The sequence below is a fragment of the Urocitellus parryii genome, chromosome 1 (assembly GCF_045843805.1).
Source record: "Urocitellus parryii isolate mUroPar1 chromosome 1, mUroPar1.hap1, whole genome shotgun sequence".
Lineage (NCBI taxonomy): Eukaryota > Metazoa > Chordata > Mammalia > Rodentia > Sciuridae > Urocitellus > Urocitellus parryii.
In genome coordinates, this window is record NC_135531.1 from 106,392,557 (window position 1) to 106,454,450 (window position 61,894).

At 36.5% G+C, this 61,894-nt stretch overlaps 1 protein-coding gene across 1 annotated transcript; it reads right to left on the reverse strand.

Annotated features, from left to right (window-relative positions):
• Positions 1-31,036: 31,036 nt before the first annotated feature.
• Positions 31,037-53,527, reverse strand: Isoc1 (isochorismatase domain containing 1). Its single transcript, XM_026408504.2, has 5 exons — positions 53,143-53,527; positions 43,245-43,364; positions 42,943-43,146; positions 41,049-41,165; positions 31,037-34,092 (listed from the first exon to the last, which is right to left on the reverse strand). The coding sequence occupies exons 1-5, from the start codon at positions 53,449-53,451 to the stop codon at positions 33,946-33,948; spliced, it is 897 nt and encodes a 298-aa protein (XP_026264289.1). The 5' UTR covers positions 53,452-53,527; the 3' UTR covers positions 31,037-33,945.
• Between the last annotated feature and the right edge of the window lie 8,367 nt (positions 53,528-61,894).

Consider the following 61,894-nt stretch of genomic DNA (forward strand, 5'->3'; position numbering starts at 1 on the left):
AGAAGCATGTTTGATATCTCTCATCAATAGAACATTATTTAGTAACATAACTACAGAGAAAAGTCAGGTTATTTAACTCAAAACTAACTTAAATTTAGGGATGCAACATAGAAACCTGTGGAATTAAATTTTGCCTGAAAAAGATATCTTTTGTTAGCATTTACAGGTGAGCATTTTTAAAAATACAGGTTCTGAGCAGCTCTGGTAGCAATCTGAAACAGGAAGTATAGGTTAGCAGCTGGAAGGTGGGACCAGAAGTCCTGAGTGACTGTGGAAGAACCAATGGGAAGCCCACAAAAATGTGGAAGGCGGGACCAGGAAGCCTACTCCTCCAGACAGGCATCACATGGTTACCCTGGTGATGCAAACAACATGGAGTGGGCTGTCCAATGTCTGGGGCAAAACTTTGCTGAGTTTTTCTAGCCAATTGCATTTTATTTGGTTTTGTTTGTATCCCCCCCCCACACACACACACCTGGCCAAGATCTTACAGTGGTAGCAGTTTGTTTTGTCTCTATGATCTGCGGTTGCAGCCTTTGACCTCGTATACTCTGCATTTTTTTTTTCTGTGGCACAAGTGTTCCAAAAGTTTTTTAGAGGCAGATGCCAGGGTTACCATCAGATCTTAAGCTAGTCTGTATTTGGCATTCAGGTCAAATCCTTTAAGAGTTAAAAGCACTGCTGGCCGCAGGGGCTAGGACCCCATAGCGCGGTGAGCAGCAGCTAAAGTCTTTTGTCCTCAGAGGCTGAGTTACAGCCATTCTACATGATTCATACCGACAATCATGTAGCAAAGAGGTCAATACAAACTTTTTGAATATTCACAAAAACAATAGAAAATTGAAATTTGTTTCTCTCCAAGTAAACATCACAACATTTTCTCTCCTTTTTTTTCCCACTCTCCTAGCACAAACTTCTATAACATAAAGCCCAAAAAATCTACAAAGACAATTCAAAAAAGCCCATAAAAATACTCTTTCCATGAAGAGGACTCAACTCAACAACACAACCCATTAATCATCTTAATAACTCTTTATATTTAGAGTCTCTAGAATTACACCCCAATATTAAAAATTTTAACGTCAGATTTTCCTTCTATCTAATTCATTTACATTCTACAATTTTGCCCTTAACACTCTGCAATCCAAAGCATGCTTAACTTCTGGAGAGAAATTCAAACTCACTAAACTTTAATATTTAAATCGAAGTCCCCTTAGGAGCCAACATTTGTCGTTTTTGTCCCAGTGGTTTAAAGACTCAGACTTTGCCCCACATTGGGCACCAATTGACAGGTTTCTGTTCTTGCAACTAAAAGGCTCAGGGGTCAGTCCAGGTAAACTGGGCTAACTGGGCTTCGCAAAATAACCACACAAGAGACACAAATACCTTTCTGTTTGGGGTCGCTGTGATGGCTCCTCTGACCTTAAGGGTCTGCGGGAAGAGAGAGAGAGCATGCACTGACCCCTTTTATTGAGGAGAAGCTATTCAACAAGGGGTCAGATTTCAGGGGCCTGAGTCTATCTTCATGATGTCCACTGTCAGCAGGTTGACTGACATCTGGGTAGGCCACACTCAGGGGCACAGTAACAAAAGAGGACACACAAAAGGCACTTCCATGGAGATTTTATCCTAAACAGGGCAAGGGGTTATGTGGGAAGCCATTCTCGCATGTGATTTGAGTTACCTCCCTGGCTGGGTGAGAGGTGCTTAGACAACTGTGTCAGAGCCTTCCCCACCCTGTCCCAGGTGCAAGGGCTTGTCCTTGTGGAGGTGTGCCTGGCCACTGACCTAAGACCAATCACTGACCCTGACCTTGGAATGCTGCCCCACACGACCTTCATTGGATGGAATTTTCCCTCGAATTTTTTGTTCCCCAATAAAAGCGCAAGCCCTGGTGTGTTCTCTCTCTCTCACTAGCCTCTTGTGTTAACCTCGCCACAGCCTTAGGTGGCTGGAGGTGGGAGCTAGGAGAAGCTGTCTCCGGAGATTGGCATTAAAGGTAATGAGAATATGTCTCTTTAATTTTAAAACTCACTAGTTAATTTTTATGCTTCGAACCTCTTTTATGAGACTCACGTGCTGGTCGTGTGGCAGAAGGTTGTATTACAAAGGAACAGGTGAGCATAGCTCTACCCCTGGGGATGTAGGAGGACATGCCCAGACACAAAGGCAGTCATTTGAACCCTAGAAGAGCGGGGCAGTCTAGCAGCATGGGTGCCTGACGCCACATCGCCCAACAGGGGAGTTAATTCAAATCACGTGCTAGGTTGGTCTCCCACACAATATGTTCAATTCTGAATTAAAAACAATTACTTTTAAATTTACTAAAGGTGATTTACCTATTCTATTGCTCACTTGTCAATAAAAACTTCCAAAATAGAAATGCAAAACTAGCTTAGGTCTTTAAAAAGAAAAAAAATCAAAGTCCAATGGTATCTGATGTTTCAAACCAAATCTCTGGTTTTAACTAACACAGCTGCTTCCTTGTTTTTGTGTCCCAGCATATTTCTCAACATGGTAACTATCTCTACTATCCTATGTCTCCATGAGACAATACAAAGAACACCATTCTTTCATAATTTAAATAGTCCATACAAGAGTGTTTAAAAATAATCTCCAAGTTGCATAGCTTACAAGAAATATGGGAAAAAAAAATATATATATATATATGTATACACACATACACACACACATCTAGCCATATAAACACATTAATGTTTAGTGTGTTTTTTAAAAAACTAAATGGAAAATAAAATTGATGTATGTATTCAAACACATTTTAGTGTTTATGATTATGATGGATTTCTATTACTTTCAAATTATAAAAATATTAAGGAATATAAAAATTTAGTGTTGGTTTCATAAGGAGTAGAACAAGATTAAGAGCTTAATTTCAGAAAAAATCTCTTAGCCCCGCGTGAATGTTTTGTGAAATCCAGTGACTATAGCAAAACTATAATATGGAAACCACTCAGAAAAAAGTCAATCTATTTAACTACAAATAGAAGTAGCTTTAAGTTTAAATATTTAAAAATATTTAAACTTAATTTTAATAACTGAGTTAGTAGCTTTAAGTTTCAAAGGAAGCAAAGCAAAGGTAAAAATATTTCATAATTTTATATAAGGTTAGGACATGAACACTCCTGAACTATCACCATTTAAGTTGAATTAAAATCTACATTAACTTGTATCTCAGGATACACAGAAATTTGCAATTATATTTGAGGTTCCTAAACTGAGAATTTTTAATTTTTCATGTTTTTAATAGTGAATGCAAGCAAATTTTTTTGCTAATTGAAAAGCTCCAAAATTATCTTTTGCAGTGAAGATTTCAATTGGCAAATACTTTCAGGAAATAAGGCATCGGTCCTCAGGTTTGTATTTGTCAAACATGGCATACAGAAATCTGTAAACAGATTTCCCCCCTTGAGCACAGTTCACATGAATTTGAGAAACAAATAATAAACTAGAACAAAGAAAAACCACTAAACATGATTTAGTCATTTTCAATCCATTTGAATCTGACTCACCTAAGGAGAGCCAGTAGGTTCCTAAAGCATTGCAAATGGAACTGGAAGAAATGCTCCAAATATAATTGTATGGAGAATTTAGAAACCCACTAAAGAAATGTGATATGTATCAAAAGCTAAAGCTAAAGGAAAATGTTTCTTTGGAGATTAATTGGAAGATAATTTTATTTCTCAAATCTTCCTAGGATATAGGCTGTAGAACCCAGAGATGCTTACTCTCAGTGTTTCCTAAAATGTTGCTACTACTATCAGAATCATTTGGAACAACTTGATAAAAAATAGAGACTTGTCAGGCAAAGGCTTGAAAACCTGTTTTCCAAAATTAATTCTTATACAAACAAGAGATTAACAGGTACCAGTTGGGTTTAATAGGTAAGTATGCAACAACATAGTGCCTATTCCTGAGTAATGTAATTTCTTCCTTCCTACATTTAGACATAGTATCTGCTAAAAATAATAGAACTCTTGGGCAGAGAGAGGATTCTCCTGGAGGCAGCTAGTCTAAGTCTTGGGAGTACTGAACTATGTGCTATGCCCTGTGCGGCCAAGAGTAGTTGAACTGTAGAGGCAAGAAGGCCAAAATGAGGCCTATTATGGTTTAGAAATGAGGTGTTCCCCAAAAGCTCATGTGTGAAAAAAAAATCCAAGAATTTTTAGAGGTATACTGATTAGATTATGAGAGGTATAATCCAATAGTGGATTAATCCACTGATATGGATTAAATTGTCAGTAATCATAGGCAGGTAGAGGATGCTTAGAGGAAGTAGGTCACTGGAGGTGGGGCGCTTTGGGGTTTATATTTTGTCCCTGATGAGTGCAGCTCTCTTTCTGCTTCCTGGTTACTATGTTCTGGGTAACATTCTTCTACACTCTCCACAATGATGTTCTGCTCTATCTTAGGCCCAAATTTAATGGAGTTGGCACAATCTCTTCAGTGAAATAATATCAGAAAATTTCCCAAACATGAAGTATGAATTGGAAAAATCAAATACAAGAGGCCCACAGGACACCACATGTACAAAATTACAACAGATCTACACCAAGGCACATTGTAATGAAAATTACTAGCATACAGAATAAAGATAGAATTTTAATGGCTGCAAGAGAGAAGAACCAGATTACATATAGGGAGAGACCAACTTGGATCTCAGCAGATTTTCAACCCAGACCCACAAGGCCAGGAGATCCCTGGAACAACATATACCAAGCTCTGAAAGAAAATGAATGACAACCAAGAATGTTATGTCTAGCAAAATTAAGCTAGAGATTTGATGACAAAATAAAAACCTTCCATGACAAACCAAAGTTAAAAGAATTTACAGCAAGAAAGTCTTCACTACAGAACATTCTTGGCAAAATATTCCATGAGGAGAAAATGAAAAACAACAATAAAAATCTGCAAAAGGGAAGAACTACATTAAAGGAAAAGCCAATCAAAGAGAAAAAAACGGTCAAGTTAAAAACCAAAAATAAACCAAAATGACCAGGAATACAAAACATATTTCAATAATAACCCTGAATATGAATGGCCTAAACTTAACTAAAAGACATAGACTGGCAGATTGGATTTTTAAAAAGACCTAACAATATGCTGCCTTCAACAAACTCATCTCACAGGAAAAGACATCAACTGACTGAGGTGAAAAGATGGTGGGGAAAAGTACCACTCACAAGGACCATGTAAACAAGCAGGGGTTTCCATCCTCATAAAGTGGACTTCAAACCAAAGTCAGTGAAAAGGGATATAGAAGGACATTTCATACTACTCAAAGAATCATACATCAACATGATGTAACAATTGGAAATATTTATGCCCAACAATATGGCATCCATGTATACCAAACAAACCCTTCTCAACTTCAAGAATCAAATAGACCACAGCACAATGATACTGGATGACTTTAACACACCTCTCTCACCACTGGACAGATTTTCCAAAAACTAAATGATGAAACTTTTTTATAGAAAAATAAAATAATTGATAATTTAGACTTAACAAACATATGTAGAATATTACATCCATTGACAAGCAAATACATTTTTCTCAGCAGTACATGGATCCTTCTCCAAAATAGACCATGTTATGCTACAAAGCAACTCTTAGCAATACAAAAGAAACAGAGACACTACTCTGCATTCTATCTGACCATAACAGAATGAAATTATATATCAATGAAAAATAAAAGATAAAATATATTCCAACACCTGGAAACTAAATAACACACTACTAAATGACACATGGATAACAGAAGACATCAGGGAGGAGATAAAAAAAATTTTTTACAGGTAAATGAGAACTCTGATACAACATGTATCAAAATTTCTGGGATACTATCAAGGCAGTGAGAAGAGGAAAGTTCATTGCATGGAGTTCATATCTTAAAATAAGAAAAAGTCAACAAATAAATGACTTAACATTACAACTCAAAGCCCTAGAAAAAGAAGAAAAAAACAACACTGAAAGTAGAAGAAGACAGGAAATAATTAAAATCAGGACCGAAATTAATGAAATTGAAACAAAAGAAACAATTAAAAAGTTGACAAAACAAAAAGCTGGTTTTTTGAAAAAAATAAAATTGACAGACCCTTACCTGCCCTAATGAAAATGAGAGAGAAAACAAAAATTGCTAAAATTCATGATAAAAAGGGAAATATCACGACAGACACTATTGAGATACAGAAGACAATTAGAAACGATTTTGAATACTTATAGTCTGATAAAATAGAAAAGCCTCGAAGACACCATTTCTAGAGGCAGAGGATCTACTCCAACTGAACCAGGAGGACATACACCATTTAAATAGATCACTTTCAAGTAAGGAAGTAGAAGACACCATCAAAAGCCTACAACCAAGAAAAGCCCAGGACCAGATAGATTCTCAACCTAGTTCTACAAGACCTGCTAAGAAGAATTAATACCAATACTCCTCAAATTATTCCATGAAATAGAAAAGGAGGGAACCCTTCCAAACTCATTCTATGAGGCTATCATCCTGATACCAAAACCAGACAGACACATCAAGGAAGGAAAATTTCAGACCAATATCCCTGATGAACATAGATGCAAAAATTCTCAATAAAATTCTGCCAAATCACATACAAAAACATTAAAAACAATTGTGCACCATGACTTGATTCCAGGGATGCAAGTTTGGATCAACATATGGAAATCAATAAACACAATTCATCACATCAATAGACTTAAAGATAATAATCATACGATTATATCAATTGATGCAGAGAAAGCATTTGACAAAATATAGCAACCTTTCATGTTCCAAACACTAGAAAAACTATGGATAGAAGGAACATACCTCAACATTGTAAAAGCTTTCTATGCTAAAACCAAGCCAACATCATTCCAAATGGAGAAAAATTGGAAGCATTCCCACTAAAAACTGGAACAAGACAGGGATGCACTCTTTCACCACTTCTATTCAACATAGTTCTTGAAACTCTAGCCAGAGCAATTAGACAGATAAAAGAAATTAAAGGCATACAAATAGGAAAAGAAGAACTCAAAGTATCATTATTTGCTCACAACATGATTCTATACTTAGAGGATCCAAAATACTCCACCAGAAAACTTCTAGAATTAATAAATGAATTCAGCAAAGTTGTAAAATATAAAATTAATACCCATAAATCTAATGCATGTTTATATATCAGTGATAAATTCGCTAAAAGAGATATTATGAAAATTACCCCATTCAAAAAAAATACTTTGGAATTAATTTAACAAAAGAGGTGAAAAAGCTCTACAATGAAAACTACAGAACACTAAAGAAGGAAATTGAAGAAGACCTTAGAAGATGGAAAGATCTCCCAGGCTTGGATAGGCAGAATATTGTCAAAATGGCCATACTACCCAAAGTACTATACAGATTCAATGTAATACAAATTAAAATTCCAATGTCATACCTCATAGAAATAGAAAATGCAATCATGAAATTCATTTTGAAAAATAAGACTGAGAATACCTAAAGCAATCCTTAGCAAGAAGAATAAAGTAGGAGGCATCACAATACCAGACCTTAAAATATACTACAAAGCTATGGTTACAAAAACAGCATGGCATCAAAATAGACATGTAGATCAATGATACAGAATAGAAGACAGAGACAAACACACATAAATACATTATCTCATACTAGACAAAGGCACCAAAAAACACACATTGGAGAAAAGATAGACTCTTCAACAAATGGTGCTGGGGAAACTGGAAATCCATATGCAGCAAAAAGAAAATAAAGCCCTATATCTCACCTCACACAAAAATCTACTCAAAGTGGATCAAGGGCAGGAATTAGACCGGAGACCCTATGTCTAATAGAAGAAAAAGTAGGCCCAAATCTTCATCATGTCGGATTAGGCCCCAACTTTCTTAACAAGACTCCTATAGCACAAGAAATAAAAATCAAGATTCAATAAATGTTATAAATTAAAACTAAAAAGCGTCTTCTCAGCAACAGAAATGATCAATGAGGTGAACAAAGAGCTTACAGTTTGGGAACAAATTCTTACCATGCTCACATCAGATACAGTACTAATCTCTAGGGTATATAAAGAACTCAAAAAATCTTACCAAAAAAAAAAAAAAACAACCCAATCAATAAATGGGTCAAGGAACTGAACAGACACTTCTCAGAATAAGATATAGAATCAATCAACAAATATGAAAAAATGTTCAACATCTCTTAGCAATTACAGAAATGCAAATCAAAACTACTGTAAGATTTCATCTCACTCCAGTCAGAGGGGTAGCTATCAAAAATACAAACAATAAATGTTGGCGAGGATGTAGGGAAAAAGGCACACTCATACTTTGCTGGTGGGACTGCAAATTGATGCAGCCAATCTGGAGAGCAGTATGGAGATTCCTTAGAAAACTTGAAATGGAACCACCCTTTGACTCAGCTATCCCACTTCTTGGTCTATACCCAAAGGACTTAAAAAAATAAAAATCAACACACTATAGTAACCCAGCCACATTAATGTTCATAGTAGCACAATTCACAATAGCCAAACTGTGGAAATGGCCTAGATGCCCTTCAATAGATGAATGAATAAATAAATTGTTGTATATATACATGATGGAATATTACTTGGCAATAAAAGAATAAAATTATGGCATTGGCATGTAAATGGATGAAGTTAGACTTAAAGAATATCATGCTAAGTAAGCCAATCCCCAAAAAACCAAAGGCCAAATGTTTTCTCTCATAAGTGGATGCTGATCCATAATGGAGATGTGTGGGGGAAACATGGAAGAAGTGGAGGAACTTTGGATAGGGCAAAGGAGATGGAGGAGAAGGGAGGGGACATGGGAGTAGGAAAGATGGTGGAATGAGATGGACATCATTACCCTAGGTACATGTATGAAGACACGAATCATATGACTCTACTTTGTATACAACCAGAGAAGTCAAAAATTGTGCTCCATTTGTGTACAATGAACCCAAGAACATTCTGCTGTCATGTATAACTGATTAGAATAATTATTTTAAAAAAAAGAGTTGACTAAAATAAGAGCCTAAGAAATCAAAGGGTGAGATGTCTGTTCATGCCATCTTTGTGCAGACACAAAAAGAAAACCCCAATTGTCTTTCCCCCTGCACAAGAAGTTCTTTGAGAATTGGGAGACTATATCTGTGAGAGATAAGCATCAATTTACTAAAATAGCAAAGGCTATAAAGTACACAACAATCAAGAAAGGAAGATAGAATAGCTGAGGGAGGCAAGTAAAAAGCAAAAAGACCCTGATGATGCCCACAGCCCTACACAACCACCATCAGATTTCTTTCTGTTCTGCTCAGAATTCCACCCCAAGATCAGATCCACTAATTGATCTCTCCAATAGAAACATGGAAAAAATGCTGGGCGAGATGTGGAATCAAAATCTATGAGATAGATAAAGGAAGTCATTACATAATAATGAAGGGATCAGTTCAGCAAGAAAATGTAACAATTCTAAATAAATGAGCCCAATGCTAGAGTACCCAAATATATAAAGCAAATATTAATCCAAGAGGAGAAAGACACCAATAAAGCAATAGTTGGCAATTTCACTCCACCATTCAGAGAGCCAACAAACATTAGTTACTCTATACTATATACACTAAATGGACATAACACATTCACAACATTTCATTCAAAAAAAGAATATATATTCCTCTCATTATCACACAGAGCATTCTGCAGAATAGACCATGTGTTAGACCCCCAAATAAAATTTTAAAGAATTGAAATATCATTTATCTCAGATCACAAAGGAATGAAATTAGAAATCAACAACAAGGAAAACCTCACAAATACATGGAAATTGAACAGCATGCACCTAAACTACTAAATGATCACTGAAATCATTAAAATGGAATTCAAAAAATTTCATGAAAATGAAAATATAAAAACTTCTGGAATACAACAAAAGCATACTAAAAGGGATGTTTATGGCAATAAATGTCAACATCAAAATAAGCAGAAAGATGACAAAGAAATAACCCAACAACGTACCTTAAGGATCTAGAAAAGCAAGCATTATCCAAACCTCAATAATAATAAACAGCAGAACACAAGTTCTCACACACACTCATACACCACACACACACAAATCAATAAAATGAGAAGTCAGTTATTTGAAAAGAGAAACAAAATGGACCAAACTGTGACTAAAGACCAAGAAAAATGAGAAACACAAAACTACAATGGTAGTTTTGTGGTGGTGCAGGCCTGTAATACCAGTGACTTCAGAGGCTAAGGCAAGAGGATTGAAAGTTCAAGGCCAGTGTCAGCAACTTAGGGAGGTCCTATCCCCCAAAACTAATTATTGGGTATACAGCTCAGTGACTATCCAGTCCTAGGTTCAATCCCCAGTAAAGAAAACAAACAACAATAACAACAACAACAATAACAACAAAACACCTAGAAGTGAAATAGAAAACATTACAACTAATACCATAGAAATATAGAAATAAGAGGATCATAAGAAATTACTGTGAGTAATTACATGCTAACAAAAATTCTGGAAGAAAAGGTCTAATTTCTGAACACTGAATGCATACAACCTATCAAGATGGAATCAAGGGGCTGGGGAAATGGCTCAAGCGGTAGCACACTCGCCTGCATGCGTGGGGCACTGGGTTCGATCCTCAGCACCACATACAAATAAAGATGTTATGTCCACCGAAAACTAAAAAATAAATATTAAAAAATTGTCTCTCTCAAAAAAAGAAGGAATCAAGAAAAAACAGAAAATCTACACAGACTAATAATGAGTAATAGGATTGATGGGAGACTGTGGTTATTGTTTCAAAGAAAATACCAAGATCTGATAACTTCACTACTGAATCTGACTAAGCATGTAAGAACCAATACTAATATCCTCAAACTATTACAAAAAAATTAAAAGGAGGAAACTGCCAAATTCATTCTGTGAAGGTAGCATTACTCAGATACCAAAGATACAGCAACAACAAAAACAAAAACTACAGACCAATATCCCTGATGAACACAGATATTAAAATTGTCAAAAAATAGCAAATAAATCCAGTAGCATATCAAAAATATTTTACACCATGATTAATTAAGATGAATTTATACCAGTATTGCAAGAATGCTTGTAAATCAATAATGTATTTTATCTACAAAGGACAAAAATCGATATGATCACCTCAATACATGCAGAAAAAAAACATTTAATAAGATTCAAATTTAAGTCATGATAAAAACACTCAACAAATTTGGTATAGAAGAACATACCTCAACAATAAGGGCCATGTGACATATCCACAGCCAATGTCACACTGAGTGGGAAAAGGCTGAAAACATTAAGAATATATAACCCCCATTTTGAAAAACACTGATTTAAAAAAAAAACCTAATTTTTTTTTTATCTTTCAACATTTTTTATTGGGGCAATAGAGTTTTACATAATGATGTGATTTCTTGTTACAGATATGTACATGCACACAATATAATTTGGCCAATATCCCTCCCCAGAACCCTCCCCCTCCCTCTCTACCTGGCACCCCAGGTCCCTTTTCTCTACTGACTTCCCTTTGACTTTCACAAGATACCTTTCCTCTGCATTTTTCCTTTCGTTTTTCCTCTCTAGCTTCCACATATGATCCTTGAACTTCTGAGTTTGGCTTATTTCACTTAACATAATGGTCTCAAGTTCCACCTATTTTCCTACAAATGCCATGATTTCATTTTTTCTTATGATTAAGTGAAACTCCACTGTGTTTGTGTGCGAGTGAGTGAGTGTGTGTGTGTGTGTGTGTGTGTGTGTGAAAGAGAGAGAGAGAGAGAGAGAGAGAGAGAGAGAGAGATCACATATTCTTTATGCATTCATCCATTTCATCCATTGATGGACACCTAGGCTGGTTCCGTAGTTGAGCTGTTATGAATTGTGCTGTTATAAACATGGGTATGCATTTATCACCATAGTATGATGACTAAATCTTCAGGATAAATACCAAAAAGTGGTAAGCTGAGAACATCCATACCGATTTCCATAGAGGTTGTACTAATTTATAATCCAACAGTGTAAAAGTGTTCCCTTTTCTTCACATCCTCTGCAGCATGCACAAAATATAATTTGTATTCTTGACTGTCATTCTGACTGGTGCAAGATCAAATCTCAGTATAGTTTTGATTTGCAATTCCCTGATTGCTAATGATATTGAACATTGTTTTCATATATTTGTTGGCCATTTGTATTTCTTCTTTTGAGTAGTGTCTGTTAAATTCATTTGCCCATTTATTAATTGGGCTATTTGAATAGGAGAAAATCTACTAGTTACTCTTCTGACAGAGGACTAGCACCTAGAATATATAAAACTCAAAAAACTTAAAATAATACTATATTATTCAATGTAGTATTGTAAATCAGCCAGAAAAAGTAGTCAAGATAAAACACACACACACACACACACACACACACACACACACACACACACACACCCATCCATCCATCCAAGGAGGAAAACCAAATTTTCCCTTTTTGCAGAGGCTACGATAAAATATATATAGGAAAAAACTAAATGCTGTACAAGGAAAATAAATTGTTAGAGCTACAAAAAAACCCCTAATATATTTAGGAATACATTTAACTAAGGAAGTATAAGAGCTCTATGATAAAAATTATAAAACATTGGCTAATTCGAAGACAGTCTATGTTTATGTATTGGAAAATTTCCTATTGTTAAAATGTCATTACTACCCAAAATGATGTATACATTCAATGTAATTCCCATCAAAATACCAATGACATTTACAGAAACAGAAAAAAGAACAATCCCAAAATTCATAAGGAAATACAAAAGACATTGAATATCCAATGCCATTCTGAGCAAGAAGAATAAAGCTGGATACATCACAGTAAAGTGTATTAAAACTATAAAAACTTTAAAAACTATAGTAGCCCAAATAGTGTAGTATTGGCATAAAAAAATCAAAACTTAGACAAGTGGAATGAATTAATTCAAGTACTTAACAGCAAATTCTTTTTAACAAACTTGCCAAGAATAAACATTAAAGAACCACCTCTTCAACAAATGGTGCTAGGAAAACTTATAAATGTGTGAGACTAGAATCCTCTCACGATGTATTAAAAAAAAACAATCAACTCATGTTGATATAATTGAGTTGATTTTTATAAATACCTAAATGTAACAATTGAAACTATAGAACAACTAGAATAAAACATAAAGGAAACACTAAGACATTTAGAGGCCAAGATTTTTTTGGAAAAGCTTCCCAAAGTGTTGGCAATAAAAGACAAATGGCTCTATATGTGTAATATGAAATGAATTGCATTCTGCCATCATGTATAACAAATTAGAATTTAATGTAAAAGATAGAAAAATGGGATTGTATCAAACCAAGAAGATTTTGCACAGCCAAGAAAGCAATCAACAGAATGAAGAGCCAACCTGCAGAAATGAGAGAAAATATTTGCAAACTAACATCCAACAAGGGATTAATATACTGAATATATTAAAGAACTCCAACAAGTCAGCAACAAAAACAAATTTAAAAATGGGTAAATGATTTGAACAGATTTTTTTTCAAAAGGAGACACACACGAATGGACAAGGAGTATTAAAAGATGTTCAATGTCACTAGCTGTTAGGGAGATGGAAATCAACCTGGTTAAAATGGCTATTATTTTAAAAAAATGATACTGAGTATATAGAGAAAAGGGAATTTTCATGCACTGTTGAAGGGAATATAAATTAGTATCTCTCTTATATAGAACAGTATGGAGGGCTCTTAACTACCATATGATCCAGCAATTCTACTACTGGGGATGTATCTGAAGGAAAGAAAGAAATATCTGTGCTCCCAAGTTTACTGCAGCACTATTCACTATAGCCAACATATGGGATTAACCTAAATGTCCATCAAAGGATGAATACAGAAAATATGCTATATACACACACAATGGATTATTATTCAGCAATATAAAGAATAAATAAATGCTGACATAGATGACAGGATGACAATAAAGTAAGTTAAATAAGCTAGGGACAGAAAGACAAAAGAATGTTCCTGCTCATGTGGAAGTTAAACAAGTTGATCTCACTAGAAGCAGGGAGTAGAACAGTGGTTACCAGAAGCAGAGAAGAGGAGGTAGAAGAGCGATAGAGAGACATTAGGTAACAAGTGACAAAATATGATTAGATAGGAGGAATTAGTTCTGGGGTTCTATAGCACAGCACAGAAACTACACCTACAATAGCTTATATTATAAACTAACTAGAAAATAAGGGTATGAAGGTTCTCAACACATAGAAATTATAATGGTTGAAGAGATGAAAATGCTAATTACCCTGATTTGATCATTACACACTATATACATTATTATATTATACCCCACAAATATGTATAAATATTATATGTCAACTATAATTTAGAAAAGTAAAAATGTCAGATATAACTGAGGGAAATTATTATTTTCTGGGATATTAGTGATGAGGAAAATATTTCTAGAACTCTTCTAGAAATATTTTCTTATTGTCAAAATATTTCATTGTCAAAAGAAATTTTAGAAAAGTATGCTTTATCAAAAACCTAATATTAGTTGAACAAGATAATATTGGTAAACAAAAAATATAGAGTCTTATGTTTGTATACTGGTAGGCCTTTGCAGTCTAATTCAATATTTATTTAAAAACCTTTGAGGATCACAGCAGAAAATAGTTTGTTTAGCCAACATATTTCAGTCTGATCTAATAGATATTTAAACAAATAACTATCCTTCTATGATGATTAAATAACCTGAATTTCTAACAGTGTAAGAAAATACATCACTGCAGAGATTTGTAAAATATTTAAAAGCTCATGGGTTAAGATGAAAGGCATTAAATATCAGTTAATCAAAAGCTCTATACATCAAGAATTGTTGCTGTAGGCACTGTTACAGCCCCTGCACCTTGACTAGCTCCTGGTACATAGCTTGACCATTCAGTACATACTTGTATAATGTAACTGAAAAGTGCTAATATATTTTTAGAAACTTCCTTTCAACCATTTACATTAACCCATGTATTTCCCTGACAAACAGCAAACACGAATTTATATAAATACTTATATATTTCCAGCCTTAAAACAGATTGTTATACTAGAACTTAAACAACTCTCAATAGTCTTAATTTCCAACTGACCTACAGAAAGCTTATACCAACTGATATATCAATATTGTATAGGTTATTTGCTTTTCCAAGTACTGTGAAGAGTGGTAGTTTCCTATTTTTATTTGCTTTTATGATGGTTAATGTAACTGGACATTTTTTTATGCTATCGTCTATGTATTTTTTGTTAAATGCCAGGTGATTTCCCATTTCTCATATTTATAATACAAAAAAAGCTGGCATTTAAAAAATTGGTAATGTTTTATATAAAAATATATTTTTAATTTAAATATTGTAGAATTGTCCCCAGTTGATCTTTGCTTTTAGTGTTATGGGGTTTTTGTTCATTTTAAGATTTTATATAATTTATGTCTGCATTTCTTAGTATTTTGAGGGGGAATATGTTCTACTGAGATAAGCTAAAAATCAGAGGTGCATATCTATACATTGCATTTAGGAGATCATTACTTTAAATAAGAGCCTGGGTAAACATGTATGAATTCTGAGATTATATGATCATCTGCCTTTATTGCATTAAATTATAAATGGATAAAACTGCAATAGCATCAAACTTATGAGAAATTTACCAACAATTAAGTATAATAACCGATTTAGTGTTCATATATTTGATAAAAGAAATGCAAGAAATAAGCATGAGGATCTTGAGTAATTTTTTACAATATGTCCTTTTAATGTCTAATATTTTATTATCATTTTCCCCTCCCGAAGATTGGATAAGCTTTAAAAAATGATCATTTTCTAGTCTTAGTGGCTACCTTTCAAATCTGCCGTGTTGACCTATATTCTCAATCTCCCACTCTGTCCTTCTCCCAATTGTGGATGAACTTTAAGTCTAAGCCTATTCTACATTGTCAACTAACTTCTGAGTGTGGTCTCTTGAGAGAGTACAAACACAACAGTTAAAGGCTATCGATAAAAGCTTGGATGTTCCTGAAGTTACCAGCTCACACCTGTCTATCCTCATTGTAGAGCTGACAATAAAATCAGCCATCATGAGAGTGCAACTGAACTAATTTATTATTTATTTTTAAGGGACAAGAAGAATTGGCCCCTTAGGCTTTTTTAAATGACCTAGAAACCAGAACCAATTTAGGATAGTGAAGAGGGAACAATATCTTCAATAAATGGTGTTGGAAAAACCTGGACATTCATAGGACAAAGAATGATATGAAGAGCCCATTTTTCACTATGTACAAAAGAAATCAACTTTAAGTAAAATATTTAAAGACCTGAAACTTTAAAACATGAAGAAAACATATGGTAAGAACTCCATAACATTTGGTCTGAATATTTTCAACATGACCACCGCCCACTCCCCCCGCCAAAGTACAGGGAACATAAGCAAAAGTGGAAAAATGAGATCACAAACCAAAAGTCTTCTAAAATGGGACAGAAAAATAACCAGCTGAGTAAAGAGACAATCTACAGAATGGGTGAAGATACTTGCCGATTTATACATCTGATAAAATCCAAACTATATAAGTCCACAGGGAACTTAAGCAACTCGATAGCACAAAAGAAAACAACTCCATTAAAGAATGGGCAAAAGACCAAAACAGACACTTTTGAAAAGAGGACATACAAATGGCCAACAGGTATATATAAAAAAATTCAACATCACTAATCATGATGGAAATGCAAATTTTAAGTCACAATGACATTTCCTCCCACTTGAAATGGCTGTTATCAGAAAGATGAGCTGGTGAACATGTGGGAAAAAGGGAACACTTACTATTATGTAATTAAGCAATCATTACAGAAAACAGTATGGAGGTTCCTCAAAAAATTAAAAACAGAACCACCATCTAATTCAGCAATCCCACTACTAGGTATACATTCAAAGGAAAGGAGATTATCTACCAAACAGACATCTGCACTCCTGTGTTTATTGCAGCACTACATACAAGAGCCACTATATGCAGTCAACAAGTATTCATCAAATGGAGAATGAAGAAAGATGTGGCACAATACACAATGGAACACTCATTCAGTCTCAAAATACGAAGGAAACTTGTCTTTGGGATGACACAGATAAACCTGGGGGACAATTATGTTAAATAAACTGAGCACAGAGAGACAAACACTGCATGTTCTCACTTACACGTGAAAGCCAGAAAATCATTTATAATAGCAAAGAGTATAATGCTAGTTACCCTGGGATGAGAGAGCTGGGGAGCTGGGGTACTGGGAGATGTTAGTCAAGGGATACAAAATTCCAGGTGTACAGTAGGAATAAATTCAGGAGATGACCCATTGAGCAACATGTTGACTACAGTTTATAATATGTTATATATTTGAAATTTGCTAAGAGTACATTTTAAGCATTCTCACACACACAAAAAAGATGTATATATTATTTCAAGATGATTCATATATAAACATGAATTAGCCTAAAGTAACCATACTGCAATACTAATATAATGAACATGTTTTACAGCATAAAAATATCATTTTTGTCAATTCATTAAACTAAGAATATTTAGTTTTTATATTTAAATACATGAAAAATAACTTGTAATAAATGAAATTTATAGAGGTATGGCAGAATATCATTCCTAAGTTATATATAATGAGGTTTTATCATTGTTAATAATCTAAGATAGAACTACCCCAGAATTTAGAAAAATATATATTTTCCCAGTCTTATTTGATTAAATTTGTTTCCTAGAATTCTATATACTGATGCAGTCTCCAATTTCATTTAAAAAATCATAACAGTTCAGGATACCTGAAGCTAACAATTTAGTTTCATTTCATTTATGTTGCTTGTGTGAGAAATTGAGTGTTTATTATATATGGCATTATTGATTGTTTTTAGGAATTGTTATAGATTTTACTTTGGGATTTGTGGATGTATTAGAATTTCATGGAGACTAAATCAGCACCATAAGACAGATCCATTCCTATTTATTACTTTGTAACTTCAGAACTCATCTGACAAGATGAAAACATGAAAAGATGATGTTGAGTTAATGAATATGCAGAAAGAAACATGACTGGAGACAGACATACCCAAGGAGGAAAAAATTAGCCCCAATTTTAGACAGATTTCTGATAATTTGGAATAAAGGAAGAGAACAAACAATCAACTTAGTGTGCAACACTGACCAACAGGTATGCTTAGCAAAACCCTTGGCAGAGGAATGAATTATACTGCAGTTTCTCATGTACTTATGGGTCCCTCTCCCCTACATTGTACATTCCTTATTAAGAATTCACTGTATTCACAGTACAGAATAGATGCTGGATATAGATGTTCATTAAATTTATATATTCATAAATAATATGAATAGTCCAAAATCTCAGGTCTTTATATCAAATAGCACGTGTTTCATGTTAGTCAAAAAAGGGAGGCATGTCAATTCCAAAGTAGTTGATTTTCTGACTAACAAATTCACATTTTTATTAGTAATGAGTCCTTAATTTTTCATGTTGGTTCAGATTTTTTTAATGTTCTCATATAAACGTTAAAAAATTTAAATTGTAGATGGACTGAATACCTTTATTTATATATTTGTTTGTTTATTTTTATGTGGTGCTGAGGATGGAACCCAGTGCCTCACATGTGCCAGGCAAGTGCTCTCCAACTAAGCCACAACCCCAGCCCCATGGTTTAGCTTTTCTATATTTGAGTTGACAGTCCTACAGCTCCATCACTTCAAAACTTTAGGGAGTTCTAAAAATCTTTGATGGAGCCGGTTCATAAGACATTGAAGCCAACTGAACAGGTCATTGTCTGAGAAGGTTAAGTCTACATCTTAGCTTCTTATCTGCAAAGAAAATTGGCTTAGATAACTTTGAAGGTTACATTTTGCTGGATAATATCTTTAGATTTCTAATTAAGCATTCACAATCTCTCAGTATATATCACTATCTAAGGATTATTACAAAAATATATATATACATCTTTCTACAAGCAATAAAATAACAGATCTAGGGGGGAGGAAATTCATAAGAATTATTAAAACAGATTCCCAAACTACAATAAAAAGTACCAGTAATAGGAAAGCCTGTATTTCATTTTTTTCCAGATGGTTTTTAGGATATCATTTTTATAAAATGCAAGCTGAGATACTACCAGAATATAAGCTGGTAGGGCATGTATTTTACTTTTCTGTAAATGAAGGTTTATGTTGAAGATAATAATAATATATAAAAGTAATATCAAATTATTACAGTGTACTTCATAAATATTTGCAATGACAATAAACAAAAAGAGGCTACAGTGTTTTCTAAATTTTAAAAATCCAATGCTGAGCTTCTGGGGAATGATACAGTATTGTTTTATTCCCATAGTGTGCCCAAAGGGGGCGCCAAAGAGCTTTTAACATGGTGTTCTGTGAATAGGCTGTGTGTTAGAAGTGTGCTCTTCCCTGTGCATTGTTTCAAGCCTGCGATTCCCAGCTACTTGGGAGTATGAGGCAGGAGGATAGCAAATTCAAGGCCAGCCTGAGCAATTTAGTGAGACCTTGACTAAAAGTAAATTTTAAAAAGGGCTGAGGTGGTAGACTTCTTATCTAGCATGCATGAGGCCCTGGGTTTAATCCCCAGTGCCACAAACAGAAGGGAAAACAAAGTAAAAACAGGTGGGGGTACACTCATACTGAATTATGGATCTTTCTGCAAAACCAGACATTGGAGCATATTGGCTCATCTGGACTAGCTTTATCTATTTATCCCAAAGTGCCCTAAAGATAGATTTTCTTTTTTACTTCTTCCATGACAAAAAGATTTGAAACCATAGTAGAACATGACACAGATAAATGAGCCTGTTAAATTTCAGCAGTAGGTGTGATTTGTTGGCCACTCTGACAAAAGAGCCTTGGTCTGAATCTTAAGGGCATCTGACTTCAGGCTCATCCACAAATATTAGCTTTCCAGCATGTTTCTCAAAGCCAAATAAACCGAAGTGCTTAGTTGTCTGGGAAATAAAAGGAAAAAAAAAAAAACAAAAGCTTAATTTTCACAATAATTAGGATACTTCTAATCTTTGATTGTAAAGCCATGTCATCTTCAGAGGAAAGTTAGTATTCTCATTTATATGATTAAAAGATGTGCCCCATTTAAAACCAAAGCAAAAACAAAACAAAACTGCCTATTTGGCTGAAAGTTGAAGAAAGGGGAGCCAAGGGTTTTGACACACACCATTTGAAATGAATGTTTATTCTGTCAGGAAAAGATCTGCCCTCTCAGATGAATCTTTTAAGTACTGAAAACTGACACTGTGCTAATTGCTTCATAAACATTACATGAATTATTCTCACAAAGAGCAACACAAGAAGTGTGATCTCCTTTTCCACAGATGAATAGACTGAGGATTACAGAAACAATTTATACCATTTTATAATTGCAGTCTCTAAATTTCTCCAGGTAAGACATCTGATTGAGCCATTGCTAAAGCATATTTTGGATCCATGTTTGGGCCAGTGGTTTGGAGTGGCTGATTGGAGCAGTGGTGCTGCCCTACACCTCATCAGAATTGTCTGCTGATCTCTGAACATATGGTAAGTGTGTACGTTTCTGGCATCCTTAGTTTATGGAAAAGTCCCCAGATGATTTTGTAATGTAGACATCATGAAAACCATAGTAAAGGACTTCCTGTTTCACAGGTATACTAACTCTTAAGTACATCTTTAAGAATGGTAGCTGAAGAGTTAATTAGAATCAACATCTATGGCCAGATTTAAGATTTAACATTGTTTTAACAACAAGCAAAATTCTCCCAGGGACATTTTTCAATATGAAGTAGTGATCAGATAACTCCATGGTGGAAAGACTGGTGGGGTGATGAAAAGTTCTTCAAGAACAAGAGTGAGGAAAAAAACTAAGGCAATTGTTGTTTTCCATCTTCAGATGGAAAGTTGGGACAGTTTTTTAAACATTAATGTCCAGGACACAGCACATAGCAATTAAATCAGAATCTCCTGGGGTAGGCCTGGGCATGGTTACATATGTTAAGCTCACTGGTGGTTTGAACATATAGCAAGATTAAGAATCACTGTCCCAAGGCTTAAAAGTGAAGTTTCCATTGTCACTTGTTAATTATAATGCAAAGCTCCTCAAACTAACCTGATAGAAATCACCTAGAGATTCTGTTAAACTGTCAGTTCTGTCTCAGTAATACTAAGGTGAGGCTTAAGATTTACCTGGGGGTGGGGGGTAAGTATAGACAAATTATATATAGATCCCACCCATAGAAATACTGATTTTATTCATCTGGGGCCTGATCTGGATTTTGAAGCACTAAAGTTCTTCAGGTGATTCTAATGGCAGAAAAACTTGAGGTCACTGCCTCAGGGGCTTATATAGACCAAAATAGCAAAGACCATCCATCGGGTAAACTCTGAATGAGAATTAGAAGAGTACCACAGTTCAACACCTCAGGATTTTCATTTCCTCTAGAAGATTTGAAAGCTCCGACACGACGGGTTCTGCACTTCCCTTGTGGAGCCCAGTAGGGCCTGCCTCTTTAGAAGGTACATGAACTTTCCCCTATGCTAGATACCATCTGTTCCACTTCATTTATTTATATTACCTATTTTACCCTGTGGGCAATTGGATTTGAAAGCTATGGGTTATGCAATGCCTACTGCACATTGACTCCAGGTCACCTGGGCGCGACTAGCAACTCCCCATCATAGTTGTCTTTAATTAAAAAACGACTGTATATGAAGTGAGTCATTCGCCTTCTCAATAGAATTTTTATACATTGCCATGGTTATGTGCAGTAACAAATTGTCTTTCATGACTGATAGAAATATTCAAGGCCACACACAACTAGTAGCGAGGCCCACAAATCAGTTTCCATATTTACTATTCATCAGCTAGTACTCTAGGTGCTTGGCTTGTGTTTGAGGACAATACAAGCACCTACCTAACAGGTTATGATAATAAGGTACCATACAGAAAGCACTTGTCCAAGTGCCTGGCTTACAGTAAAATGTTCAAGCAACGTCGACCTGCTATGACTGCTCATCTGGCACCTCTACCTTTTGCTTGCATGTAGGAGCTGGGCCTGCCTCACATAGGTGAACAGCTGTCAATGAAGTGAAACTCCTTCAAGACACTATATGCAGAGTAATATTTCCTATTCTGTTAAAAAAAAGACAAGAAATATTTTAAACAGAAAATAATAAACCAAAACCAAATAACAAATTGCTGGGCTTCAAAAGCTAGTTTGGATCTGAAATGTTCCCTCAAAGGCCTACATGTTGAAGCCTTGTTCATCAGCATGGGAGTTGGTAGAAACTTGAAGAGGTGGGGCCTAGTGGAAATCTTTACTTCAGTCACAGGGGGTATACCCTCAAAAAAGGATTTGGGGACCTCTGTCTCTTTCACTTTCTTTTCCTTTTTCATCCTGGCCATGAAGTGAGCACTTTATTCTACCATGTATTCCTATCATCACATAATATTTCACCACAGACTCAAAAGTAATGGGTTTAACTGGCCATGAACTAAAACCTCCAAACCTATGGGTCAAAAATAAACTTTTCTTCTTTATAAGTTACCTCAGGCATTTTGTCACAGTAATGGAAAAGCTTACTAACACAAAGCCCTAATTCATTGAGAAAATTTGTCATCTGGCATTCCCTAGTTGCATCTCATATGCCATCTTTGCACTGACCACCCCATGTGGCCTTGGTTTCATCTGTCTCACGAGACTGAATTCCATCAGAAGCAGTAGCTCTGGCTTCCTTAGACTGTCCCCAACAGAGAAGGTTTCACTATATAAGCAATCAATAAAGCAGTACTGAGAAAATTAACAAGTGAAACCATATATATTCAATCCAAAGAACTCTTGGTAGCTAAGGTTTGCTTGCATTATATTTCTTACGTGCTAAAATCCTTCAAAACTTATGCCACTATAGTTTTATAAGTGACAGAAAATCTTGTATTGTTGGATGCTGTTAAAAATCAATAAATCCCTGTACAGATGAAATATATTTTTCTACATCCTAACTAGCCAAAATAGTTTGTGTAGAACCAAAATTTTAATCAATAATAATAGCAGCCTTGATTTTTTTTCCTAGACCTGTACTTTGGAATTTTGCCATTTAGTGTGGATTGAAATAATTTCATACATTATCTACCCCACCATCTTTAATTTGTATCTATTAGGTGTTTCAACACAGTAAATATTCTCAAAGGTGAACAGAAATTGCTAAATATATTTTTTAAAGTATCAACCAACAGGGGCACATAGTACAAGCCTGAAATCCCAGCAGATCCAGAGGCTGAGGCAGGAAGATCACAAGTTCAAAGCCAGCCTTAGCAAAAGTGAGGTCTCAGCAACTTAGTGAGACCCTGTCTCTAAATAAAATATAAAATAGGGCTAAGGGTATGGCTCAGCAGTCGAGTGCCCCGAGTTCAATCCCCAAGATCATCTCCATCTGCCCAAAAAAGGATCAACCAACCTAGCTGACCTAAATAAAGTATTTAGAAAACATATTTTAACAGAAATAATTACACTATCAAAATGAAAGTCTATAAAATATGCTTAAAAAAACAAGCAATGAACTTTCATTTATTGGTTCATGAAAAAGAAATATTAAAATACTTGAGCTGGAGCTGGGGTTGAGGCTCAGCAATAGAGCACTCGCCAAGTGTGTGCAGAGCCCTGGGTTCAATCCTCAGGACCACATAAAAAAATAAATAAATAAAACAAAGGTATTGTGTTGTACTACAACTAAAATATAAGCATTTTTAAAAAAAAAATACTTGATCTGAAATATCAGAGTAGTCCAAACTTTCCAAAAAGATCAAAAAGATACTTTTAAAACTGTAAACATCTTCATGCCTCATCTAAATCAGTGGATTTTCTATAGTTATCAAAATTAAATAAGGTAACATTCTTCATGAATGAATTTAGAATTGTATTTGCATATCCTAAAATATTTGTTACATTTATAAAGGGTATCCTTGATTGAAATAATAATTGAATCAATTACAATGGTTCATTTTCTAAGAATCCATTTAATACAATCAACCGTATTGTTTGTGTTGTTTATGTGAAAATTCCGAGGCCCTATTTTTAGCCTTAGGCAAGCTTTAAGTCTTTTTTAAATGAAGGTTTTTAAGAGTTAACATCAATAGTTAACTTGCAGAAGATAGATATTTCTCATGAAGTCATTCATTTTCTCACAGAAAGCCGGAGACATCTACCAAGTATTACTAGAGAGACAACTAGAACAATAACCAAAATCCTGCCACTCCAGTACTCGGACTTTTGGACAAAGATCAGGCTTGTTTCCTGCTCTCTACAAGAGCTCAGAGCGAGTCCACTGCATGCCTGGCATCCACCTGGCAAGCAATGCCATCACCCCATGGGATTAGGGGGCAGGAGGAATTGTGCCAGAATGCTGATGCTCATGCTGTTTGCAGTGCCATGGGTAACAGTCCTTTGTTTTTGATCCGGGAACTTCATGCCTACTGCAAGCATCCACAGTTAACAGACTTTTTTATTAGCTCATAAGAAGGTTAAAAAAAAAAAATCAAATCCTAGGCCTGACATGCTCTCCTATTAGCTTGAAAATGAGAAAGTGTTTGAAGTTTATCATTACAGAAGCTGACTTGTTTATAATTACTCAAATGTATCAGATTGTTCAGCATGAGAAGAAAACCAGAGCTTTAGTAATATGTACCCATTTCTTTGGATTTTAATAAACTCTTATGATTTTAACCAAAATTGGCATGTCATTGAAGTATTTATATTTCACTGACCTTAAAGCTAATATATTCAGATACTCAGAAGAGTTAAAGAATGAGTTTTAGATAAGTATAGAGCTATTTTATAAGATAAAATATGCAGAAAGCAATTTATCAAAGTCAATAAGTATTCATAGATAAGCTTCCACTTATCACTGGAAGATTTGAATACAAAGGTTGAGTGAGTTGAAAAAAATAAGATAAGAAAATTGCATAATTGAATGCAAATCTAAAGCAATTCAATGAATATTTAAAGAAACCTTTTTAAAAAGCAAAAAACTTGGCATTTGGTGGAACTTGTATAATTCTCATTAAGTTTTCTAAAGAAATTAGTTAATGCAAAAATCTAAGTCTTGGGGTGGGGAAAATATCAAACTATTTATAGCATATCTGATATTACAGAAAGGTCTGTCTAAATACAGCAAGACAGATTAAAGAGCTGGGATTAAAGAGCTCCAGGTTAAGTGCTTCCTGCAGTCTTGACTTGTTCACCAAGGTTGGCCTAGAGTCTGACAGGGTATCCACCTCACTGGAGGGCAGGAGGGAACAAGGTACTGTGTTAATGTTTACAGGCAGAGTTTTGAAATTCCAGCTTAAAATCTGTAGTTAAAAATCTTAGCTTCAACCAACTGAATGACCTTGGGCAAGTTACTTATTCACGCTGTTCTTCAGTTTCATCATAGGGTTATGAGTGTGATAAAGTTAAAAGATAGAAAGCATTTAGGTATCTGGCACACAGTAAATATAGCTCATGAATATTTCCTAATACGATGGACACTCAATAAACAAATTTCATCTAGTTAATAAATTTTGATGCAAAGAAATTAGAAGTACACTGGATCTTAGACATAATGCAATTTAATTTTTTCATCTTGTAGAAATTTCCCCAAGTATCAAAACTATTAAGAATGAAGCCAGGTCTGCTACTTCAGTGTTTCCAAATTATAAAGCACATCCAAGTACCGGTCCCTTCTACAGCATAAAAGTGGGGAAAAAATATTTTTCTTGTCTTCCCTGCCGACTCCCTTCAATAACCCCAACCATTTTTATTTGAAGGTAAAGTTTGGTATATACATATTTATATGTGTACATATCAATATACACACACAAGTGCTCTACCATGTTTTATTTAAACCATGTTGTCTACCTACGGAAATGAAATGCTGAACCAAAACTGATATAGTATACAAGGTTTTTAACTTTAGCCAAATTCTCTAAAAGAATAAAGCATTTATTGTCATAAAAAATGCAAAGAGATACTAAAAATTTGACTAGTGACTAAAAATTTATACTTTCATTCTTCAAATACCTCATGTTATTTTTTCCAAGGTCTGCATTTTTTGTAAAGGTATTCATATTTCCAACTTTTCAATTTATAAAGCCTACCATATTTTTCATTGGGGCTGCCAAACAGGCTACTTTAAAGTGCAATGTGCATTTTCCAAAAGCCCAATTTGAAGCAGCATGTATTCAATATACATTAATAATGAGCACTTGTGTATTAACTATGGGTTCTGAGACACATCACCTCTCATTTCTTGCATTTACTGTCTAAAATGGGAGGAACAATATAACCAGGAAGCAGCTGCAAGAACAATGAACACATCTGAAGCCAAGTGACTTTTAGTGGTGAGCAGTAAAATATACTGTGCAGCTAACAATTATATCAAGAAATGAAGCTTCAGATATGACAGGTGTGCTCTAAGTTGACTATTTTCTGCAATAAAAAATACAAAAATCCAACCATACAATGAACAATACTATATTATTAACACAATAGACTACAGGACATACGTTTTCCCCCTCTGGACTTCTGGAAGCACATCAGTAGCTAATTGAGATGTAAAAGACTGATTTTATTCTTCTGGTAGCATTCTGCTTCTTGATTCCTCCCTATTTTTCTTCATTGTTACAGAATGATCATAACAAAAGCATCAAAATAACAATGTCACTGTACTCATGAGCCAGTCAGCTTGGCTTTACTTCTTAATGTCTATGATTCCATGAAAACATGATAGATAGAGTCTTAATTGTAAATGTCTGCTCACCAGGGAATGAAATAAGAATGCATGAGTATAAATTTAATAAAACAGATGGGGAGAGGAATAAAGCCCCCACTAGACACCGAAATCTGCTAGCATCTGGAATTTCTCAGCCTCCAGACCTCTGAGAAATAAACTTCTTTCTGTTGTTCTGTTGATTATAAGCCACCGAGCTCATGGTATTTTGTTATAACATCCCACATAGTCTAAAACAATCTCTCAGGAAGAGATTGCTATTGAGTAATTCCTTTGACGCTCAGCTTTATCTGTCAGTTCAGCTAGGCTCTAAATCTCCAGCCCTTCAAACACTAATCTATTATTACAAAGGTATCTTGTCAATGTGACTAAAGTTCATAACCAGTTGATTTTAAGTAACAGCAATTATCTTTGTTAATCTGGGTGCATCTTATTTTACAAGTTGGAAAGTCTTAAAAGCAGAACTAAGGTTGCATAGGAGAATCTTCTACTATGAAAGTCTCAACTCCTACCAGAGTTCTAGTCTGCCCTTCCTGATGACCTGTCCTACAAATTCAGGCTTGTCTAGCCCGCCCCCAAAAGTTGCATTTAGATAAACCAATTTCTTAGAATGAATCTCGAGTGTATGTATATAGGTGTATGTATGTATATGTATATATATATATATATATATATATACACTATATACATATGTATACATATATAAGCCAAATATATGGGGACACTACTGGTTTTATTTCTCTTATTGAGCTTGATGATAAGTTTTTGTTTTGTTTTTGAGTACTGGGGATTGAACTCTGGGGTACTCGACCACTGAGCCACATCCCCAGCACTATTTTGTATTTATTTAGAGACAGAGTCTTACTGAGCTGCTTAGTGTTTTGCTTTTGCTGAGACTGGCTGTGAACTTGAGATCTTCCTGCCTCCCTCTCGGGAGTCACTGGGATTAAAGGGGTGCATCATCACACCTGGCCTTGATGGTTTTTAATCAACACTTGGGGACAGAGCAAGAGGAAATACCCAAAAACATTAGGGGAGACTCAGAAGATTCAGTGTCTCAATTCTCATTAGGGTCCCTGGGAAAGATCACCTGGCAGAGACAGAGACCTCAGAGACCCCTTTGCTGCACACCATACCTTCTCCATGCCCATTCCTGCCTCCTGGAGCTCCTGGTTGGTTTAAGAGAAAATTCCAAGTCTTCCAAGTTCTTAAGTTTGAACATGGCCAAGAAAAGGCTAGTTCTTGAAAGGTTTTGTTGTTAAGTAAAAAAAACGGGGGGGGGGGGGGGGAACAGTTCTGTGGGTATGAAACTGGGAGCCCCAGAGGGCACAGCAATTAAGCACTGACAAAGTCTGTAACCAGAAACCCAGGGAGGCTGCAGTCTGGAAAAAGCCAGATGGCTCAGTCAGCAAATAAGTCTCCAATTAATGAACACTTCCACCAAAAGCTGAAAAAATTCTGAAATGATGTTGAGCTGTGTTTTACACATAAGTAAAACTGCAAGGTTAGAGAGGGAAGCACAATTATACACATCTGAGATGCCAGTTACTCCTCTTTAAGGGAGGAGGCATTGCTGGCTCTTTCTTGTCCTGGAGCCACGTGTCACCTGTTTTGACATTTCTCTGACCCTATGAACCCAGGGCTTCAAGAGTAAAGGAGAATGGGGCCCAAGCCTGGATGACAGCAATGAGGAGTACAGTTTGGGATTCGAAGCTTTAGGCAGACCTCAGTGAGCATCTGTTAGGCAAAGGAATGATCCTTGACAAAGATATACAGAACAAGGACAGATTCTGCCAGGAAACAAAAATAAACAGAATGGAAAATATGACTAACTGTGGTAGAGGAACAAGCAATATAGAAATAGTATGTAATGTCACTAAGCTAAAGTCATCTTCCACAGAGAATAGTCATAATTAAAACTTTAAGACTTACATATGCTTATGATTCACAGTTGTGGAAGCAACAGTACAAAGAGTAAAAAAAAATAAAAGAAACCTAACAGTATTTTTCTTTTAAGAAGGAAGTGTAAGAGCAGAGAGTAGAAGGAGTAGAAAATGAGTTCTTTGAATATAGTTTTATCCTGCTTGGTTGGTAGTTTAGACAACATGTTCCTATTATGCTGTTAAAATTTAAAAACATAAATGGATATGCCCAGCTCTCCAGCAAAGACTATCTGACTTCCAAAGCCATGCTTTTATTTTATTGGAGGGAAAATAAAAAAGTTCATTTTATTATAAACATGGAAGCCTAATAGATACCCAAAGTTACTTGTTTAATAAAATGCTCTAAATAGACATGATTGCTAAGTTAACAACCACCAAAGAAAGCCAACAGAGAACTCGAGAGTATTAGTTTTCTGTTATTGTTTAGCAAATTACCACAGACTTTTCAGCTTAAAACATAAAACTTATAAACTCACAGTTCTGTAGGTGAGACAGCATGCCTGGATTCTTTGCTCAGGTCTCACAAGGTGGGAATCAAGGTATCCTTTCTGGAGGCTGACAAGAATCTGACTCCAAGCTCCTTCAGGTTGATTGCTAAATAATGTTCTTGTGACTGCAGGAGGACATGGAGCCTTATTTCCTTGCGGTTGTGAGCAGGGGGCAGCTTTCAGATCAGAGGCAGGCACCCACCTCTTTTGCTATGTTGCCTCCCTCTATCTTCAAAGTCAGCAACAAAGGATTTCCCACATTGGCTGTCTCACACCAGGAAGGGCCAGTCCCTTTTAAGAGCTCACTTGATTAAATGAGAACCACCAGGGTAGTCTCCCTACCTGAAACTGCTTTGAAATTCTACTTACCTCAGCAGTAACACTCCACAGCTGTACCCTGGATTGTGTATCTGAAAGAAGGCACGGGTACACCAGCCAAGTGGGAATCTCAGGGGGCCATTTCAGAATTGCTTCATATAGTAAGAAATTCAGGATTATGATTTCTTCAATGGGAATTAGTAGGTTGTTTATATACTGCAAATTGAAAAAGTTTAAAGCCTATAAATGCAATATTGATTTTTCCAGCTTTATTAGGATATAATTAACAAAAACTGAATATATTCAGTGCTCTCTTGATATGTATATGCAGTGTGAAATGATTGTAGCCAGAAACTAATTAATATTCCCATTATCTCAGTTACCTTTGGTGGGGGTGGGATGGGGGCATTGAAGATATATTCTCGGCAAATTTCAAGTATCTTGTCTTGTAAAAATAAAAGTTTCTGATAGGAGGGTCTGCTATTCAGCTTCAACAAGTAAAAAACTAAGAAGCAGCTTAAAAAATAAAGAAAAAAAACAGACATAAGAATTCTAAGAGTCAATTTCTAAGAGTGTTTTAAAATTTTATTTCAATCGTATCTAAGTAATTACTATATCTTATTATAAATACCACTCTCATGATTTTTTTGAAATCAAGGATTAGTGACAGTAATGCTCCATGGAGAATTAAAAAACACTAATCAAGTTAATGAAGAGGAAAAATTGATTTGCAGTTATTTAACAATAAAAATGATGACTCTTTTTAATTCTGTCAGCCATTCCCCAAAATTAGTTAGGAAACTGCTTTAGAGAAAACCATCCAGGAAGAAAGACTAGATCGAAGAACATTACCAGTGTAGTCTCATAGTACACTGCAGTGGCTTTGTTAATCAAACAGTATACTGTTAAACTGTAAAATGTATCTTCTTCTTTATTGCTCTTCCCTCTTCTGATAATTTCTAATATTATTATGTGAAACTCCAGGATAAGGAGATAAGTAACCTCAGTTCTCTATGCATCTTTGGGTGAGTCATTTATCTCTGGGTCCCATTAGCTGCATATATAAAATAAAGCCATTCTAGACCTTCCAAGTTGAAATGGGCCTTTGAAACCATGTTCTTCACAAATTCTACATAGCTCGAAAGTCATATTTATGAAATAACAACTTTTTTAGAAGGGAAAATATTCTAAATAGATAAATCAAATATTTTAATAGCTAAAACAGGGTGTTTGGTCCTGGTTGGAATAAGTTATCACTTTTAATTTTAGATTAAATTTACAATGATGATTGAGCATTTCAATAAGTGAAGCCTCTTGATCCTGCCCCCAGCCTCCTAGCAATTCAACACACAGGACTACTGATTTACTTATGTTATCCAGTTCTTTATTTGTCAATTAAAAGAATTTCATTATCCTACAAAGTTACATAGATGCTTCCAATTTCAAGGCTAATATATTAAAATCAATTCAGTTTTCCTTTAAAATAAAGCTTTGTCACCTTCTTGGCATTATCTACAAAAAAACATGAGAGAAGGCAGAATTCACAATTAAATTACTCTGAACTTTACTGTATTAACATTCCTGGACTTTTGACATAATTCAATTCACATTTACTGAAAGGTTATGATATGTCTGATTTTGTGTCACATGATAAGTATTTAGGGGCATCTTTTTATGCCCAGCACATAGTACATCTTTAAAACTCAAGAGGTACAAAGTGTTTCTAGATAAATATAGATAATTCAAGGATCTTGCTTCAAATGGAAATGAGGGAAACAGGACAAATGATAAAACGAAATAAAATACGAAATCACTCCGTGGCAAATGTGTCTTACAAAACAGCCTCCAAAGATGTCCACATCCCAATCCCTGGAGCCTATGTGTCACAGGACAAAATTGAATTGAGGGTACACATGGAATAAAGCTGCTGATCAGTGGACCTTAAATCACATGAGCTCTTAAGCTAGTAAGGGAGAGGGGGAGAAGAGCGTGACAGATGGGACTAAGAAGGACCAGATCCTCCTTTGTTGTCTTGGAAGATGGAGGAACAGGACTGCAAAAACCAAAATATGTGAGCAGATTCCAGAAGCAGAGAATAGCAGGAAATAGATCCTCCCCAAAGGCTCCAGAAAATAATAGAGTCTTGCAACACCAGGCTTGATTTCTATCCAGAGAGACCCACTTTAAACTTCTAACCTACAGACTGTAAGATAACAGTTTATTGTTTTAAGACAAAAAATTTGTGGCAATTTGTTACAACAGCCCTAAGAAACTAGTTATGCCAGGGTTACAGAATTGGTTTCAGCTGTGAGAAGGCTTCACCACCAAAGCATTATCAGTGAGATGTGAAAGGCCTGGGAGCAATGGAGGAAACAGTTGTTTATGAGTTAAATCCTTCTACTCCAAGTGTGGTCCCTTCTAATTAACCCTGGTGGGAGATTGCTGGACGTGTTTTTTGTTTGTTTGCTTTTGGGTTGTTTGTTTTGAGGGGGATGCAAAAATAGCCAGAGCCAGCCTTTTAACAAGACCCCCAGATAATCTGCATTGAAATTAAAGTTTGAGAAGCACTAAATTTATTAAAAACCTAACTTTCCTATGTGCATAAATGAATACTCCATAGTGAATCTCACCTTTGTGTATGTCCACAGGACACTAATTTAAAAAGAAAAGAAAACAACTAAAGTAAATAGCAGAAAGATCAGGAGAAGTACAGGGAAGGAAACAGTGAGGAAGGAGGGAGAGGAAAGAGAAAGCACTGGGAAGAGAATGAGAGCAAATTATATTCCATGTTGTTATAATTATGTCAGGATGAATCCTAATGGTATGTATAACTAAAAAGAACCAATAAAAAATTTTAAAAAAGGAAAAAAGTATTAAAAGCTATTTTAAAACATGTAGAAATCTTTAATTCTTCTTTTCTGACTCACAAATGTCTGGAAGACATACTTAAACATACTGACAAAAAGAATGCTCAGCTGCTGTTTGTTAACATGAACAAAAGGGAAAATTTTTTTTTCTACTGCTCTTAATGAAAAGGTCCTTCAGTTAAATCCATCTGCTCTCACCTGCAAAGAATTTTCCTTTAAAAGGCCCATGAGCTGAAAGATTATAAATGTCAAAGTTTTATTACCTTTGAATAAATATTAGAATCCACTGGACTAGTACTCACAGAGCCATCTTATGCGGGACAAAATAATTTCATTCACATAATACATTTGCTTTAATTACTTTAATATAAAAGCACTGTTCCACATTTCACACAGTGTTAAAAAACAATTTTAAAACACTAAAATAAGTATTTGATAAAAATAAGTTTATTGAAGGGTAACAATGACCACAAAATTAGTACTTCCCAATCACTACTAGGCCTTTGCATTAACCACATTTGGAGGGTAGGCAGAGAAAATATGAAATGGAAAATGTATATTTTAAAGCTACATTTTTACCCACCCTTTAACTTTCTGCTAAATCTTGTTTGTCCCTACTAAAAGGTATACTCAAGATGATTGAAAAGACAATTCAGATAAAGTCCTACTAAAGAGATGTTAAAAAACATACTCCATTAATGATATGGCATTGCAAACCATTCCATCTGTTTACAAAATTGAAATAAAATAAGCAATGACACAATGAATCTTTCTTGATAAAAGATTTCATAAAAAAAAAATAGAGAATTAGTGGTGGGGACCAGAATGAGAAAATCAGTACAATCAATAAAGACAAATAATTATTCAACATAATTTAGTCTGGTTAGATCAGTGCAACTCACTCAATAGGTAATTCAATAACATTATGAGAAGTGGACAATGGGAACCAGAGTCCTCTTTTTAAATTCATGTATAATAATCCTATTTCAATTGACCTGTAATGTGAAAGCCCTGAATCCACCTTAACATTATAACATATATCTTACAATAATATAAAAGTCAAATCATCATCAATACATTTTTTTTCTCTAAAGTGCACAATTTAAGAAAACTTCACCAGAGTGTGCACTTTTGAAAGGTATAATAGTGTATACAATATAGACAAAACAGGCACCTCCATTGTATTTTTTTTTAATAAATAAAAGCACATTAAGGAAAAAGAAGGTGAGCAGCACCTGAAGCCTTTGACATTGGTAACTAAATGCCAGTACCAAGTAGTCTAGCCGCTTACGTGTTACTAAGAGCCGCAAAGAAGGAGCCATTTTTGACTTAACATTTTAATTTTAGTAGAAACAAGAGCTTGTCTGGGCTTACAATCCTTCACCTGGTGGTGAGGAGGGTACCAGTCCTTCAAATGTCCTATACTTTAGACAGCAGACCGGACTCCGGAGCACTCGCCTTAATGAGATTCTGGATTTCCTTGAATTTTGGATGGTCTTTATCTGCGACCAGCTGCAGCAGAACAGCCTCACTCGTGGTCACTATGATCCCAGTTCGAGCAAGGCGCTTTAAGAGAAAAGATAGACCAATAAGCACAACTGAGAAGACAGTGTGACGATGAACACTATTTGAAAACAGCAAAAGTGTGCCAGGACACAATAGTTAGTGTCTTCAATTACAACCATGGTCCTTGACCAAACCAGCAAATTCAGTGATGGGCAAAATTTTCAAAACTAGCCATATCACAAACTCATTGTTATTCTTCTCAATATTAGTAACATGGACTAAAACTAAGTAAAAGAAAACAGGTAGACACTATTATAACCTCTTGGTGCAGGGACAGGAGAGTAATTGAGGCTAATGCTATACAACATATAAAAGGTTAATGCAAGGGGAACTTCACCATTGATTATCTGAACACTTTTCATTGCTGCTGTTTCCTAAGTACTATTTGCAGATTTTTGCTTCATCTCTCATTCATTTGTTCACTCTATCAAATGAGAACTATTTTTGTTTTACTCCTATATTGATTAAACTCTTCAATTTTTATTTCTAGCATTGAGATAAAAAGAGATGCCTCTGTCCACATTCCCGCTGAGCAAATAATATGAGATTACAAAATAGATTATGATGTGTATTAGTACTTATGTCTGGCATCCCTGGCATGTGGTAGCAATTTATTTAAAAAGAAATGGCAGAGAGGGTGGCTAATACTTGAAAGCTCCACTGGTTGTGCTACAGATATTACTGTTGCTGTCTAAAATATTTCATTACCAACTAACTATCCCATTTCATATAACTAAAGTCTGTAATTGCAAACTACTATTAAGAATTAAAATGAGGGTTCATAATTTTTCAGCCCCCAAACATCTGACAGTTTTTCTCATAAGTCAGAGCTGCCCTGTCTTGAGATAACTGGCAGAAGAAGAAAAGAGCCCCGAGAGAGGTTTAAGAATGTATCCCCTGGGGTGATAAAGGAGCCATCACCTCTGCTGCCATCATAAACATTTCAGAATCACTAAACAAGAGTATAAAATTTAAGGTTGTGTAAAGTTTCCCTGACAGGTCAAAGAATGCCCTTGACAAACTGTTCCCATGCAATCATAATAACTAGGAAAGAAATCTCCAGGAAGGGAAGAGGGAGAGGGAGCAGAGAGGAGAGGGGAGCAAAGGGAGAGAGGGCAAAAGAACAGAAAATAAGGGGAGAAGAAGGTAGAAAGAAGACAGAGGGAGGATTCCATAGCAGAGATTCATTTTCTGCATGGATTTATCATCAAAAACCTGGTAAAAAAAAAAAAAAAAAAAAAGCAGGCAAACTGCCATCCCAGGAAACATCCACTTTAAGAACCACAGAAGAGGACATCATTAGGCAAATCAGAGGAAAGACCCAACTGGGGCTCTCTCTGTAAAGGAGGAAGCACTGGCAGAGCCAGGACATCCCTGTGGAGTATGCAAATCTTCCTTCAGACAATTGTGCAACCACAGACCCAACATTTCCACTGAGAGACTCCTCTTTTTTGATCCCCAAGGACACAGAAAGGACTATAAACCATAACCTACTTAGAAAGCAAGCTCTGCTCTCAACAGCCAGTATAGAACAGGGTGCAGAGTGGCTACCCAGACTAAAAAAAAAATACAGCAACGAGTTATGCAGAAAGTGGGGAAGAAGCAGGCCCATGGGTGCCCTTCTTGAGGTCAGACAAATCCAGGTGTAAGTTTTTTTAAAGATCTGGAAACTCTAATTTCCTACTTCTTGATGTTTAATCAACTGATTATCATTATCAAAACTCAATGTCAAAACATCTTCTGCTTCCTTCAGACAGAAAGGCAGAGAACATAAGACAAGTCTGATGTTGAGAAACACCACTAAATGTCCGCTCTTCTAGCCCAGCTCTCACCCAGCCAGTGTCTGCCGTGCCTTGCCTATGGATCACTGCCAAACCAAAGGACTTCCAATGACTCAGACTGCCTGAATCACACATTCAATGTCTGAGAAAGCATTTTACACAGAGCCACACTGTCAACAAAGGTCAGCTCCCACTCATGATTCTAGTTCCTTAATGAGGCAGGAAGGGAAGGAAACCGTTTCTAGGACCAAGGAAGATAGCTGTGCACCAGGAAAGAACCTATGGACGATGTGCAGCTCTTTCAAGTGCTCCACTGGCCAGAGCCCACTCCATTCTGCCAGGATGATTCTCAGAGATGCTCAGAGTCAGGTTATACAGGGGCAGGAGCAGGCTGGGAAGCTCATCACAGAAATATGTTTGGGTAAACTGACACCTACACAAGACTAGCTGGCATGGAGACTGAGATGAAGCCAGTATTGATCCGGTTTTCAATCTAGCCAAGAACCTGTGTTAAAAGAAGCTGTGGCAGAGCAAAGAGCATAGCTTTTAGCTCCAGCAGGTAGACCGGAGCACAATGCCTGCCTTGGGGAGCCTGAGGGCAACTGAGCAGAGAAAGGCAGTGGCAGTTCTGGATGTACGGGGCAGATTCTGGGCACCACCTGATAACAGGGTTCCAGCCCTACTCTCCCCTCGGCACATGTGCATTGGGTTTCCCCTTACACTTGTAAAACAGTCCAGCGAGGCCAAAGAAAAAGAAAGGTTTTTGACACACAAACCCCAAAATAAAAGTACACAAAGTCATGAAAGAAGGTGCAGGGGAAGGATAAGCCCACCAAATTCCTCAACATTACTAAAAACTACCCAGAACTATAAGCACATCCACGTTCAAGTGAGGATTTAATCCTATTTTATTGTAGATTTATTGTATAATTAATTATTAGTTGAAAGAAACAATGCCTGACAGATGGCAGGTACTCAGGAGGCATTTGCTTGGTTGATTGAAGAATGGATTGTTTATAGTGCTGGGAACTGAACCCAGGGCCTCATGTATGCTAGGCAAGAGGTCCACTATGGGAGGCCACCATGCCTAGGAGCCAAGCACCCCCTCTTAGCCTTGAGCAAAGGGGCTATTGAACTGGCATCGCACGCCATGCGCTGTGCAAAGCAAGTGGCCTTCACCTCTGCCTGGCAAAGAAGTGCGTCAGCTCTGGACTTGAGCATTTCCCAATGGGATTGGGCAACCCCCCACCTTTGAAATATTATCTCCTGCCTTATTTGGGTAGAGTATTCTATCGAATGTCTTTTCCCTAATTAGTAGGGGGATTCTGGGTACACTCTCTCTCTTGCCTTCCAGCGTGAAAGAGGATCCTTGAGGTCCACAATTCCCACCCACTTTGTGAAACAATTCCTTTCATGTCCCTGCGCTCTTTTCACCACCAGCCCAAACCACAGAGAGTGATCTGATTCCAACACCCCAGACCTGAAAACATCGATTATTGAATAAAGAATTCTGAGACTTGCTAACTATGAATCTTATTAGTATAATAATCTTAATAAGCAATATGGATAATGTCAGGAATTATAGTAAGTAATTACATTCTAAAGGAATACAGAAAAAGAGGAGATAGCCACATTGCTATTTTAACTTTCAGAGTGAGTTAGAGAAAAAAAAAAATGGGGAAGTGGAATGGTGGGAGGCAGGGACAACATTTCTAAAAAAAAAAAAAAAAAAAAAAAAAAAAAATCAGAGATGAACTGTATCACATCCACACCAAAATAAGACCAAGAGGAAAATTCTGCAATTGGTTAAGTGTCCCCATCACCAGTGACCTGCTCTATGATTTTTCTCCCTTTAACAATTTCAACACTTGAACCCCAGGAAGGTTCTTAAAATCTACCACAGACAACAAGTATTTTCCTTCCCTTCTAGAACTTCTCAGAATGAGTCCCTTTGGGGTCTTGGGTTTCATATGCTTAGATATTTCTGGTAAAACTAACCTCACGAAGCGAACAACAAATAACAACAATAGATCTTTAAAAAACAAACAAACCAGGACACATGATCTCATTCAATTTTCACATTATTGCTACCAAGTAGTTGCTATTATTACTTCCTCCCCATCAATGAGAAATTTAAAGCACAGAGTTCACAAAACTTGTTCAAGGACACAAACTTATGAAACGCCATCCTTGCATTCAAACCTACATTACTGCCCCACTGTTTGTACTCCTAATCACTGAGAAGACAGGCAGCCTGTCAAAGATTAAGGTCTGGATGATAATTAACTGACAATGTTTTTAATCTAACTCTTTATCTAACCATGATAAAGACATGGCTAAGAAACATATATGAATGGATATGTAATTTCAGACAAGTCCTTGAAATTTCTTTACAGATAAGGAAAGTTTCATTTTATTTGTGTCTTCTGGATTTGTTATTGTTGAGTCCTTTTAAATACTTCCAGCATGAAAATAAAGTTCATGTACACATGAAAAGAGCTACTTGATGAGGTGGTCAGGACCTGACAGACCAAGTGTATAAACCCAGGTCTCTATGGAAACTTCAGTGGAAGTTGATTGACTCAAGACTAAGGTGGCTTACAGGTATTTCCTGAGATTGGAAGACACGACACTTAATAACTACCAGCAAATCCACAGTATCAGTGGACTTGAAAACAGTTTTAAAAATAAATTAAACTATTTATACCTGTAATCCTAATACAGGACTCACCGCGTTAGGAATAAGAGAGGAATAAGAGGGAAGGGATGGCCAACCAGGGCCTTAAGTCAACTGCGGCTGCCAGCCAGGGCCTATTTCCACATTAGCCCTCCCTACTCCCTTTAATCTTCTCTTTCCTGCCTTCTGCCTAGCCCTTCCCGTTTCATGTATTCCAGTTTACCACCGTGAAGAACACAGTAGACTACAGAGATGATTCAGCAGTCCTATAGGGGAAGTTGTTCATGGGACATGCACCAAACACTGGAAGACCTCAAAAAACCCCAAACAACAAAAAACAAAAAACCTCCCATATTTCCTAGTCAGAACTTAAATCTACCTGTATATTTCTCTAAAAATCACTAGAGAATCAGAATTAAATATAAAAGAGACACCATACACATACACACTATGAAATGAAAGTTTCCCATTGTGGTATTTTCAACCATCTTCAAGTAGAAAATGCTAGTTTAAGACCAATATTAGGAATGTTGAGAATCACTGATCCCTTGACTCAATGGGACACCATAATGCTCTCATGCTAGAAAGCCATAAAACTCTGTATGTGAGTGGTGTTCAGTCAGGGAAACACCTCTTAGCCCCAGAAATTTAAGTCTGAGGAAATCTAATATAAGGCTAAATTGACTTGGGCCTGTTCTGCCCTAGTATTCAGTTAGATCTTGGCTGAGTTAAACCCAAGTGAGCCGTTTCTAAATCTCTAGACAGGTTATGCTTCTTGAAAATCTCTTAGCCCATGTATAACACTAGAGCAAATTTAACAATCAAACGGGGAAAAGAACTTTTTGCAACACTAGAGATCTAACTCCAAGGAGGAAACAAAATATAAAATAGGATATGTGGTAAGACTTTAAACACCTGTCAGTGCATAGTAGTCTCTAGAAATTAAGGAGTCTGAAAACCCCACATATCTACAGTCATCTGATCTTTGACAAAGGCGCCAAAATCATGCAGTAGAGAAAGGCCTCTTTAACAAATAGTGCCAGGAAAATTGATCATTCTTATGTAGAAGAATGAGACTACACTCTTATCTCCCAACCTGTATAAGAGTAACTCACATGAATCAAAGAGCTAGGAATTTGACCAGAAACTATGCAACTTCTAGAAGAAAATATATGGTCAACATTCCAGCAGATAGGCACAGGCAATGACTTTCTCAATAGGACCTCTAAAGCTCAGGAAAAAATGCCAAGAGTTAATAAATGAGATGGAATCAAATTAAAAAGCTCTGCACAGCAAAGGAAGCAATTAGGAATGTAAAGAGAGAACCTACAGAATGGGAGAAAAACTTTGCTAGCTGCTCTCCTGACAGAGATTAACATCTGGATATATAAAGAACCCCCAAAAATTAACACCAAAAAACCAAATAACCCAATTAACAAATGTCAAATGAATTAAACAGACACTTCTCAAAGATAGAAGTACAAATGGCCAATAAATATATGAAAGTGTTCAACATCATTAGCAATTAGGGAAATGCAAATCAAAACTATACAGAGATTTCATCTCACAACAGTTAGAATGGCAGTCATCAAGACTACAAATAATAATAATAAATGATGGAGAGGATGTGGAAAAAGGGAACACTTTTGCACTGTTGGTGGGACTGTAAATTAATAAAATCACTATGGAAATCACTATAGAGGTTCCTAAAAAGATTAGGCATGTAACCACCATATGACCCAGCTATTGCACTCCTCAGTATTTATTCCCAAAGAATTAAAGTCATCATACTACAGTGATTCATGCATACGCATGTTTACAGCAGCACAATTTGCAAGAGCCAAACTATGGAACCAGCATTGATGTCCCCATCAGATGAATAGATTAAAAAAAAGTGGTACACACACACACACACACACACACATATATATATATATATATATATATATATATATATATATATACCTACACATACATACATACATAATGGAGTTTCATTCAGTCATCAAAAAAAAAATTATATCATTTGCTGGAAAATTAATGAAACTTGAGAACATTGTGTTAAGTAAAATAAGCCAAACTCAGAAGGTCAAGGGTCAAATGTTTTCTCTCATATGTGGAAACCAGAGAGGAAAAAGGAAAGGAAAGGTGAGGATGGGGGCAGGGACCTCATGAAAGTCAAAGAGAGATCAGAAGAAGAAAGGGACCTGGGATGGCAGATGGAGAGGGAGGGGGAAAGTTCTGGGGAGGGATATTGGCCAAATTATATTGTTATGTAGTGGTATGTACTAATATGTAACAAAAAACCCCACCATTATGCACAACTATAATGCACCAATAAAAAATGTGGAAAAAGAAAAAAAGGAAATGAATGAGTCTGATACTCTCGGACTAAGCTTAAATTTAAGAGGCAAATTTTTTATTAATCCTTAATGTTTAATACTCCTACTTTATGTGGAAAACTTGATAAGTGCCTTATTTTCAAGCAGGACAATTACCTCAAGAGCAAACATCCTGTCCATCATGCTTCTTGATGAAGTGGCGTCAGCAACAATATGAACCTCAATTCCTCGGCCAATGAGCTCCAGAGCAGTTTGCTGGATACATACATGAGTCTTGCAGGAAAGCAAAAAAGAATCCTATGTAATAACATGGTCAGCCAGAAACTATTTTACACATGTATAATACCATGATAAAATAGAGACCACAGAAAATGGCCTTGTTCTATATTTAGTTTTGCATCTAATTATCTAGGTAAGCTTGAGCATAAATCAGCATCTCTGCCTTTGGTTTATTCATCTGCAAAAGTCAAGAACTAGATTATATCAGTTTCTCATATTAGGAATCCTGACATATTCTTAAGAGTTTTGTGTAAAATTTTTGAAGATTGTCATCTGCATCCTCTGAGTGACCTTCAGATAGCTGACTAGCACTCAATTTTGGTGCCACTTGCATATGGATTTATTCTGCGTGTATACCAAGTGCCCAACAACAACAACAACAAAATGAGTCTGATGTATTTCAAAGTCAAAAAGTAGTGGGAAACTGAATTATTACAAGATACCTCGTCATAGAGGTAGTTCAAGTCAAAACAAATTATGATAAAATAATTTAAAAACATGGTAAACAAAAAGTATTTGGTAAACATACAACAATATGATAAAGCAGAAAGAGCACTATGAATGTAATGACCTTCTTCCACATCTAGTTTTACTTCTAAGTAGCTAGATGATCTTAAGTATAACTCAGCATCTCTGGCTTGGGTTTAATCATTTGGAAAATCAGGAATTGATGGATACTCAGTGTATAGCACCAGCAATTGTTAAATTATGTAGACAATCCTATTATATAGATACTATCTTTGTAAATAGTAACTTGTAACAATTCATTATCAGAGAATATAGAATAAAAACATACTCCAACAATAACCAAATTATAAAACCAATGAAAGCAGATTTCGGTAATACCACATATCAATTTCATCTTCATATGACAAGACAGCTTTGGAGAATCATCAACTGACGCCTCATTAAAATTAGCAACAGAGGACTACTCAAAGTCAGTTTTGATTAAGCATGTCTAATTGTGATGAAGAAAAAATAAATGTGCAAAATCAAGCAACAACATTTGGTATGACAAATCAGCTTCTCCTATACTATCATTATTGAACCAGAAACATCAGAAATGCTAAATAAACATCTAATAGTAGAAATAATACTTCTATTATTAAAACCCGTAAAACTTAATAGCATAAAACTTACTATCAAAATATCATAACCATATTCAATTGTTATTTTGATTTCATAGTTTTAATAGTTTTCTTTCTAATTTTTAATATTTTAGTATATAAAAAAGGAATAAATCAACTGAAATCAGCATTAGAAACCTATGAGTACTTTTTTCATCTAAAGGAGTATGTACATGATTCAAATTTGAAAAACAAATTACATGACCTTTAAGATTTTGCTAGCATAAAAATATGACCAAAGTGAAATCCTATAACACATAAATAAAAATAATCCTTTGGTAAGAATGTAGTAGTTAAAAAGTAGTGGTTAAAAAGTAGTGGTTAAAACCATGGTCTACGAATCAGTCAGGTGAGATTCAAATCCAGCCCCATCCCTTACTAGATGTCTGTCCTTGGGCAAGTTATACTGAGTCTCTGTAATTTTGTTTCCTTACTCATAATACTGGAACATTAAGAATACTTAGCTCATGAGTTTGCTGTTATGAAGTATTCAGATCAGTGCCATGCAAATAGGGAAATGTTTAATAAGTGGTGGTTACTCTCCATCACTATTACTACTTACAAGTTATCCTATAATAAAACTGCATTCTGAAAATACCGAGTTTTCCATAATGATATTGTGCCCAAATATAATAGGTACTCACTTCTACTCCAAATAGTACAACACTTCTAACTCCAGGAATCTCTGCTAATGCTGCTTCAACTTCTGGTAATACCATTGAAAACTTTGTTTTTGGAAGTACCAGTTTTACACCTGTTAAATCAATTTCTTGAACAGTGCTTCCAAGGCCTTTAGGGTACTGTTCTGTTACAATAACTGGAATTCCTAAAATCCGTGCACCTTGCAACTGAAAAAATAACCAAGCACAAAAAGAATTAGCAATATACACATGAGCATATGTATGAATGCATATCACATTTCGGCAAATGAATAAATTAAGTGTACCAGTCTTTGTCCCACGCTAATAATATCTCCAAAATACTTGATGGCTGGTCTAAATCTTTCTTGCATATCACAGCAGAAAAACACAGTGCTTGAAGGTGTAAGATTTCCGAGAGTAGTGAGCTGAGGAAAAAAGAAAAAAACAATGATTTAGGACTTGTTAAACCATGACATTTATTTGCAATGGACATAAAGAAAGGAAGAAAAGTGCTTCTATTGTTTGACCTAGTAAGTCAATTTCTACAAGTATTATCTATTATCTAAAAGAAATTATCTGAATTATGGAGGAAAAAAACAATATTTCCACATAGATAACTCTCTGAATTCCATTAGTAGTGAAAATTAGAAATAAATCCAGAATCAATAATACAGAAATAGGTTAACAAACTTTCAAACATTCACATAACAAAACATTTTTAGCCAATTAAAAAACATATTTGAGTATGTACATACACACACACACACACACACACACACACACTCTCTCTCTCTCTCTCTTTCAAAGAACTGGTTCCATTTAAAGAGAAATGCTCACTGTATAAAGTTAATTTTAAAAAGAGCATAGTTCAATAGTCTTCCAATAATCAGAAAATGTGAAATATATAAAAACATCAACAATGGTTACATTATTTATTAATGGTTACATAAATTATTGTTCATTTTTTTGTATACTTTATTTTTCAAATCTCATTTAAACACATTTGTTGAGTATTATTTAAAAGCATTTTACTTTTACAACCAGAAAAATTCATAATATAAAAAGCTTAAATTTGATGGTGTTGCTTGTAAGTACAAAAAGTAAAAAACTTAATCTGTGTAAAGAAAATAAGAGGATAAAAGAGCAAAATAATCTGTTGCAGAGACTATGAAACATTAAAAACTAAAGATACACAAACACATGCACTCCATAAACAAATTCAGAGCAAATACAAAATTACTGCTGTCAAGATAGATATGCTCAGATGAAATTATTTTTTTGTGGGGGATGGGGAGTACCAGGGTTTGAACTCAAGGGCATTCGACTACTGAGCCACATTCCCAGTCATATTTTGAATTTTATTTAGAGACAGGGTCTCACTTAGTGGCTTAACTCCTCACTTCTGCTGAGGCTGGCTTTGAACTAATGATCCTCCTGCCTCAGCCTCCTAAACTGCTGGGATTATAGGCATGCACCATGGTGCCTGGCTCAAATACAATTTTTTTTTTTTAAGTTGTAGATGGACACAATACCTTTACTTTGTTTATTTATTTTAATGTAGTGATGAAGATCAAACCCAGTACCTCACACATTGTAGGCAAGCACTCTACCACTGGGCTACAATGCCAGACCTCAGATGCAATTCTTAAGAGTAATTTTTAACTTAAGAATAAAGCAATGAAATGATGCCCAGCACATATAGCACCCCTTAAAATTCCATTGTCACCATTGTTAAATGAACTGCAAAGAACCAAGAGAGGGACAGACTCAAGTTTGACATCTGCATTCTTCAAAGTATCTATCACAATCAAAAAAATCAAAGAATTAAGAGCAACCCTGGATATTAGATTTCCAAGGTTTTCAATGATCTTCTCTAACAATTTGAGCACAATAAGCATCTACTGAAAAAGCAGAATTCACTGCAGAATACAAGACTTTAATCTCACTGGTCCTGAATGAACCACCATTCTTACAAGGCACCCCTTAAAATTCCTCTCTTATCTCATTTTGCACTCCCCAAAACACCCACAGATAACAATTATTAATAATTTCCTAGAGAAGTTTGTGTGCCATTTACACATTGGTGGCTTTACCACCAGTGCTGCCTGATTCTGCTTTAGTGTCTCTGCATGCAGCTGACTCTCAGGAAACAATTCCTTTATGAATTAAATGAATCATTAAAACAAATCTTTTATCCTTAATGCTATGGCTGTTTTAATCGGTTTGCATTCGATTTTCTCTAATCCCTTGTCTGTGGGACTCTAGCACTTTAATCTCCCACTGGTGCTTAGTCTATAGGATGTGTACTGATTTGACCACATATAATCTGCCAAATTCATGTTAGAATGAGATCCATCTGTCATTCTAACACTATGTGTAGGATTTTTCTACCTTGCCAATAAAGTATTATTAAATTAAATATTCAAGCATCTTCAGTTACATACGCCAGCTTTGGCTATTTCCTTCCTTCATTCTTAATGGAAGAATTATGCCTCCACTTTGGTCATTTTCAAAAGCAATAAATATGATGTGCATACATAAGCACTGCCAAGAGGCCAATCTGTGTATTTAGTGTACTATTTTAAAAGGCAATCAGTACTTATGACTATGCATTTTAAATTTCCAGTAAACATTAAATCTCAACTGAAAAATCTACATATTTTCTTTTTATAAACTTGCGCTGCGGGTTCCTAGTCATCCCCAATGTGATTAGAGAACACTATATAATGTAGTATGCCTGCAAATGGCCTTGTTGAAATTATACTAACACAACTCAGTCAATCTTATCATTCTTCTTGCCAGCAAGTATGCAAAATAAAGCTCCCAGGCACTAATGTAAGTGCTTGGTGGCCATTCACTAACAAGCTTACAGCTAACACTTGCGTGGAATACCAGCTCTCACATTCTATCTCAGCCTATCCAGACTAAGTCTGTGTATATCCCTAGCAAGTTTAGTGGTCTGGATTCTAAATTCACAGAAGGTTATAAATAGCAAATTAGAAAGCAAACTGCTAGAGGCAGGCAAACTAAGAGCAGCAAAAAATGATAGTTGACAGAGAAAAGATTCAAAATGCAAGAAAAGCAGCTCAAACTCCATTGTAGTCTAGGCCTTAGGTGAAGGAAAACAACACTGTTACAACATAAAAAGTAAGAAAACATCCTTCTAGCACACTCATTATATGTTAAATTATATAAAATTTCAGAAGGACTACAATAGGAAAAGACTAAAATATTTTTAAGTTAAAAAATTTAAATCCTATTTTTTAACCAGAAATCCTAACTATTCAGACAGCTGTGGTCCCTGAGGGTTCTTGTTTCTTGGTGCTTCCCTGTACCTCATTTTAGCTATGAGTTACATGGGGACCACACCAGGTATATGTCATATGAGATCCAGATTGAGGATGTCAGAAAATGCAGCCCTAAAATCCCCAGCACCCTATAAAACCTTTTAGAATAGGAACTCTCAGTAAACAAAGCAAGCACAGAAAATACAGCAACAAAGCAGACTTGCATGCAGACATGACCAGTTAAGATTCTGTGCATCAAAAACGCCCATCTTGCCTAGTTCCTCTCCACTTTCCCTTGAACAGGGTTGCATCTGGTAATTTGCTTCTTTAAGAGCAGAGCATATAGGGGGAAGAGTAACTTTACCTGACAAACAGGAGAAACCTGACAGCATACTTTGGCTAGATGATCGTGACTAACCTAATTCATGATGTCATGTTGATAAAGTGTACATGCAATGAGACCGGCTTTCCCAATCTTCTCTCAACATCCCATAGTTCCAGTCAAAATCACAAGAAAAACTTCAGATGGTCCCAAACTGAGGGACATTCTACCAAAATATCTGACCAGAACTCCACAAAACTCCCAAGGTCATTAAAAAGCAATGAAAGTCAATGAGAATGTCAAATCCCAGGACCCATAGAAATGTAACTGGTATACTGTACTAGATCCTGGAACAAAAAAAAAAAAAAAAAAATACATTAGGGAAAACCTAGTAAAATCTAAATAAAATGTGAAATTTAATTAACGGTAGCATACCAATGTTGGTTCCTTGGTTGTGACAAATGTACCATAGTAAAGTAAGATGTTAATAAAGGAATTTGCAGACTGGCACACAGGAACTCTCTATATTATCTCTTTAATTTTAATACAAATCTAAAGCTAAATATATAAATTAAATATATCAAATAAAAAGTTTATTAAAATAAAAATAATGGCCTCCCTATGCTATGGTAGTTGGAGGAAAAATGCTACTTTTTTAATAACTTCCATACCTGATAGGCCAGAAAGGAGGTCCTGAGACAACCAAAAAAAAAAAAAATTCTAACCAATCCTTTCTACTAACAACACAAATTCCAACATGCTGTTGTGACAATATTAGCACTCTACATAATTTAGGAATTTCTTACTTTAACTTATGAATTTTCAGATAACCAAAACTACTACAAGTAGTCAAACATTGAGATGTTGCAACTGCAAGACTGCCACTCCTACTGCAGCAAATTAAAAGTGGACTTGACCCTGTAGTCACCAGTTAAGTGTTGCAATTATAGATATGTGTATATTCAATAAGCATGAAGAATCACATATAAATACATATATGTATGTATCCTCCATACACCTATATACCTATGTATATTCCTGCACATACACAGATAAAATATAAATATATAAAATATAAAAAGATATATTTTTAAATATAAAATGTTGATCACAGTCAATAGCTCCATCACTATAAAAGATCAAATTCAAGTATAAACTTCTGTTCAACATGTTAAAGAGTTTTCAGAGCTGGGATCTGACCTTTGGTTTTATATTCAACAGACTTTTCATCCCCAAGACTCATGTTCCTGCTATGACACTATTTACTCCTTTTCATGACTGCATGTACACTGACCATTTTCCAACAAGGGCTCCTACATCTGCAAGGAATCTGCACTAGCCCTTGCCCAGATCCCACACAGAGTAGCTAGCCTACCTTAGTGATGCCCCGTGTGCCAGTTCTCATTCCCTCCATAAAAGTAATATGTGGTGAGTGTCATATGTTGACTTATGTCCCCCCAAATTCACATGTTGAAGTCTTAACCCCTAGTACCTCAGAAAATGACCTTATTTGGAAATAGGATCACTGAAGATATCATTAGCTACGATAAAGTCATACTGAAGTAGGATGGGCACCTAATCCAATATGACTGGTGTCCTCATCAAAAGGGAAACTGGCACACAGAGACACTCATGCACACAGTGAGAATGTTTTATGCATATGAAACAGAGACTGCAGTGATATGTAGGAGCAATGGAAATCTCCAGCGAGTTACCAGAGCTGAGAGGGAAGCATGAAAGAGTCTTCCTCACAGAAGAACTAACCCCACTGCACTTGATCTCAGATTCTATCCTCCAAAACTGTAAAAAAGCTTCGGCTGTTTAAACCACTCAATTTGGAGTACTTTGTTATAGCAGCTCCCTAGCAAACTACTACACTGAGTAGTCTGTATACATTTAGGATTAAAGTTTTTTAAAAATGTGATGTTTTAAAAAAATATGGTAGTCTACTACAGTCAGAAAATAGGAATGATTTTCTTGAATGAGTGTAGGAAGGGTATCAGTACTGCACTCCCAAGTGTTTCCCATGGACTGCCACAACTACAGGAAGGCCCTTCTCCAGTACTGACTCACTTACAACAGAGGGCTGTGAGGTGTCTTCCCCAACCTGCAAGCATTCTCTACAAAGCACAGGTCAGGTCATTAGAATCTAAGTCCAAATTTCAATTTCACCAACTTCAATAGAATTTAGGTAAATCATTAACATCTCCAGAGGCTGTTTCCTTCCTTAGCAGCATCACAAGAAAAACAGTATCTAACTTTTAAGGCTATTTCAAGGATTAAACAAGCTTCATGTAATCAATTAATAAACGTATGACTAAAACACTATGAAACACTACAATCTTCAGCTAAATCAATGTTTAAAAAAACATACTTTCTAATGAGGTCAAATATCATTTATTAATACGATCCCTTTAGAAACCTATAGAGAAATACTAATACCACATAATTTATGTTAACTTAGTCTGCAGAATTAGAAAAGTGATTTATTTATAAAGTGGATGTCCAGATGTCACCAAGTAGACTTACTGTTAAAAAATTTGTTCCTGACAAAACAGATTTGGGGCCCTTTCATGTAGGCAGGAAGAGAATTTTATTTCGTTCTCATTTTCTCAACATATTTGCCTACCATGAGCACTGATGTCACTGGCATAACATTTATCTCCAGCTTATCAAAGTCGAAGTTTTCTAAAGCCCCAGGAAAGGCCAGCTCTCTCCTCCCCCTTCAGAGCTGAGTACCGAGATATTTCTTAAGACTATGACTTAGACTGGGGTGAAGGTGAAGCTGGTCAGAGCCCAGGATCACAGTGACATTTAAATCTACATTAGGTTTCCCCTTGGCTAAAAAAAACCCAAAAAACTTTCAAATGCAGGTCATAGTTCCCATTCTCAAATACAATTTATTTATAGGTAACCTCTAATGTATTTACAAAGAGAAAAAAGAACACAATGTTTTGGGCATTATACTGGAATGTTAATTTTTCTGACATATACACACACTCATCAAATCAATGGACTGGAGACAACACCACAACCTGAGGATCCAGCTGTCTCCTTTCAGTGCCCCTGGCAGCACAATGGCCCCCAGATTTCTGAGCAACAGCTCATCTCCCATCATGCTTCTATAGCTTCAGTCCCATAATTTAAAATTTTCATCTTCAATCTAGCAAGCAAAGGCTGACCAGATTCCTTCCCCTCTTCTTTCCAAACCCTGTCTTTCCTTTCTTCTCACTATAAACCCTATCGTCTCTTCTGGCTATAAAATGGATGTGCTCCCATGTAGCAAAATATTAATAAAAAAAATTTCTAAGTACATGAAAGCTGGATCCACATCCCTTCCCAATTAACCATTTTGCAAAAAGGTCAAAATAACCTTGTCAGGGAACTCCTTTTCTCCTGCCAAAATCTTCCCTTCCATGTACAGAAGCAAAAATCTCCTAAATGACATCTTGCTCACAATGCCCATTTCCTCCTGTGTTTTGCTTAACCTCTGCCTTCCCTAGTCAAAGGTTAAAAATGGACTGGTAGTGAAATGACCACCAATTTATAGGAAATTCCAGGGTTAAATGTTTCCATTAATTTAAACTTGGAAAATGCCTTTAAAATTAAAACTTGTAAGTCATAAAAATGACCTAAATTCCTACTATACAATCCTCTCATTTACATTCTGTCCTCTGCATCTCTAAATTCATCAAACATGAAGCATCTGACAAAGCTGCAGACACATAAACCACGCATGAAACACCCCATCTTCAGCTACCTGAACTGTCAGCAGATGCTCAGTAACTTTGACAGAATATTGAGGCATAGGAGACACTAAAATTACATAGCCTAATACTAGCAATGGAGGCCTTAAAGATCAGTTCCCAGAGAACCACTGTCAAACACAGGTGCAATGTGGCACAAGCAACCACTGTTTCACAAGGTCACGAGCCACAGCATTCACAGCAAGTATAAGACGGTCTCAGATCCTATAAATTCCAGAATGTGAGCTAGGGCCACAAAGGGTCCAGGAACTAGGTTGGAGAAATAATAAATCCTATTATTTAAACCAGGGACTACACATGGCAGAACTTGTGCTCTTTATCACTGCATCCCAGGTAACATAGCCACCCTGATGGGCCACCTTGAGTCTTTCTAAGTGACAGGCATTTATTCCAAAGAAAATTGAGCAGCATCAAGACATATGAACAAACAAAAGCTCAAGTTGGAGGCTTATTATCCAGACTGCTCAATATCCTCATTTAAGCATGAAAACAGAATGCTATGGCAGATGTCAACTCAGGACCTACCCATGTGTGGTTTGCAAATGCTATGATATGTGATCTTGAGCAGTTTCCTAAATTCCTTACCTTTATATGTTCTGCTCTTCTGTGAAAGGAAAAAATTAGATTGAATCTAAACCTTGAATCCAGGTTTGCATTCTCTTGGCAATGATCACTTACTTAAAGTTGGACCCTAAAACGTTTGTGGAATGAACTCTAGGGTCTCCTCTAGCCATAAGATGTCCATGTCATTATGATGATACAGATGGGTTCCACAAAATATAGTATAGAAATCTCAAGAGTATATTCACACGCACTATACGTTTGTGTGGATAAAGATCACCTCATATAAATACAAAAAGTACCAAAAGGTATATATGGTATATGATGCCTGTATCTATGCATAATATCCCTTGCTATTATCTACTTGTATGCTGGGAGAGGAACCTGGCTAAAAAAATCAAAGTATTATGACTACTAAAATGAGACAACATAAGAGAAAAATATTTTTAAATACATTAAAAGTATAAACATATATGACTGATGTTTAAGAATTTTGGACTGTTTAGTGAGAAAAAATAACCTTTTTAACAGATAGAACAGAGTAATACTATTTTGTTTGAATTATTGTTATTTCAAAGATCACTACAACAAATTAATTAAAAATTACATAAAACGTTTTTGAACAGCCCTCAAGTGACATGAATTATATATTGTCTTTTGACTGTGTACAGGATATTTCCCGTACATACACTGATGTTATAATTTCCAAAACATTAATTAAAAAGAATTTCAGATCGAGGACTTAAATTTTTCAAAATATAAAAATGATACCTTGTGGAGGGAAATAAAGCTTACAGACTTCAGAGGCTAGCTCAGGACAGCATTATCTTAGTTAAGAACCCACCACCTGCCCTCCCAAGGAAAACAGGAAATGCTTCATAAAGAAGTCTTCACCCTCAGTGTAGCACCAGACCTCCTCAATTTTTGGAGTCTTGCCTTGTAAGTGGATTTGTCAAAGGTGCATCCAACATCTTAGGTATTCTAAATAAACTGACAAGGAGGGCTGCAGGGAGATATCCGGCAGAAAAACTGTCAAAGACATAAGAATGAGGAATCTTAAGCAATTCTCCATCTAGGCAGCAGGGCAAATCCACAGGAATCAGATTACCCCTAGTAGGCTCTCCAGGGGTGCACAGTAAAATCCCATAGACTACTGAATATTAGAACTTCACACAGGTTAAAGTGTGTAATTTGGTCTCTCCTGGAATGAGTGTTGGGGTGATGGGAAACATCACCAATTCATCCTCCAACTACAGCTGGAAAAAAAAAAAAAAAAACTAGGGAATGATCCTCAGAAAACGCCACTTGAATATCAAAATTCTTTCTACTCTCCTAGTCCACTTTCAGGTGTGGTCTTCCAAAGAAATGACTTATCAGTTTTTTCAGCTAAAGAAAAAAATATGGATGGTGTAGTACCTAAATTATAAATTATATTCTTTCCTTCCAAAAATATAAATTCTCCGGTGTATCCTTTGATATAAAAGGGGAGGGGGACAGGAGATGGGCCTGTGTGGTATGAGAGCACGGTTTTTAAAAACATAAAAATAATAAACTCTGAAATAATCCTCAGGTATAACTTTTCTCAGTCTGCAGGACCAGGAATTCATGATCTTGCCTAATTTGAGTATTAAAGAGGGTATTACAGTTCTGGATCAAAGGGCTTTTCCAATGTAGGCAACTCAGACGTATTCGACAGAATCAGTTGGCAGTTATTAGGAGGCTAAGCAAATGGTGTTTCACTTTAGAGGAGATGCTTAAGCCCAAAGACGCGAAAGCTGGGGAAGACAACAAGAAATGGCTTGACTACTAAAGTTTGTGTTTCCGCAACTGGTTAACACAACTCCAGGAACAAAGCCTAAAGCCAACACCCCCCGGACAATCTCTTCTCTGTTGTTCTGCATCACCCATCAAAATAAACACACTGCTACTACTGCACAGCTCTTTGGTTACGCAGGAGGCTGGCACACAAAAGCGTATGCGGGCGGCAGAGGTCCATACACGTGGGGGCATTTGCGGGCACCTCGACAAGCTGAGAGGCCCACGCCCCCGCTGGTGACTGTCACCTTCGGACCCGCGCTTTCTCCGAGCTGGCCCCGGGGCTTGCGATAACCGCACGGCCCTTCCAACTCGATCAAGTGCACAGGGCCTGGAGCCCTGGCAGCTCCGGGCACCTGAGGAGCGCGGCAGGGGCGGGGACGAGGACTGCACCCGGACTGCCTGCGTCCGGGAGGGGCAGCGAGGCGCACGGCCCTCCCGCGGGACTCACCTGGATTTGCAGCGGTACGAGGCGCACCTTGCAGCGCTCGCTCACTGTGAAGCCCTTGGGCAGGTCCACGTATTGGCCCCACTCCTCCGCGAAGAGCTGCACCACGAATTTGCGGTGCATGTCGATCTGGTCGCCGTACAAGCTAAGGAACTTCTGGATGAGCAGCTCATAGCCCGCGCCGTGCGGCACCGACGAGGGCCGCGCGAAGACGGAGAAGCAGAAGAGCACCGGGACCGTGCCCGACGGCGCCCCCGTGCCCACGCCGCCGCTGCCAGGGAGCGCCGGGACAGCGGGTTCCGCCGCCGCCATGTTCCCCGAGCGTCTGCGAGCGCCGAGGCCGCCGAGGCGCAGACACAGACCGCCGCCGCGCCCCGCCTCCCCGCGCAGCCCGCCAGCCCGCTCACCCGCTCGCCCGCTCGGCCAGGAGGAGGGGCGGGCTCTGGCGGCCCCGCCTCGCGCGGTCTCCCCGCCCTGGTAGAGGGCGGACCGCTGCGGAGGGGTGGGTGGCGGGACCCGGGTGTGCGCGCCTGCGCCCGCCGCCCTCAGCCGCCCCCTCTTTTCTTCCACGGAGCGGCGCTGCTGCAGCCCCAGGTGCGCGGCCAGCCCGCCTCTTCGGACCGACAACAGAGCCCAGTAACCTAGCAGATCGGTGACCTGCCTCTCTTGCCCTAATTGTTCTTGCACGGTTGTTCCAATTAGCTCAGGGGTTTGTGCTCCTCCTTGCTCCCCCAGCTCCTCCAGCCTTCGGACGGCGGTGTCCTCCAAGAGTTTAGAATTGTGCTTGGGGACTTTGATCTGTCAGGAAGCATCTGCTGGGACGAGTTACCTGTTGGCCTGTGCAGAGTCCTGCAGTCCTTCTGGAGGATGGTCTTGGTATCTGAAAGCCAATAGCACAGATTAGTAGGTACACCAAGAAGACTAGTACAATTCGATGATGCTTTGCAGGATTAGGATCAGCTCAAAAAAAAAAAAAAAATTCAGTCCCATGTAATACAGAATCTCCAATAATGGATTTGAGGTCTTAGTCGCTTTATCTCCACCTAATTTCTGGGAGGACTTGGACAGGGAACTCCAAAATATTAAAAAGGCTTAACAGTAAAACTTGATAATTCTTGAAAAATTCAAACCGGATTTCTGCTTTTAAGGAGGTAAAATTGATCACCTTCAAATAAAACAATGTTAGGTACACTGCCACCATAATTAACTGCAATTAGAAAAGCATACACTTGGAACAAAGTGATCTTAACTTCAGATCCTGGGGTGATAGGCTCAGAATGTAAACAAAACATTAGATTTGAGGTATTGGAGATGTTCTCTTATAAAGTAACTTAAAGCAATGTTTCTCAACTGGCACAGTTGACATTTGGAATTGAAACATTTTCCCCTCTGGGGGAATATCAGGTACATTTTTAAGATATCTAGCATCATCCTTGGCTTCTACCTTCATGTGGCCCTACTCCTTCATAGTCCTATCAATAAAATATGTTTTCAGACATGGCCAAACAGCCTCCAGAGGGAGGTTTGCACTCAGTCGAGAATCACCCTGCTTCATAATAATGCAAAGACTGTCATTTGACCTGTCTTGCTCACTTGTACCCAAACTGTTGGATATTTCTGGATCCTCATTAAATTTAGAAATATTTCATTTATAACTTGTTGAAACAAACAAAAAAAACTCCAAAAGATGGGGGGTTTTTTGCATATATCAACCCATTACAAGGTCCTCTGTATGCAGATGTACTTATTACTTAATTTGTACTTATAAAATGAAGGTACATGCTCTAGGCTGACTGATTTCATAAAGGAAGGTACTCTGCATAAACTCATTAATAAAGTGTTCCTTCCATCCCACTGAGGTCTTCTAAAATAGAGCAAATTGGTATTAGAGATTGGCCTGGGCCTTAGAACCTCTTTTCATTTGTGCAACTTTCTGAGGTGACTCAGAGTCAACAAACTTCATTCCCCTCAGAACTTTTGAATAGGTTTCTGACTTACGGTAAGGAAAACAATTTTCATATCCACTGTGCTACTTGAGATTGGCTGTTGTCAGCCTAATTTATGGTGAAGTCTCTCTGGTAATGGCACATCAAATAGCATTCATAAAGTAGCTATTTGACGGGCCCATTCATATCTATGGAAGACCAGCTGTGTGTCACTATGCTAGAAAAGGGACTTGAGTGCTCATTTCACTGACAAATTACTCTTCTCAAGAATCTAATTATTAGAGTAATAATTAGAATAACTTTTATAAATGTTATTGGAAGGAGTCAGTGAATAAGAACCTATAAATGGATATTCCAATGACGAGTAGGATATAACTATCCTAAATGACAAAATCACTATTATGGGTAAAATGTACAAAATGATCTCATATAGGACTCTGAAGAGCTTTGGTAATAAAAAGTTAAGCACTTACTTTCCCATTTTAAATTCCAAGCAATTCAAGATGTAAATTTTACAGTATTGATGATTGTGTTACTATACTACAGAAACAAACCCCAAATTTCTCAGTGGATTAGCTAAACAAAGTCTTGATTCTCACTTTTCTTAGTGAATAACAATATTTGACAAGCTGATCACTCCTATTTTGAGCCATATTCCTCACTTCCACTCTTAGATTCACTATCTCAAATTGATTTTTCTTTATTTTCATGCTGTTTTCCTATTTTCTCCTCATTTCTCAAACCTCTAAACATTTTAGTACTCCAACACTCAGTTCTCACATCTGTTTTCTTAAGATTCGTGGCTTTAAATACCAGCCATATACCATTGACTTCCAAATTGATATCATCCAGAATCTGACCCCTAATTCCAGGCTAACATACAAGTGCCTATTCAAGATCTCTGCTTTAATATCTATTAGATATCTCACATTCATCATGATCAAACAGTACTTTTGGTTTTGCCCCTTGCCAAATATCTTCCTTTCCCTGTCAACACCTAAGCAGATGACAACTCCATTTTAGTTAATGAGTCCAATAGCCATGGGTTTACACTTTTTCTCCTATTTTTCCTCTTTCACCTCTAATCTGTTAACAAGACCTGATGATCAGAATTCATTTCCTTTTGTCTGCACCAGTTCTACCACCCAAGACCAAGTCACCATCATCCATCTGACTATAATTAATCAAAAATGATACCAATGACTTGGGCACCTCCATTTACTTTTTTATACCATTTACATTGGCTTTTACACCCCATTTACCACATAGAGGTCAGAGTGGTACTTTAAAAATGTAAGTTTTTGAGCAAGTCACAGCTTTGATAACAATCCTCTAGTATTCAGAAACAGGCCCCAAGAAGTACAGATTTTGGAATAAAGAGAACCGAAATTGATGAAGTTATTATGAGTATATACAAGGACTTAAAAGAAAGAATGACCCTAAAATTCAATAGGAAATATCAACAAAGAAATGGAAATGACAAAATAGCCAAAGATAACTTTTAAAAACTAGAAGGTACAATGTCCAAAATAAAAACTTCCTGCATAATCTAAACATCAGATTATAGGTGTCAGAAAATTATTATTGAAATTGTTAAATAGATGAACAGAAATTATCCAAGGTGAAGAACAGAAAGATATTGAAAAAAGTAGAAAGACAGTTTTAGTAACTTTTAGGATAATACCAAATAATCTTATATATGAATAATTGGAATTTAAGAGGGAAAAGCAAGTCAGAATGAGGTAAAACAAATATTTGAAGAAATAGTGACCCAAAATAGCACCTCCTATTAAGTCTTCAGTATGCTGATTTTTAACTCACCTGTCACATTTGGTGCCAGGAAAGAGCCAAAACAGCCAGTGTGGATAGGATTTTGGAATCAGATTACCTACTGTCAGGATAATAATGACTATCCTACCACCAATATTTGGAATAGAGATTGTTTCTGGCAACGGTTAAAACTTTCACCAGTGGTGAATCAGGATTATATACTAATGGAATGGAATATCTTAGCTTTATCAAGCATTTGAAAAATATGTGCAAATTCTAATTATAAGAAGACAGGAGCTGGGTGACAATTAAAAAGCTTGACTGGTGCTCTAGAAAAAGATGATGAAAAGAAAATTGACAACTGAAAGCCAAGTATGAAAGCCAGAGGCCTTTTTGGAAGCACCACAAAATTGTCTCAATTCTTTCAATGAAAGGACAGAGAAAATGGAAATCAAGACCAGGATTTAATAAGAGCAGCAGAGTTCCAAAGAAGGATAAGCTCTTTTGATAAATGTATATTTTCTAGGGCCTTGTTTGGAAAATGGAACCATGACCCATGAGATAGAGTTGATCATGCTGATAGTAGGAGTCTGCAGATTCCTCTAACTGATCTTGTTTGCAGAAGTGGCCTAGGATTACCTGATTTCTTGAAAACAATACAGGCCTTTTTTCCAGCAAGACATTAGCTTGTCTAGGATCTTCTCACACTTTCCATCATGGTACCTAAGACCATGAGAAGGTTTAGATAACCACAAAACCTGACTATAGATATACTGGACCTAATAAGAAAGGAAAGGGTGTATCTCTCAAAGAAACTACAGAATCTTGTCAGTACTCACCAGCAGGAGCTAAGAAGTTATGTATGGCACTGAATTCTGAGCATGCATATCAAGGATATGGAACATAAATTTATCAACTCAGGGACACTCTAATAGAATATAGGATTTTACACCCTGATGAGGCTACAGTGAGATGGTCCGAACACAGTGCTTCTAGGGATGTTCCTAAAGGGGTCATGAGTATGCTTTCTTACCCATAGGTTATATTAACTGTCTTGCCTTCTGTCATGATATATTCTGAAGAGACATAAACTAGCTGGGCATCCTGTAAAACATCACATTTGACCACTATCCCAAAAATACCATGTCAAAAAGTGACTATTCATGGAAGGCCTTGTTAAGACACAGCATTCTAGAGGAGAGAGGTAATCTCTAAGTTCAAATACTACATTAGCATAATTTTAGGAATTCATGTCCCCCACCCCCGACCTTCCAAGACATTTCCTCCTAAGTCTAGGACAAATGATTGCTTCTTAACACTTTCACTTCCTACCGTGAATAAGGAAGCACAATGTTTAGGCAACCTCTGGATCACAGAAGCAACATTTACCACAACTGAGAATACTGTTATGACTCATTCTGTGTGACGTGAAGTGCTGCCAGCTCTGACTGGGGCCTGGAACAACAGAAAGCATTTTGCAGCAGAACCAGCTCATGGTATAAGCAGCCCTGCCAATTAGGCCACATAACCTGACAGACCTGATAATCACTGGAAATACCAGTGATACAAAAAAAAAAAAAAAATGCCACTAGAATGTGGCAAGCCCTGAGACAAGAATTACAACACAGACACCATCAGTTTTAGAACAAGGTCAAGCCATCTTCAGCAGCAATTTATTTTGCAAGGGACCATGCAGACGGCAATGCCCATCCTGAGATGATTACTATAAGACCCTCTAAGACATAAGGACGAGTGGTGTCCTGATATCAAATAAAGACTGGACAGACTACATAACAGATGACCATGTTCCCTACACATCCCTGTCATCCAGTTTGTTCCACCAGTGCCTCTCCCCTGGGTTACAGGGGGGAATCCATTATTACCAGTTGACTGGAGAAAATTTGAGCTTGATTCACAAGTGGATTGGTTCAGTATATTGGTGCAAGCCATGAAAGACAGAAAAGAGGGGAAATCCTCCCAATGGACAAAGTTTGGGGGCAGTAACCTGGTCATTTACTTTGTGTGGAAAGAAAGATGCCTGAATTGTACTTAGAAAATACAGAAATTCATGGGCAGTGAAAATGTTTGACCAGTTAGTCAGGGACCTGGCAAAAGAATGTTTCATCTCTCTGATTCTCAACGTTGCTACTTACTTTCTGTACTCCAGCCCCACTGGCCTCTTGCAGGTCATCCCTTGTACCTGCCATTCTTTCTGCCTGAAAACATGCTTTTCTCATATAGCCACACAGTGTTAGCTACCTCATTTAATTTAGGTTCCTGTTCAAATATTTTCCTAGAATCAAAGAGGTCTACCCTTACAGGTTTACCTAAAATATCAGTTACTATAATCACAACCTATACCTACTTCCTGCTTCATTTTTCTTCTTCCTCTTAACATTGTTCACCATTTGTGTACATCATGAAAGCAGAGACTTATTTTGCTCAGTGCTGTCACAAATCCTACAACACTGACACTCCAAATACTGGAAGAGTTGTTGCACTGAATATATCTTCAAGCTAATTATGTTAAAAAGATCAAAGGAATTGTCTCAGTCAAATGTGATTATTTCAAGGTAAATTCTTTGTCTTCATTGTGAATTAGTACTGGGGTAGCTATTCTTAAAGGATTATTGGATTTACCCAGCAGGTTCCAAACTAGATTGTCTAACTCCATTTGTATTTTCTGAAATTCTGTGATAAGGCAGGAAAGAAAGCCAAGTATCAAAATGGTTTTCACATTCATGTCCATGGGGAATTCTGACAATATTCTTTAAATGCAGGGAAGAGAGGCAAGATTAAATTTTATATTAGATTGCATGTGATGCAATCAAGTGATTTGAAGAACTACCTGATACATTTTAGAACCAGGAAAGATCTTATAATCATCAAGTGGAGATCATATACCAGAAAATTATTGCTAGGAATTTCTATTGTTATTTTATTGGGTTTTTTATTATACTAAAGATCTTACCATTGATTTTTGGCCTATCCTGCTATAGCTGTCATGCATCCTGCTATTGAAACTTGCTTTAATATAAAAGTTAACTGCTTGAGTTTTTCATCTATTTATTCTAGCAACAAACCTAGTATGTTTCAGGAACATACTATGCTGTGGTTGGAACATGCATGACTTGAGACCAGAGATGTAAGCAATAGTCATATCATGCAGAAAGCATTGAAGTCCATGTAAATAATTTGGTTTTATTCTGAATGACATGCTTTAATCAGTGAAATGAGGTAAACTGATTTATGAGTTTAAAAGACTCATCTTACTTCTATATGGAAACTTGCATGTACTGTGTAAAAATAGGAGAAATGAGATCTGGTTGGCTAGTTATTATAGGCAAGAGGTGATGGAAGATTGCTGAAGAAAGTTGTTCTTAGTCTGGACTGATTTTCTACTCCAAAGCATATTTGACACTGTCTAGAGGCATTTTTGGTTGTCTCAATTGGGAACAGGACTGCTATTGATGCCTACTATGTAAGTCCAGGCATAGTGCTAAAAACCCAACAATGTACAAGATAGTTCTCTATAAGAAAAATCCGATTCAGCCCCAAATATCATTTGTACCAAGGTTGAAAAACACTACTCTAAGCAATTGGGACTATAAGTGGGAATAGTGAATGGATGTGTCATTAGTGCAGATATAATAGCAAGAAAAAGACTTTCTAGAGATTTGAAGTCTGAGGTCAGGAAAAGACAGAAACCCAGTATGCATTCTAGACTTGTGCTTGAGTCTTTGACAGTCTCATGGTGCCATTACTGAGATAAGTAATAGGAAAGAAGCATGTGGGGGTGAAAACAAAGAATTCTGTTTTGGTTATGTCAAGTTTGAAATACTTATTAGATAACAAAAGCAGATGGTGGTAGTTAGTTTCATATTTGAATGTGGACCTCATAGGAGAGATGGCTCAAGAAATAAATATAAAGGACCTTGGCACAAAGAAGCTTTAAACTACAAGAACATATGAGATCATCTGGTGTGAGATAATAGAGTAGAATATAGAATTAGTTACAGAGAACTAAGGTTGAATAAGGGAGGCAAAGGTAGAAATGAGTTGGAGAAGCTATTGATATTGAGGTTTGAAAAAACCCAAACACTAGCAATCAGAGAACTTAAGAAAAAAAAAATCTTACTCTTAAATTGAGCCAAGTGAAATTGCCTAAATAATTTTAGACCTACAATATAATTAATTTTATGTTTCAAACTAGCAGAAATAGTAGTCCTATATCAACTGCTTCTGAGAGATCCAAGACCATGGGATGACCACAGAGAATATGTTGGCATAAAGGTTGTTGGTGGCTTTTGATAGGAGCAGTCCCAGTATAACAGAGGGGATAGAAGCCCGGTTTTACCAAATTCAATGAGGAAGTTGCCACAAAGAAGGGAGTCAACTAAATCTTTAAATTAGAAGTACTTAAAAAGTACTTTAAAAATAGGAAATGCTAGAAGCAGTAGTGTTCTGTGCTGATGAAAATTACTCAGAAGAAAGGGAGAGATTTTTGGTGTATTGGGAGAGAGGATAACTGAAAGAGTTCAGTCTTTGAATGATGAAAAGGACAGGAGCACAGGAGAGAGTTTGGGCTTCTTGAAGGATGAGGGCCATTTGTTCCATTGAAAATGAAAAGCAGACAATGGGAATGAAGTTACAGGTTTGTAACTAAGTTTGGAACATGAAAATTATGAAGTTGTCTATGTTTTCTTTTTTGTTTACTTAAATTTGGATACCATTTTAACTGTCTGTCATCCTTATTTCTCAGTATAATTTATATATGCATCACTACAGTCAAGGCAGCCATAATTTTGTCCTGTTCTGGTATTCCTGGTTCAGTCTTATTTTCTTTAAAAAGAATATACTTCCAGAGACACATTTCTATTTTAGTACATTCACTTCACCCAGGACCATCATTAAGAGATAGAAAGATGTTTATAATTTATTATATTTTGAATTTCAGAATTTCCATGGATCTCATCAGGAAGTTTCTGTCCAGGACCGTCTGGTTCATTTTTCAATAAATGGACTCCTAGAGTGGAAAA

Excerpts from the sequence above, each read along its gene's own strand:
- Isoc1 (XM_026408504.2), bottom strand. The coding sequence starts at position 53,451 with ATGGCGGCGGCGGAACCCGCTGTCCCGGCGCTCCCTGGCAGCGGCGGC. Across the intron at positions 43,147-43,244 it reads TTAGCGTGGGACAAAGACTG|TTGCAAGGTGCACGGATTTT; the intron begins GTACACTTAATT and ends TTATTTTTTCAG. Across the intron at positions 34,093-41,048 it reads ACAGGATGTTTGCTCTTGAG|CGCCTTGCTCGAACTGGGAT; the intron begins GTAATTGTCCTG and ends TTTCTCTTAAAG.